Here is a 72,089-nt window from a genome sequence, read left to right as displayed (position 1 = left end):
CTTACCGCACGGAAATATCCATCATGCATATATCACTTATTCTCGTTGTATGAAAATACTTGCATGCAATATCTCTCAATCTCACAGCACGAAAATACCCAACGTGCATCGTCACTCATTCTCATAGCACTGATGTACCCATCATGCAATTACTCTTCCTCACCAAGCATAAACATGAAAACAGTACCAAGCAAAGGTAGAAGCACAAGCAATATCAAGAAGAGTGATTGAACATAACATAATATATGGAAAAATAATCATCACTTTGCACCAATATCCAAACCATCATTCCAATAGTCTTAATGCCCAATATCACAACAAGCTCAACATAGATATTAACATGAATAGGAACAGTTAAAGAGATTCACCATCTAATTAGAGCACAGAAGACATAATATATAAGAAGAAAAAAAGATATAAATAAATTTAGTTCTACCCGCATGCTTAACCATAGCAAACACATATACATTCGTCAACTTGCACATACGCCTCCCAATATATATATAACACATAGCAAATAGACCCATTTACATCCTAATTTCCTCAAACTAAGGTTAACCAAGACACTTACCTCTTTCCGGCACACATCAATCCTCTAATATCGCTTTTCTTTTAGCACAAGCCTCCAAACCATTCGAATCTAGCCAATTAATGTTCAAAATAAGTCAAAACAAGCCTTAAAAATTACCCTAGTATCAAAATGTTTCGATCTTTAACATATTTGAAAAAGTCAACAAAACTCAATCCCGACCACTTGATCGAAATCCGAAATCAAGATCAAATCCTAATTACTCATTCACCCCCGGGTGCAAATATGTATTTTGATTCGAGATCCGACCTCAAATCAAGGTTTAAATCTCCAAAATAATAAACCTTAGGTTTCTACCCAAAAATCTTATTTCTACTCTATAAAAATCTAGATATATAAAATCTATGAAAAATGATGAAAATTAATCAAAAACAAGTTAAACTTACTAACTCTTGAAGTTGGAAAGAAATTGCTATCCAAAATCAACTCTAGTGAAGTCTAAGTCTCGAAAATGAAATAAAATGAGGTAATCCATGTTGGCACGTAATTTTGTCCTTATACACCCGAATTTATCGCATTAAGCTACTATTTTATTTAAAAGTTATAATAATATTTATAGTATCTCCAATTACTTTTACAAGTATTATTACCTTATATTTTTTCTCTGTTAGCTCGTGACATTGTAATTTTCACTGCATATTTTATTAATTTAGTTTATCAACTTTAGACAGTAAAATATTACTTTCCTTTAAGCATATTCAAATAATTTTTTTAATTATAAAACGACATTTGTTCTAATATTTTCATATCAATTTGCATTTTTATTTATCTACTTACTCCCTCCATTCACTTTTACTAGTTCACTATGGACTTTGCACACCTCTTAAAAATTAATAAATAAATTGCATAATTTACCATGATACCTGTATTAATTGATACATACTTTTAATGAATTTGAGAAATGATCTGAAATGAGTAATTTATGGATATAACAGGAAAAAAGATATGCTAAAAGTGACAAGTAAAAGTGAAAATCTATTTTTAGAATACTGGACAAGTAAAATTAAACTGAGAAAGTATTACTTATCAGTTATTTTTATGAAAATAGTATCTATTGCCGTTTAGCCTACCATGCAAACCCAACTGCCCTCAATATTTTGAATTGCGAAATACTTAACCATATGTCACGTTCTTAGCCTTAAACTAAGCGCACCTGCAGCACTTGACAACTCGCTCACGATCTTGCACATCCTGCTCACGTTCTTGCTATGTCAAGTCAGTCTTACTGCACTCAAGATCGCTAAGAGAATGTTAGAGCACAAGAGAATTGCCAAAGGAAGTTTTTGTATTAGAGAGAACTTGATTGTTTTGTTTGGTTGATAAATTACAAATGAATGCCCGCTATTTATACTAATCACCTAGGGGCTAGTATGTAAATAATAATTGTTCTACAAGTCCTTCTATATTTACAACTAAGTCCCTTCTCTAGAATATTCTAGACAGCTAGATTCTTCTAAGGACTTTCCTAACAATTCTATAGGATTCTATAGTCTTCCTAAGGAAACCTCTATATTTCTCTAGAACCTTCCTACAAATGCATAAATATCTAGAACTTTTCCAAGGAAATTTTTCATAGTTCTAGAATATTCCACCAAGATCTAGCCCCTAACTTATGTAACCATTCCATATGGCAAAAATATATGCCAAGTGGCACCTACGTGGCATGATGATGTGGCGGGTCATGACACTCTCCCCCACCCAATTTTGTGTCATCCTCGGCACAAAGCATCGACACGTACGCGCGCACATCGCCTTGGCATCTTCGGAAATCTTTGTCCATTAGCCATGATGCCCTATGAAGCAGTTCGACTTCCCATGTTACAAGGTACTGGTCACCTTTCTTTTTGCCTCGTTTGCACTTTGGATGGCTAGCAATGATGGTCTCGATCCCCCGCCCATCGGATGCCCTTCCTTGCTCTTGGCCTGAATTTTCCCATGACTCAACCAAGTCTAGTAGCTTCTTAAGCATCGGGTCCATGCTTCCACTTCCTATTTTGGCTGCCCTCTGTGGTCCAGCCTTATTAGCAAACTTGAACCCTCTACTTGGTGCATCATCTGAGTCTGATAGCATGCCATCACTTTTTAACTCGCCATCCTCTTCAACTATGTCTGTCCAACTTTTCTTGCTGCCACCATGCTCCATTTGCATGGTGCCAAGATAGGCTTTGGAATCTCCTACTTTCGGCTTAGATTCCAAGCACATCCCTCAAATACAGGCGGTCCCCCATGTGTCATCCTTATGTGCTTGAGCAAAGTTCCATATCATTACTGCAAGCTTCCCCAACTCTGGGCATTCACTTGCCCGATGTGACCTTTTGCAGAAGTAGCACCCTCCCTTAGGCACGTACTCCCTACCATTTTCCGACCCCTTGCCGTTTCTCTTGGACCCCTGTCTGTTATGGGATAGCCCCTTGCCATTACACTTGTATACCTTGGCTATACATTTCCCGTTGTCCTCGTCATGATCTCCCTCATCCCTCTCGGTGTTGCCTTGTTTGGACTTGGCAGGCTCCATCTTGAACTCAACAAGTGACTAGGCTACTCTGATGGCCCCGTTCACGTTGGCTACTTGATGTCTTCTTAATTCCCGCTTTGCCCAACTTTGAAACCCATCTATGAAGTAGAAGAGGGAATATTCCTCGAACAATGACCGAATTTGCAGCATTAAGGTAGTGAACTCGCGCACATACTCCCGAATTGTGGCCTCTATCGGAGCTCCCTTAGCTTCCACCAGTCTGCCACCTCGCGCGCGTCCCATGTACCGCGATACTGCTTTCGCTTAGGGACCTTCACGTTGATCCCTTTTGCAAGTACCAAGCCCTTGGTAATTCTGACCATGGTTCCCTACAAAACTTCCTTCTAGCAATCTCTTGTATTCTTTCTAACATTCCTTAGTCATAACCTTTGCTCTGATACCAAGTTGTCACGTCCTTAGCCTTAAACTAAGCACATGTGCGGCACTTGACAACTCGGTCACGATCTTGCACACCCTGCTCATGTTCTTGCTATGCCAAGTCAGCCTTACTACACTCAAGATCGCTAAGAGAATGTTAGAACACAAGAGAATTGCCAAAGGAAATTTTTGTATTAGAAAGAACTTGATTGTTTTGCTTGGTTGATGAATTACAAACGAATGCCCGCTATTTATACTAATCACCTAGGGGATAGTATGTAAATAATAATTGTTCTACAAGTCCTTCCATATTTACAACTAAGTCCCTTCTCTAGAATATTCTAGACAGCTAGATTCTTCTAAGGACTTTCCTAACAATTCTATAGGATTCTATGGTCTTCCTAAGGAAACCTCTATATTTCTCTAGAACCTTCCTACAAATGCATAAATATCTAGAACTTTTCCAAGGAAATTCTCCATAGTTCTAGAATATTCCACCAAGATCTAGCCCCTAACTTATGTAACCATTCCATATGGCAAAAATATATGCCAAGTGGCACTTACGTGGCATGATGATGTGGCGGGTCATACATATATCACCATAAGTTAGGAAAAAATTATCTTCTTTTAGGCTAATATCACTCTTTTCATAATTTAGTACTTTTTTTTTAACACTCATACCAACGGGTCTCCTCTCTCCCTCATTTAATATTGGAATTTTTACCTCATATAGCAAAGGTTAATATCATATTTATTTTAAATAAATACCATTTAAAAAAATTATATTCTATAGATACCTTTAATGTTTATAGCAAAATATCTAATTTTGGTTACCTCATACCCCTAAGCCACTAAATACGCTATTCAGTTAGACTATTTTCTTTCTCTCTCTACTTTGATACATGCCATTTTCTTCCCTCATTCCCTGAAAACACGAAGCTCAATCTCAAAATTCCTCTCACCCACATCACCTACCATTAGTCACAAACGGTGATTTTGCCTGGTATACCACGAAGACTTCTCTGACTTTTCCTCTCAAATTTGTGCAACCCAAATGGAATCCAAAGGAGATGAAGCCTCTGATCAGCGCGCACAACACAGCAACCCACGAACTTTTCTCAACTTCCGTTATCTTCAATAGAAGATTCAAGCTTTAACATAGTCCTTATTCTGCCACTAGAACTCATTACTATCTTGCCATGATTTTTGCTCGGCTATTATACAGGATGTGTGGGAACAGTGAGATTCAGGGTTTTTGCTCGACGGTGAATTCACCGGAAATTAGGGTTTGTTCTTGAACAAAGACGACGGAGTTTGGGGCTGAGCAACTTGATTTTCTGTTAATATATTTCAATGTATTTTCAGCGTATCACGCTGTATTTTCATGTATTTCATTGTATTCGTTGTCTTTTTTTCATTGTAATTCAATGTATCTCGTTGTATCCATGTATTTCATTGTATTCACTATCTTTTTTTTCATGTATTTCAATGTATTCCACTATATTCTATGTATTTTATTGTATTCACTGTCTCGCTATATGCCATGAATGTATTCATATATTTTTTTAATTAATATAATTTATATATTCAGATGTATTATATAATTTCTCTGAAGATTGCTATGTTTTTGGGGTATTTTTTGGTTGAGAATCTTTTTTATAACTAGAAATACAAAATTTGTATGTTATAATTGAGTTTGTAGAGTTATATTAGGAGTCTATTATGTTAATTGATTCACTTTCCGTTTAAAAATAGTGTAATTCCATGTTTCACACCGTGAATACAGTCGAATATAGTCGAATACAATAATATGTCCAGCTGTAATCTCATGTTTCACGCCATGAATACAGTCGAATACACTTGAATACAACAACTGATTAGCTGGACTTCCCTGATTCACGCCTATTTTTGCTACTGTATTCATGAATACAATAGCTTAAATACATCTAATACATCTTATAACAACAGAAGACGTATCTACAATCCGTAATATAGCAAATGGTATCTATAGATAGCTAATTACTACTAAAAATAATGCTTTATGAAAATTTTTGCTTTAATATATATATATATATATATATATATATATATATATATATATATATATATATAGAATACTTTACTTATCGCAAATCTTTGGCCCAAAAATATGGTGATACATATAGGATCCTTACCAAGTTTATCCCATCTCAATGGCGCCATGAACCAATCCAAGGAAGGCTGGGAATATCTTTCCCTTTCTGTACCCAACGTCTCATACCCCAGCCCTCTCTTAAATACCATCCATTTGACCTCTCTCAAGAAAAAAGGAAGGATAATTTTATTTTTGGTTAGGATAAAACATATATATATAAATTGAAAACGTTTGTCATGTTTTTACTATTTTTGAAGTTTAATGAAGTCCTTGCACAAGAATAATACTGAAAAAAGGAACATTTAATGTGGGCCCATGTTTAAAGGGGTGAAATTTAGGAACCGTTGCACATGAAGCGCGTGAGGTATAGATAAATAAGATACTACGTGAATTCTAAATAAAGTGGGGCCCGCTGTTTTAGTAAGTTGATAGTCTTTCAATTGAGCGCGTGCATGCAAAATACAGGTGGAGGCCCCACTTTCTCACTAAGTTTGCACGCATAAATACAGATGCTATTAAAAATGCCCTGTGAAACAAGCATGTTGACGGTGAGCTCTGTGTATTACCTCTTCTAAGAAGTATATAGGAAAGGAATTATATATATATATATATATATATATATATATATATATATATATATGCCTTAATTTGAATTTGTCTTCCTGTTGGTATCCTTGTCAATATGTAATTGGAAAAATGCATGAGTACCCCTTGACCTATACCCGGATTTTCAACTACACACTTTATTTTTACGGGAATCCTATTACTCCCCTAAACTATTTTAAAGTAAAATTATTTGCATCCTTAACGCTGATGTGACAGAGTCTATGTATTTCACTCTCCCAAAGGAGAGTGAGAAGCAAGAAAAAACGATTTTCAGATTTTCTTTTCTTTTTTACCATTTTTCTTACTTTTTCTTTTCTTTTCCTTTTTCTTCTTCTTTTTCTTTGTCTTTTTTCTTTTACTTCTTTTTTCGTTTCTTCTCTAATTCCTGTGAATATTCATTCATCGATGACTTTTTCTAACCATTTTTCTTCTATTTATTATGTTTTTTTTTCCTCTTTTTACTTTTTTCATACACGAATTAAACTCTCAAAAAGCTCTATTCATAAGCAAATTAAAATACACTCAGATTTGGGGGAAATATTCATCATCGGAAAACCTTCCCACGCCGGAAAAAATTGATGTATTGAAATTTTAACTGGAAAAAATCTTCTCAACTTATATTCATTTATATTTCTTTTGTTCTTCCTCCTACACATTAAAATTTATATATATAAAACAAAACGGGATAAAAACCTATCGTCGGAAAAAAAAATTCGTCGGTAAAAATGGTGTTCGTGAAATTCCGACGACCACCATTTTATGCCATCGGTGACCAAAACAAAAAGAAAGAGAATGAAATAACGAAAAAAAATGAGAATAATAAGAAATAAGAAAAAAGTAAAAGAAAAGAAGAAAAAATAAAAAAAAGTACTAAAAATGTATGTGGGGGCGCGTGTAGTTCACCACTTGTCAAGAGTTTGGTTGTCTGGTTTTATGGTGATATTTATTCCATTTAAAAAAAGATTTAGAAGAGTAATAGGATTCCCGCAAAAATAAAGTGTATAGTTGAGAATTTGGGTACAAGTCAGGGGTACTTACGCAAGTGATGTGCAAGTGATGTTTTATTCCTAGGCTACTTTAGAAATTTGCCATCCTCCGCTTATTTTATGAACCTATAGCCACATATATTTTTTTAGTGTCAGTGCTTTATTATGTGATCCTCTCCATGCTAATAATTGCTTGAGGGACGAAGGACTATGAGGTTAAGTCCTTAATTAAAATTCGAAATTGTTTTCAACTTTTGCTGATAAATTAAATCCTTCGTATGAGAGAATGTCTATTCTTTATTGGAACTTGTTTTCAATGACTACTAATTGTCGGCATGCCTTTTTATTCACTTTACTTCACCAAGTATTTATGTAAACATATAAAAACTTGCTAACATATGCGGTCAAAATCGGGTTTGCCTTTTTTTATAACTAATCGAAACTTAAATATGATGGGCCAAGGTTTAGCCTCGAGTTATATCAAACCATGATGCAAAGTTAGGTTGTTGAGCTCATGGCTCTAAGACCGATCAAGATCAAGATCGACCAAGATCGAAACCAAACAAGATAGAGATCGAAGAAAGCTTACCGAGCCAAATAACGGAAAGTCGAGATATCTGCAATCGGGCAAGGATCAGGATGCGAATTTTGGCACGTATCAAGAAGAGGCTGATTAATTAGCCAATCATAGGATTTCTTACCTCATATAGAATTATATTTAGAGTAGGACTCCCCTACTATATAAAAGGGGTCTAATCATTTCTAAAGGCATCATATTCACGCTATACAAAGCAATATACTGTCATTTTCTAACTTTCATTATCTTGTTATTCCTTTTATAAGTAGTTGAACATATTTGGTTCAATGGTGACAAGCTCGAAGGCCAAGGCTGTTCAATTTGTATGGTTTACATTTATTCTTTCATAGTCAATAGCAATATTAATCTATTCTTCTTAATTTGTATCAAGTTACATCTGTGTCCTTAAAACCGCGTATAAATTCAATTGTTATCTGATTTTAGGGTAAACAGTTTGCCGCCCACCGTGGGGTTAGGATAATAGTGGTTACCTGGTACAAACATTCATAACACATACTATTTTATACTTATTCTTTGAAGTATCTTTGATTACAAGATTAAAAAATATCAAACTCTCAGTCAGCACCTCAACACGTTGACAATGATCTCGCCCACCACGGCGAAAATGAGAATGTTGCACCAGGGAGCAATACCCCTTGTTGGCCTCTATGGAGTTCCGGTCGTAGATCCAATCGACGTCAGTTCACATGTAGCCATCAATAGAAATTTGCCGATCCCGAATGCAGCATCCACGGGGATGTCCGATCAGCTACTCAGAGCGCACGTGGCGGTGAAGATAGCGGGATCAGCCTGCGGGTAATCTTCAAAATATTGCAGGCTCAACAGTCAGCAATAGCCCAACTCCAAAACCAGAACCAGACACCAAGCAGGGTCGAACTCGAGCCATCCTAGGAAATCGTACATAAGGTCTAATCGGTTTCGAGGAAATCGAACGAGAAGGAATCAGAGACCAATCCTGCTATTATGAAAATGCTCGAAGAACTGACAAAGCGAACCGAGACAGGGAAAAGAAGATCGAGGAAAATGACAAGAAGGTGGAAACCTATAACTCCAGGGTTGACCAAATCCCGGGGGAACCACCAATATTGAAAGGACTGAATTCGAAAAAGTTAGTACAAAAACCTTTCCCCCCGAGTGCGGCTCCGAAGCCAATCCCCAATAAGTTTCACATGCCCGAGATTCTTAAGTATAATGGGACGACTGATCCAAACAGACATGTCACCTCCTACATGTGTGCTATAAAAGGAAATGACTTACGAAGATGACGAGATCGAATCCGTCTTGCTGAAGAAATTTGGGGAGACATTGTCTTAGGGTGTTATGATATGGTACCAAAATTTACCGCCTAATTCTATTGACTCATTTGATATGCTTGTAGATTCTTTCGTAAAGGCACACACCGGGGCCATCAAGGTCGAAACCAGGAAGTCGGACCTTTTCAAGGTAAGGCTGAAGGAAGACGAAATGCTCATAGAATTCGTGTCCCGATTCCAAAGGGAACTAATGCACTTGCCACCGGTCGCCGACGATTGGGTTGTTCAAGATTTCACTCAAGGTCTCAACTGTTACAACCCATATTCATGTACGTTAGTTCATGCCGTAAGGTAGTTGACATAAATTCATGAAGAGATTATCTTTAAGATGATAAGAAGTTAATCCTATTGGTCTTAAAAGATACAAGGGTGTGTAAGGGTGGTTAACAAGTATTAGAAGTTAAACGAAGCAAGGATGTTGTAACTCGTATTTTCGGATAAACCTAGAGGTGCTTAATATTATCAAGAAGTTGTGTTTTAAGGTATTTGAATCATGTAATATCCATATCATTAGTCTTGAAGTCAAACGAGTTATGAAACAAAAGTCGACAAAAGTTGTCGCAACTTAGGTTCATAATTTTACTTAAACTTTATGTCAAATGTTACTAAGCTTTTCTCCCAATTTACTTGGAATTAATGGATGATCTACCCACTAAATTGAATATCTATGAGTCTAGTTTCCAAAACATTAAACCGTTCATCGATACAATCTCCAAGTAGAAAGATATTCGCTCGCGAGACTGCGCTAAGCAGCTCTCAATGGGGCCCGCATAGGCGATTTAAGACATATGGATATATATATATATATATATATATATATATATATATATATATATATATATATAAGATGCCTCAAACCTATTTTATGTCATTATTTTTCAGTTTATTCAGACCTTAAAACCCTAAAAACATTCTCTCAAGTTTCTCTCATGATCCAAGACCCAAACAAAGGGCAAACAACACAAATCAAGTGTCGGGTATCCCGTGGCGCTAGTAAGTTTCTTGCTCTTCTTGTTGTTGCTTATTTTTGTGCTATTCTAGCTCATGTGGAAGGTTGTTTTAAATGGTTTTTTCTGTAAATACTCCCTCAAGTTTTTAATATCAACCCTAGGTAATTTCAAGTATTCTAAAGTGATTCTAGTGCCGAAAATCCTAATTGATTGCGAGTTTCGCTTTCTTGTTCTTATGGCATCATTGAAGGAATATTTCATGGATAATTAAGGTCAAATTGGAGTTGTTCTTTCTATTTAAAGGTAAGGAACCTCTTACTCTACATGTATTTAAGATTATCCAAGTTGTGGCTAAGTCATTGAAGCAAGAACATGTGAAATGTATATCGAAAGGCTTGGTAGTAATGTTGTTAGTTGGTGGACTATTTTGAGAGGCTCAATATGATTATTATTGATGTTATTTGGGCTGTTTGGTGATTGTTTTGACTTGTGGAAAGTCATATAAATAGGGGAGGTGCTATCTGTTTCATCATAAAATAGGTTGCGGTCGATGCATAATAGTTATGACGCTTAAACGATAACGATAATGTTATTTCTCTTATTGTAGACTAAGGAGTCATGACATTTGCATAGCTTGAGGTTGGGCAGTATATACAATTTATGTGAGGCTATCTCTTTCCTTCTTTTGCACGACTCCAATTGTACATAATGTAATGAACGAGCTTCCAAAGATACTCTACTTTTAGAAGCTAGCAGTACTTACATTGTTTTCCTTCTTATGGAGCGAATGATGTTGATGTTGCTTCTCTTATTCTTATGTTATCAATGTTATTGGTACTTCCTAATTCTAATAAGATTCATGATGAAGAGTTGGTCCTAATAACGTATACAGAATATACCGACCTTACGTCACTCCGAAAGGTTCAGAATTCCAATGAGTGCATCATGCATTATATATTTGTATCTATTTTACTCTACGACACCTATTGTGCAACCACTGATCAGTTGGGTTTTACCGAGCTCCACGTGACTGGATACGATTCTACCGAGCCTTATGATGGCCGGGTATGTTTTTATCGAGCCTATTATGGCCGGGTACGATATGATGATGATGCCCACAGAGGCGTATGTTTTAAAAATTTATTTATATATACATATGTATCATGCATTTCATGTCAGTAGTCTCAGAGGTACCTATATGTTACATGTTGTATATTCTCTATCCCTGCTTACATTACTGTTCATACTTATGGTTCCCTGCCTTAAAAACTCAGTATTTTATTCATACTGATGTCTTTTTTATTTGTGGATGCTGCAAGTCGTGCTACAGGTCCTGATAGACGGGTATACGCAGCTCCCCTACCATAGTAGGCTGCCCAGTTCAACGGTTATTAGCGAGATCCCTTCTCCGGACTTGCCGTGGTCTTGGTATACATTTTTATTATATACATCATGGGTATGTCGGGGTCATGTTTCAGCAATGTTGCAGCACTTATGTTCCTTTAGAGGCTCATAGACAGGTGTCGACTCACGTATAGTTTGGTATGCCTTGTCGGCTGATTGTTGTTGTATAGTATTTCATGGCAGTGTGGTAGCTCGTACCTTATATATATATATATATATATATATATATAGTTTCTTGACTGTCTGGTCATCCCATGTTATGTATGTTCATGGCATTATCTTTCATTGTTGGTCGTTCATGATCCATGTCTACCATTTATATTGATCTCGTCAGTCCTTAAAGATAATAAGAAAGGTTAGATAAAATGTACATTGGTGCTCGGCAAGCATAGCCCAGGTGCTAGTCACGACCCTCCAGTTTGGGTCGTGATATCAACGTTCGAAGTTCAGTAGCTTCACAGCAGTTGAAGCAGAATTTGATCGAATACCCATCTGTCACGTGGGCCGATGTGCACAATCGGTATCAGTCGAAGATCGGGGTTGAGGATGATCAACTGGGGGCTCCTTTTGGGTTCGTTTATCCTATCAGACCCGTTAATAGAATCAAGAGGGATATTGACCGGGAACCAAGGTCGAATAGAGATCGATATCAACTATATAATAGAGATCATAGGAACAGTAGATCTGGGCGAAACTCTGCATGAAATGAAAGGATAAATGATCGAGGTTCAAGCTCATGACTTACAAGCAAGAACGGCTTCGATAGATCTATGGGACTCAAAGAGGCATCACGATTGTCGGAGTATAAATTTAATGTTAATGTGGCTGCTATTGTATCGGCTATCTGGCGCATCAAATAAACCAAGTGGCCTCGACCTTTGCAAGCTGATCCAACACAAAGGGATCCCAACCAAATATGCAAATACCATAGCACACACGGCCACATGATGGAGGATTGTCGACAATTGAGGGAAAAAGTAGCCTGGTTGTTCAACAATAGTCATCTTCGAGAATTTATAAGTGATCGAGCTAAGAATCACTTCAGAAACAAGGTCTCCAACAAACAAAATGAACAAGACGAACCCCAGCACATCATCCATATGATCATTGGAGGGGTCGACGTTCCTTAAGGTCTTATGATGAAATGTACCAAAGTATCGATCATAAGAGAAAAACGGACTTACCAGAAGGGACTCTATCTTTCAACGACTAGGACGCGGAAGGAATCATGCAACCTCATAATAATGCACAGGTAATTTTTGTACTTATGAATAAAACTAGAGTTAAACATGTGCTAATTGATCCAGGTAGCTTGGCCAACATCATTCGGTCGAGGGTCGTAGAACAACTCGATCTACAAGACCAGATCATACCTGCGGCCCGAGTGCTAAATGAATTCAACATGGCTTGCGAAACTACTAAGGGAGAAATAACAATGTCGGTACCACCCAAGAAACCAAGTTCTATGCAATCGAGGGGGACATGCAATACAACGCCCCGTTCGGGAGACCATGGATCCACAACATGAGGGTCATGCCTTCGACCCTTCACCGAGTATTAAAATTTCCAACACCAGAGGGGATAAAGACGGTTTACGGGGAACAACCCTCCGCAAAGGAGATGTTTCCCGTCGATAAAGTAATTCCGATATCAACACTCTTAACGATAAAGGACTCAGGTTCGAAAGCAAAATGGGAAGCCAAATAGCAATCATCGATGCCAACTTCGACCCAATCGGACAAGCAAGGGATTGACGAAGGTGATGACTTATGGGTTCCTCGATCCTTTATCGCCCCCGATGATTCCGATGCTACCAAGTCAACGGTCGAAGAGCTGGAGCAGGTCCTGCTGATCGAATATCTCCCCGATCGGAAGGTATACCTGGGCACGATGTTAACTCCCGAGCTTAGGAAAAACTCATTCAATTTCTTACAATTAATATGGATTGTTTTGCTTGGTCCTATCTCGATTACAAAGATTCCACCGGAGATCACTACTCATAAACTGAGCTTGGACCCGAAGTTTTGCCAGGTAAAACAGAAAAGTAGACACCAATCCGAGATCAAGCATGCCTTCATTAAGGATGAGATAACTAAACTCCTTAAAATAGGGTCCATTCGGGAAGTCAAATACCTGGAATGGTTAGCAAACATAGTAGTAGTTACTAAGAAAAGGAACAAACTAAGAATGTGTGTAGATTATAAGGATTTAAATAAAGCATACCCCAAAGATTTTTTCCCTTTGCCTAACATCTATCGCATGATAGATGCCACGACCGACCACGAGACTCTCAGTTTTCTCGATGCCTATTCCAGCTACAACCAAATATGGATGAACGCATACAACCAAACAAAATCCTCTTTCATCACTGAATATGGCACATACTGCTATAACGTAATTCCATTCGGATTAAAAAATGTCGGTGCCACTTACCAATGACTAGTAAACCAAATGTTCGAAGAACAGATAGAAAAAATCATGGAAGTTTATATTGACGATATGCTAGTTAAGTCCCTGCGAGCAGAGGACCATTTAAAGCATTTACAGGAAACCTTCAGTATATTGAAGAAGTACAACATGAAGCTGAATCCAGAAAAATGTGCATTCAGGGTCGGGTCCATAAATTTCTCGAATTCATGGTATCCAATCGAGGGATGAAGATCAATCTTGACAAGATCAAAGTTATCGAGGATATCACGATAGTGGATAATGTGAAGGTTGTACAAAGGCTAACCGGGTGCATTGCAGCCCTAGGGCAATTCATATCGAGGTCGTCCGATAAAGGTCATCGATTTTTCTCGTTGTTGAAAAAAGAAAAAAAAACTTCACATGGACCCTAGAATGCCAACGGACTTTAGAGGAACTTAAGCGATAGTTATCTAGCCCACCATTGCTTCACACGCCAAGGGCAGACAAATGACTATACTTGTATCTAGCAGTATCAAAAGTAGCGGTAAGTGGAGTCCTAGTTCGAGAAGAGCAAGGTACACAATTTCCAATTTATTATGTCAGTAGGACCTAAGGTGAGGCCAAAACTAGATACCCTTACCTAGAAAAATTGGCACTCGCCTTGCTAAGTGCCTCTAGGAAACTGAAGCCATATTTTCAATGTCATCCTATATGTGTTGTGACAACTTACCTTTTATAAAATATAATGCATTAACCCGAACTCTCGGGACGACTGGCCAAATGGGCCATAGAAATCAGTGGATACGATATCGAATATCAACCCCGAACAACTATCAAATCTCAAATTTTGGCAGATTTCATGGCCGACTTTACGTCGGCCCTAATACCCGAAGTTGAAAGAGAGTTGTTGATAAACTGGGGAATGTCTTGGGGAATCTGGACCCTCTTTATGGATGGTGCCTCGAACGTAAAAAGGTTCGGACTTGGCATCTTGCTGAAGCCATCAACAAGCAATATAGTTAGACAATCTTTTAGAACTATAATTTGACTAAAATAACGAGGCCGTATATGAGGCCATGATTGCAGGACTCGAACTAGTCAAAGGCTTGGGGGCGGAGGTGATCAAAGCTAAGTGTGACTCCCTCCTTGTAGTGAACCAAGTTAACGACACATTCAAAGTTAGAGCATAACGAATACAAAAATACCTAGACAAGTTACAAGTAGCATTACATCGGTTCAAAGAGTGGACATTGCAACACGTTCCTCGAGATCAAAATAGTGAGGCCGATGCCCTCACAAACTTAGGATCATCGGCCGAAGATGACGATCTCAACTTAGGGGCAGTCGTTCAGCTATGAGGTCGGTAGTAGAAGAAGGCATGTCGAAATAAACTGCACAAGCTTGACTTGGGATTAGAGAAATAAATACATAAAGTATTTGAATACCGGGAAACTTCCCTCAGATCCAAAGGAATCGAGGGCCCTGCACACAAAGGCAGCCCGATTTAGCTTGTCCGAGGATAGAACCTTGCTTAGGAGAATGTTCGATGGTCTGTTAGCAATATGTCTGGGACCGGGAGATACCGAGTACGTTTTGAGGGAAATCCACGAAGGCACATGCGGGATCTGGTGCCGAATCATTAGTTTGAAAGGTAATCAAAGCCGTCTATTATTGGGTCAATATGGAAAAAAATGCGAAGGAGTTCGTGCAAAAATGTGATAAGTGCCAAAGACATGCTCCAATGATTCATCAACCCAGGGAGCTACTGTATTCTATTTTATCACCATGGTCGTTCATGAAATGGGAGATGGACATCGACATTCCTCTTCCATCGGCGCCAGGTAAGGCTCCATTTATTTTGTTTATGACTGAATATTTCTCTAAGTGGGTTGAAATACAGGCATACTAGAAGATCAGGGAGAAGGAAATCATCGACTTCATTTGGGACCACATCATATGTCGATTCAGGATACCATCTGAAATTGTATGTGACAACAGAAAATAGTTTGTCGGCAACAAAGTGACTAAATTTCTCGAAGACCATAAGATCAAAAGGATCTTATCAACACCTTATCACCCTAGTGGGAATGGACAAGCCGAATCGACCAACAAAACCATAATCCAAAACCTCAAGAAAAGGTTGACTGATGCCAATGTGAAATGGAAAGAGATCCTGCCCGAAGTTCTTTGGGCGTATTGCATAACTTCGAAGTCCAGTACCAGGGCCACCCCATTCTCATTGGTTTACAGCGCTGAAGCTTAATACCGGTTGAAGTCTGGGAGTAGAGTATCAGATTTTGATATGTAGCGAAGGAATCGAATTGTGAGGCCATGAATACAAGCCTGGAGCTATTGGATGAATAGTGTGAAGCTGCCTTTGTTCGATTGGCCGCCCAAAAGCAATAGATCGAAAGGTATTACGATCGAAGGGCCAACCTTAAATATTTCAATATCGAGGACTTAGTGCCGAGGAAGGTCACATTAAACATCTAGAATCCAAACGATGGGAAATTGGGTCTGAACTTGGAAGGGTCATACCAGATTCTTGAGATCACAGGGAAAGGATCCTATAAGCTCAGAACGATAAACGGAGAACAACTTCCAAACAATTGGAACGTAACTCATCTTAAACGATATTACTGCTAAGGTATGACCCTATTTCAATTCTTTCTATTTTTGGACTAACACTTGCAGGTGATCGACAAGGAGCGGCACGAAGCCTTTAGGTCTGAAAGCACACATTGCACTCTTTTTCCCTTGAACCGTTTTTGTCCCAATTGGGTTTTTCAGTAAGGTTTTTAACGAGGCAACAGTGGATCGTGCTAACTTAGATCAAAGGTCGATCACAAATCGGTGTCAAAGACTGCACTAACAGTGTCTAAGGTTCCTCTACAATCAACCTCGAATACTGGGGGGCATTACCCTTGGATATTAACCTTTTTGCGAGGAAATTACTTCATAATAGAAGGGCCTCAATAGGTAAGATTTGTTGTAAGGGCCAAACGGTCAAAACAAACGGTGCCCACATAAGTTACTCGAGCCCCGACATGAGACATGTATGCATGTATAACTATTTCTTCATAAGAATAAAAGGAAGTACTTTCCTTGCAATCATCTTATGTCTTAGAATTTTTTTTATTTTACAATTCCGTACTTTCAATCTATTATGGAAACGAGCTCAAAGGCCGATTATAACCAGAGTTTGAATGATCACTCCCACACTCGAGGACTGTCGTCCGAAAAGCAAACTCGAACAGAACGAACTATTGAGCATTAGGGGCATAAGACCTCTGAGGAAACCCCCAAAATTTAAAGGCCACGACCATACCCACTCGGGAACCGTTATCTTAGCAAAGCCTGGATAAATCGGGAAAGCAAGCTCACTGGGCTACGCCCAAATTTAAGGCTAAGTCCGCATCAACATGGCTCGAAGACATCCGAGAACCCTAACAAAGAATTGGCCTTTGAAATTTTCATGACCGGTTTTAAAGGCTACCCTCGGTAAACTATGGTTTGAGTTACTTACTTTGGAGAAGATTCTCGATTACCCTGAACCTCCAAGATGACTCAAAAATAAAAATAATATAAAGTCAAGGTTGTTTGAACTTACACAACCCAAGCTATTTTATGCTAAGGCATCCCGATATTTGTGAATTCAAGTAATAAAGCAACGGAAAAATTTGAAAGCCAAAAGGGAAAAAACCCTTGCATATATTTACACAATGATCTTTACAAAAGCCAAAATGGCTTAATTTGAAAAAATTACAATGGCCAAAATGGTCTAAAAAGATGCAAAGGAAAGCAAAAAATACAAAGGCCTAAATGACTTGATCTTCATCGGAGGCACCATCTCTGCCCTCGGGATCTTCCCCTCCTTCAGAATCACTTAAACTATCTGAGTCTTCCTCGGGAAAGGCCAGCTTTCGAGCCTTGGCTTCCTCTGCTTTGGCATTCTCGACCTCAGCTAGTATATCAAATCCTTGAGCAGGGATTCCCTCGAGGGCTTCCCTTCGAGCTTGCTACTTTGCATGATCCACCATGCTTTTGGCCTATGCCTGGATGGATGCGATGTCGACCTTGTATTTGGTCACATTAGCTTGAGCCTTGGTGTTGGCCGTGGCCACCTCAGATTTGTCTACCTCGAGCTCATTGGCCAAGTTAGCTAATTGGGACTAAAGCTCCTCAATTTTCTTGGCTTGCACCGAGGTTTTCTCTCTTGCACCCCGGAGCTGGACTCGGCTCTCCAACTCTGCTTGGACGGCCTCCTTTTTCGAGGCTATGATGTCCATATTCTTCTTGAACTCTTCAGCCTCAGCTCATATTAGATCTATTTGTTTTTCAAGATCCCTGATCTGTTCGAGCCTCTGTCGGACCTGCAGAATCGGATCGTTAGTCATCTTCTCCAATTCATCTTCACTATCATGAATAATTCAGAATACTTGTAGGTGTTATTTTTCTCAATGAGGTCCCGAAACTCAACCTCGCATTCCTCCTAGATTCAAAGGAAAGCCTCCTGATGCAACACCAAAGCCTACAAGTAAGGAAGAAGATGTTAGAATTACCTACAACTCCAAGTTTAAAAGAGATAATGGAATGGCCCACGAAGTTACCCGATTCAGAACATGTTGGGCCTCGTTAAATAGGCAAATGGATCCCACCGCATTAATCATGGCTTGGTCTTCCTTGGTCACCGAACATCTGAGGTAGCTAGCAATCCCATGGGTGGAGAGAAGACTCGGGAATCCTCTGGGGATAGAAAGCACTGTGTTACGCCTATAATTGGGGTTAACACTTGGGGTCGGCAATCGGTCCACCAGTTTTGGGTTCAACGAAGACCACTATCGCCCGATGACGGTGCTTTCTTTGGCACCGGTAAGTCACCAAGCCCGTGGCATCTCCCAAAGTGGCAAACTCTACCCCATCCAATAAGTCGTGGATATCAACTACCCCCTGAAGACCCTCGCAAGAGCAACCTTCCAACATATTGGCCTCACAAATTGTGGCATTCAAAAAATGTGGGGATTCAGAAATATCAATCATTCCGATATCGTCCCTCGGGACATCTTCAACTACTCGAGAAGCCTCGCCCCCAATTTTTCCCTCAACCATATCAGCTTGGGATGGAGTGGCCTCAACTCTTTCTAGTTCAGGAACTTTGGCCAAGGCTCCCTCATTAGCCTTCTCCGGTTCGGAGGACTTTTGCACGGTGACACCGGCCCGCATGCGGGTCACCAGTTTAGAACTATTATCTTCTTCTTCTTCTTCGGACTCATCCCTTAATCGGCGGATCGAGTCTGAAAGAATAGCATCGGTGTCCCCCTTAGGCTTGTAGGGCCTCCTAGCCGGTCTTTTCTTTTTCGAGCCTAGAGAATCCGGATCCCCTTTTCTCTTTTTCTCTTTGGCCTACTTCGGAACAGGTGGTTGGGGAAGGAATTCTTCTTCATCATATGGGGCCTCATTGTCATATCCTTCCCGAGGCCTACAAAGGAAAAAATACGAGTAAGCTTGAGAAGTAGCTCGAATGATAACAGTTCTAAGAAAGAAGCTTACCATGATTGCGGGCCTCCCATTGTAAGGCCCCGTAAAAATTTGTACTTAAAACCGGGTAGCTTGTGGTGCCAAGTCCCGAATATATGTTAGGAATGTGTAAAATTAAGCGAGTCGCGGTTCGGACCCTTTTGGTACTGATCTATGTTATAAAAAGTCAAGAAATACTATTTTCCAGAAAATGCAATTCTGCAGTCTAGAATGTGGTCGCATAACAGATATGCGGACCGCATAATCGCCGCAAAGTGAGTCAGTGTGTTGGTCGAATTAGAGGTTAAATATGCGGTCCAATATGCAATCGCATAATGGATATGCGGACCGCATAGTCGTCGCATATTTCCCTTGGGATTTTGTGAGGGGCAGTTCTGCGGTGCACTATACGACCGCATAATGGGTATGCGGACCACATTTCTGCCACATACCCAGGCAGTGTGTTCTGATTTTGGGAGCACTTTTGCGGTCCATTCTGCGGACCGCATTTCCACTCTGCGATCGCAAAGTGCGATCGCATACCTAACTCGGGCTCCTATTTTTCTAAATTAAATCTGATCCCTTCTTCAATAAAACACCCCAACCCCTTATTTTAACATATTTTCTGAACAAAACTAGCGAGAGGAAAGAGAGAATTCTTGAGAGATAAAGTCCTACCTTCATCAATTTGATTCTTCAAAGTCACTCGGGCCGGGGAATTTCAAGTAATTGTCTTTATCTCCGTTCTTGCAGGTAAAATCCCCAACCCTTTTTCGTTGTTTTCAGATTAAAATAAAAAGGAGGATTCTCATGCATTAATTCTTGAAAATAGAAGTTGAGATACATATGCATGTCCTTTAAAACCTAGAATCTAGTAAGAGGAATTGGGTAGAACTAAAGATTTGCAAAAGAGGGGTTGATAACCTAAGTAAGTTCGGGCTGAGTTTGTGAACTTCAATTCTAAGTTATATGTGTTAACTTGTGAACTAGATTGACGGTACTAGGTTGTTGGTGAATTGGAAATAGAAAAAAGGGGGGGGGGGAATTCGACTCCAGGTATGTATTGCTAACTTTAACCTTTGTAAAGTCACCTTGTTTGGTGTACGAGTAATTGGTATGTGTTACTTATGTGGACTATTTGCGAATTCTTGTGATTAATATGCCTTGAATGTTGTTGGTTAAGTCTCCCGATATAATGGTGTAAGTAAATGGCAACAAACCAAGTGTGTGTGTGAATGTGTTTATGTGGTAAGAGCTGTGTAACAAATGATGGAAAGAAATCGTAATTGATGCAATTGAAACAACTGTGGTAATATCATACGTGACTTGTCGCGGGCAATTATCGTTGTGACTTAAGTTGTATACGGGTTGTTGCATATGATGGAAATGGTATTGACGTTTATGAAAATCCTTTGTGAATTGTTGTTGTTGTCGTGTGAAATGTGATTGTCTGGTAGGATCGGGTTGTGCGCCGCAACACGAAGTTATAAGGTGTGGGTTGTGGTGATAAGGGTGGCCGAGGTAATAAGGGTGGAAAAGTGATCGAAATCACTATTGAAGTAAAAATATGTGAAAGTTGTGAAATCATTGATTTGATAAAATAATGTTGAAAGGGGAAAAGGAGAGATTGTGGAGTTTGTTTGGCTTTGGTTGTTCCTTTCATGTGCATTTGATTGTTGATTCTATTACTGTTTGTTATCTGTGTATTTCTTGATTTTACTTGGGGTAAAGTTTGTTCATACATACCAGTACAATTCAAATGTACTGACGTCCCTTTTGCCGGGGGCGCTACATTCGTGTTATGATTGTAGGTGGTTCCATAACAGGTACTCTAGTCCATCGACAGTAGCACTCCTTCACCTACCATCAGCTGAATCGGTGAGTCCCTTTCCTCTCGGGGCCCTGCGTGGCTCATGCCGCTTATCCTCCCGAAAATTTTATTTTGGTATTTGCGTAAGGTATAGCCAAAGCCTTGTTACCGGCAAGTATTGTAACACTCTTTTGTATCTCTAGAGGCTCCGTAGACAGGAAATGTGGGTTATGTACTTATGTATTTTGGGCAGTATAACTTGTAAACCACGCTAAGTAACTATGTATGTTATGTAAATCTCGTAAGAATGTGTTTAAATTTATAAATGGCTATTTCACTTGGTTAATGGGTAATGGAAACGTAGGGTATCACGTGGAATAGGAAAGGCACCCAGGTCCGCTTGGCTGGGGGCTACCCGGTCGAGCGTCGGTCGCGCCCATCGGTTTTTGAGGCGTGACAAACTTGGTATCAGAGCCTAAGGTTTTAAAGTGTCCTAGGATGTCTCGGAGCCGTGTCTAGTAGAGTCCTCCTTATCGGTGTGTTATAGACCATATCTATAAGTTGGAGGCTACATGGGCATTTAGGAAATTACCTTCTTCTTTCTTACTCTATATCGTGCGGTGAAGTGAAAAGTGGAAGTATTTACATTTAACTCATGCTCTGTTCCAAATTTTCAGTAATGGCACCTAAGAAGAGAGCTAGACTCGGCCTCGGGGCCAATGCCACCCCAAGTGTGGTTGTTAATCATGTACCTGATGTCGTGGGTGAGAGTGACTCCCCGGTCTTGAATCTGCCTGGCCCATCTATTCTAGATCCAAGTATTCCTGTTCCAGCTGCGATAGAGGGTGCTACCATCCCTCCCGCTGATATTCCTGATCTTGATGCAATTCTAGCTTCCGGTCCCGGGGTTTCTGATGGGGACCTTAGAGGAGCCATCCATATGTTGACCCAGTTAGTGGCCGCTCAGGCCCAGATATCTCATGATGCCCCTGCTCCCCCCAGCGGATAGGGAGATTCCGCCAGCTCCAGAGTCAACCAATTTCTGCGGTTGGCCCCTCCAGAGTTCACGGGCACAGACCCAGAGGCTGATCTGCAGGATTTCCTTGCTGAAATGTATAAGAACTTTTGAGTGATGAAGGCTACGGAGATGGAAGGGGTTGAGTTGGCTTCATACAGGTTGAGGGGAGCAACGTATTCGTGGTTCAAGATGTTGGAGGATTCCCGTGGGGAGGGAAGACCTCCGGCTAGATGGGATGAGTTTGTAGATGCATTCATGGACCACTTCTTGCCTGCCGAGACAATGGCGGCCCGTGCCACAGAGTTTGAGGTCCTCAAGTAGGACAGCATGAGTGTTTGAGAGTACCACATGGAGTTTTTGAGGTTGTCCAAGTATGCTCCTCAGTTAGTGTCGACCATGGATGCTCGAGTTCGACGATTCATTCAGGGTCTTAGTCCTTTGGTGGTGAATGAGGCTGCTATAGCGGCCTTACACTCAGATATGAATTATGGGAAGATTGTGGGGTTCTCTCAGACCACAGAGGCTAGGAAGTTGAAAATACGGGCAGAAAGGGAGAGTAGCAGCAGGGCCCGATCAGCGAGTCACTCAGGGAGACCAGTTCCGGGGAGAGGGCCATCAGGTCCATCCCAGTCATATGCCCAGTCCTCAGCAAGCGCACCGCCATCTGTGCGTAGTTATCAGCAGAGCAGTCACTTGAGATCAGGTTCAGACAGTAGGAGACCCCATCATTCCGGTCGTCCAGGAGGGAGATCACAGCAGCAAGGGAGGGCTTCATGCCCCAAGTGTGGGAGGTTCCATTCCGAGACTTGTTATTTGGATATTCCGGTGTGTTATAGATGCGGGGTAAGAGGTCATATCCAGCGGGACTACCGTGTGCCCAGTTAGGGCATGGGTAGGGTATTTGCTCAGTCATACGTTTTTTCAGCTGCCACATCATCCGTGCGTCCTCCAGCCCCAGCAGGGCGCGATGTAGTTAGGGGTGGAGCTCGTGGTAGAGGTGTACCCAGCCGGTTTTACGCCTTGAGTGGTCGCCAGAGTGTAGAGGCCTCCCCAGATGTTGCTACAGGTATCTTGTCTGTTCAGGCCATTGATTGTTATGCTCTTATTGATCCGGGGTCCTCTTTGTCTTATGTCACCCCATTCATTGCTTCAAGTTTTGGGGTAGAACCCGAACAGCTTCATAAGTCGTTCTCTGTATCGACTCCGGTTGGTGATTCTATTATAGCCATGCGAGTTTATAGGAATTGTGTTGTCATGGTATGTGGTCGTGCTACCACGACCGATCTTATTGAGCTTGAAATGGTGGATTTTGATGTGATTATGGGAATGGACTGGCTTTATTCGTGCTTTGTTAAACTTGACTGCCGAACGAGAGTCATGAGGCTTGAGTTCCCTAATGAGCCAGTTATTGAGTGGAAGGGAAATGGTGTGGTGCCGAAAGGTAGGTTTATTTCCTACCTTAAGGCTTCGAAGATGATTAGGAACGGGTGTATCTACCATTTGGTCCGGATGGCGGACACCACTTCAAAAGTGTTTGTCCCCGAGTCCATGCCAGTCGTGAATGAGTTTCTTGAAGTGTTTCCGGACGAGCTTCCAGGGATCCCGCCAGATAGGGAGATTGATTTTGGGATTGATGTATTTCCAGATACGCGGCCGATATCTATTCCACCATATAGAATGGCGCCAGCGGAGTTAAGGGAGTTAAAGGAACAGCTGAAGGATTTATTAGAAAAGGGATTCATACGGCCAAGTGTGTCACCGTGGGGCGCCCCGGTTCTTTTTGTCAGAAAGAGGGATGGGTCGCTCTGGATGTGTATTGATTATCGGCAGCTTAACAAGGTCACCGTCAAGAATAAATATCCTTTGCCTCGGATAGATGATTTGTTCGACCAATTGCAAGGTGCGAGGTTCTTTTCCAAAATTGATCTACAGTCCGGGTATCACCAATTAAAGATCAGAGAACAGGATATTCCTAAGACCGCTTTCAGAACTCGCTATGGTCACTTTGAATTCTTGGTCATGTCTTTTGGGCTAACCAACGCCCCGGCAGCTTTCATGGATCTTATTAATCAGGTCTTCAAGCCATTTCTAGACTCTTTTGTGATTGTTATCATTGATGACATCCTTGTTTATTCGCGGAGCAGGGAGGATCATGCCGATCACCTCAGGGCAGTTCTGCAGACCCTTTATCAGCACCAGTTGTATGCTAAATTTTCAAAATGTGAATTTTGGTTAGAGTCTGTTACCTTTCTGGGCCATGTTGTTTCCAGTAAAGGGATTTAGGTGGATCCCCAGAAGATTGCAGTAGTAAAAGATTGTCCTAGACCCACGACCCCGACGGAGATCCGTAGCTTCTTGGGTTTAGCGGGGTATTATCAGAGGTTTATGGAGGGATTCTCTACCCTCGCCTCCCCTTTGACTAAGTTGACGCAGAAAGTAGTTAAGTTCCAATGGTCCGACGCTTATGAGAAAAGTTTTCAAGAATTGAAGTCGAGATTGACCTCGTCACCGATATTGACCTTGCCGGAAGGCACAAAAGGATTTGTGGTTTATTGCGATGCCTCCAAGGTCGGTTTGGGGTGTGTGTTGATGCAACATGGGAAGGTTATAGCGTATGCTTCAAGGCAACTCAATAATCACGAGAAGAATTATCTGACGCATGATTTGGAGCTTGCGGCAGTTGTATTTGCCTTGAAAATATGGCGACATTATCTTTATGGGGTACATGTGGATGTGTTCTCGGACCACAAGAGTCTCCAATATTTGTTTAAGCAGAAGGAGTTGAATTTAAGGCACGGCAGTGGTTAGAATTGATCAAGGATTATGATATTGATATTTTATACCATCCAAGGAAGGCGAATGTGGTGGCCGACGCTCTCAGTAGGAAGTCCATGGGTAGTTTGGCTCATTTGGGAGCGGATCAGAGGCCTTTGGCTCGGGAGGTTTATCAATTGGCCAGTCTAGGGGTTCGTATTTCGACCTCAGACGAGGGGAAGGTTATGGTGCGTAATGGAGCAAAATCGTCACTGGTAGCAGAAGTCAAGGAAAAGCAGCTCATTGATCCAGCATTAGCACAGATGAAGGAGGCAGTTTTGAATAACAAGACTTCGACATTTTCACTCGGTGGTGAGGATGGTGTATTACGATGTCAAGGTAGGCTATGTGTTCCAGATATGGATAATCTTCGGGGGAGGGTAATGGCGGAAGCTCATAATTCCAGGTATTCTGTGCACCCAAGTTCTACGAAAATGTACCGTGATCTCAAGGAAATTTATTGGTGGAACGGTATGAAGAGGGGTGTGGCGGACTTTGTATCTAAATGTATGAATTGTCAGCGAGTAAAAGCTGAGCACCAGCGGCCTGGTGGGTTAACTCAGCTTATGGAAATACCAATGTGGAAATGGGAGATGTTCAACATGGATTTCGTGGTAGGGTTACCTCGCACTCAGTGCAAGTTCGACTCAATTTGGGTAATAGTGGATCGACTCACCAAATCAGCTCACTTCTTGCCAGTCAAGTCCACGGATACTGCAGAACAATATGCTCAATTATATATCAAGGAAATAGTAAGGCTTCATGGCACTCCACTTTCTATTATCTCAGATCGAGGGGCCCAGTTCACAGCTAATTTTTGGAAGAAATTTCAGCAAGGTTTGGGTACTCAGGTGAATCTCAGCATGACTTTCCATCCGCAGACTGATGGTCAAGCGGAGCAGACTATTCAGACGCTTGAAGATATGTTACGAGCTTGTGTCTTGGATTTCAAAGGTAATTTGGATGATCACTTGCCACTTATAGAATTTGCTTACAATAACAGTTTTCACGTTAGCATTCAGATGGCCCCATTTGAGGCATTGTACGGGAGGAGATGTAAGTCTCCGATTGGATGGTTCGAAGTGGGTGAAGCAGAATTGTTAGGGCCAGATCTCGTGCACCAGGCTATGGAAAAAGTTAAAATCATTCAGGAAAGGCTGAAAGCTGCTCAGAGTCGCCAGAAATCTTATGCGGACATTCGTCGAAGAAAATTGGAATTCAAAGTAGATGATTGGGTGTTCTTGAGGGTATCTCCTATGAAGGGAGTCATGCGATTTGGGAAGAAAGGGAAGTTGAGTCCTAGATATGTCGGGCCGTATCGGGTCACTCAAAGGATAGGACAAGTGGCCTATAGACTGGAATTACCCCTTGAAATGTCATTAGTGCACCCGGTGTTCCATGTGTCTATGTTAAAGAAAGTGGTTGGAGACCCATCCACCATCGTGCCAATCGAGGCTATCGAGGTCAATGAAGAGTTATCATATGAAGAAATTCCGGTCGCTATTCTTGATAGGCAAGTCCGCAAATTGAGAAACAAGGAAGTTGCTTCAGTTAAAGTGTTATGGCAAATTCAACAAGTCGAGGAAGCCACGTGGGAAGCGGAAAGTGAAATGAAAGAAAAATATCCCCATCTGTTTGAACAAGTCTAGTAGTGATCGTGCGAACTCTTATCTCTAAGTAAACTGATGTTGTGTTCAATCTGGTGCAAAGACACCCCATATTTTTTCCTAAATGCTTTACTATTGTAACTCCTCAAGTTGTGCAAGAATTGTATGTATTGTGATTAATTGAGTCATGCGCAAGCCCCTTTTTGGTAAATGAAAGTTTTGTAAGAACTTATGTGATAAGTGAATGATTAAAGGCAGTGTAGATTGGTAATGATTAATTGGAATATGTATAGTGTATTGGAGTGGTTGAACTGTATGGAACTCATTGAAGTGGTCAAATTATGTGCAAGTGTTGAGGTAATGAATTGTATACCAGTTGTAGGGATAATAGGGATAACGTAATGGTGCTTGAAAATAATATTTTGGGGGCTCTCTGACAGGTAGATAAGTCTAATTACAAAGGGAACTCTTGCAAAAAAAATTCTCTTCTTTTCAAAAATTGGGAATTTGCATATCATGTTTTCAAAACCAACAGATTTCCAAAATCCTCATTCGAGGACGAATGATTTTAAGTGGGGAGGATGTAAGGCCCCGTGAAAACTTGTACTCAAAACCGGGTAGCTTGTGGTGCCAAGTCCTGAATATATGTTAGGAATGTGTAAAATTAAGCAAGCCGCGGTTCGGACCCTTTTGGTACTGATCTATGTTATAAAAAGTCAAGAAATACTATTTTCTAGGAAATGCAATTATGCGGTCTAGAATGTGGTCGCATAACAGATATGCGGACTGCATAATCGCCGCAAAGTGAGTCAGTGTGTTGGTCGAATTGGAGGTTAAATATGCGGTCCAATATGCGATCGCATAACGGATTTGCGGACCGCATAGTCGTCGCATATTTCCCTTGGGATTTTGTGAGGGGCAGTTCTACGGTGCACTATGCGACCGCATAATGGGTATGCGGACCGCATTTCTGTCACATACCCAGGCAGTGTGTTCAGATTTTGGGAGCACTTTTGCGGTCCATTCTGCGGACCGCATTTCCACTCTGCGATCACACTTCATACCTAACTCGGGCTCCTATTTTTCTAAATTTTAAATCCGACCCGTTCTTCAATAAAACACCCCAACCCCTTATTTTAACATATTTTTTGAACAAAACTAGAGAGAGGAAAGAGAGAATTCTTGAGAGATAAAGTCCTACCTTCATCAATTTGATTCTTCAAAGTCACTCGAGCTGGGGAATTTCAAGTAATTGTCTTCATCTCCGTTCTTGCAGGTAAAATCCTCAACCCTTTTTCATTGTTTTCATATTAAAACAAAAAGGAGGATTCTCATGCGTTAATTCTTGAAAATGGAAGTTGAGATACACATACATGTCCTTTAAAACCTAGAATCTAGTAAGAGGAATTGGGTAGAACTAAAGATTTGCAAAAGAGGGGTTGATAACCTAAGTAAGTTTGGGCTGAGTTTGTGAACTTCAATTCTAAGTTATATGTGTTAACTTATGAACTAGATTGACGGTACTAGGTTTTTGGTGAATTGGAAATAGAAGAAAAAAGAGGGGGGGAATTCGACTCCAGGTAAGTATTGCTAACTTTAACCTTTGTAAAGTCACCTTGTTTGGTGTACGAGTAATTGGTATGTGTTACTTATGTGGACTATTTGTGAATTCTTGTGATTAATATGCCTTGAATGTTGTTGGTTAAGTCTCCCGATATAATGGTGTAAGTAAATGGCAACAAACCAAGTGTGTGTGTGAATGTGTTTATGTGGTAAGAGTTGTGTAACAAATGATGGAAAGAAATCGTAATTGATGCAATTGAAACAACTGTGGTAATATCATACGTGACTTGTCGTGGGCAATTATCGTTGTGACTTAAGTTGTATACGGGTTGTTGCATATGATGGAAATGGTATTGACATTTATGAAAAATCTTTGTGAATTGTTGTTGTTGTCGTGTGAAATGTGATTGTCTGGTAGGATCGGGTTGCGCGCCGCAACACAAAGTTATAAGGTGTGGGTTGTGGTGATAAGGGTGGCCGAGGTAATAAGGGTGCAAAAGTGATTGAAATCACTATTGAAGTAAAAATATGTGAAAGTTGTGAAATCATTGATGTGATAAAATAATGTTGAAAGGGAAAAGGAGAGATTGTGGAGTTTGTTTGGCTTTGGTTGTTCCTTTCATGCACATTTGATTGTTGATTCTATTACTGTTTGTTATCTGTGTATTGCTTGATTTTACTTGGGGTAAAGTTTGTTCATACATACCAGTACAATTCAAATGTACTGACGTCCCTTTTGCCGGGGGCGCTACATTCGTGTTATGATTGTAGGTGGTTCCATAACAGGTACTCCAGTCCATCGATAGTAGCACTCCTTCACCTCCCATCAGCTGAATCGGTGAGTCCCTTTCCTCTCGGGGCCCTGCGTGGCTCATGCCGCTTATCCTCCCGAAAATTTTATTTTGGTATTTGCGTAAGGTATAGCCAAAGCCTTGTTACCGGCAAGTATTGTAACACTCTTTTGTATCTCTAGAGGCTCCGTAGACAGGAAATGTGGGTTATGTACTTATGTATTTTGGGCAGTATAACTTGTAAACCACGCTAAGTAACTATGTATGTTATGTAAATCTCGTAAGAATGTGTTTAAATTTATAAATGGCTATTTCACTTGGTTAATGGGTAATGGAAACGTAGGGTATCACGTGGAATAGGAAAGGCACCCAGGTCCGCTTGGTTGGGGGCTACCCGGTCGAGCGTCGGTCGCGCCCTCGGGTTTTGGGGCGTGACACCCATCGACCCTTTGATAATTCCATCCAAGCACGCTCGGAGTATGGTCTCTACGACACTAGGTTCTCGACCCATTTCTTGAGATCGGGATTACCTCTGGCGCTTGGGCCACATTTGCAACACCAAAAAATATAGATGATTAAAGATTATAAAAAGTAAAACAGCAAAATTAAAAAGGCAAAGTACTACTCACGGTTCATGTTCCATTTCTCATGAAATGGCATATCTTTAGTAGGGATCAGGTCCAAAGTCCTTATTTGGATAAATTGGCCCATCCAACCTCGGTCACGAGCTTCGTCTATGCTTGAGAACGGGGCCTTGACATCCCGACAAGCAAGCTTGATCAGCCCTCTTCTATAAATTCGGGGACTGTAAAGGCGCATAAGGTGATCGAGGGTGAAAGGACATACCTTGATTTTGCTCATGAAGAATCGGAGGAGAATCAATATTCTCTTGAAGGAAGGATGGATCTAGCCGAGAGCCACATCATACCTCTTGTAGAAGGCGACGATGATAGGGTCTAAGGGACCCAATGTGAAAGGGTAAGTGTAAACACTTAGGAAGCTATCCACTTGGGTAGTGATCGACTCCTCGGGCGAAAGTACCACAACATGTTTATCGACCTAGTGGCACTCCTCTTTAACTTTTTCAAGGAGTTCGTTGATTATCGAGCATATGTACCTCGAGACCAGTTCACATCGACTATGTACTGAGGAGGTCTTTTCAATCCTAAAATCGGCGACAGTAGGGCAACCTCCTGGAACAAAATCCTCAAGGGAATATTCCAGCGTACCTCTGTCGCCGGTGGGCCGTGAAGAAGAGGCGGCCTCCTTTTGCGGTACGATTTTAGAAGTTTTTGCCATTTTAACGTAGAAGTGAAGAGATTAGGATGATATGTCGTTTGCTTAAGATTCAAGAGATTTGGGAGCAAGAGTTGCAACACAAAGAGAATTTTGAAGAGAAGCAACAATTAGGGAAATTTTGAGCGTAAAGTTTGAGTGGAAGAAGGTGGAGGTGCTTATAGCTTGTTGGAGGTGGTTCAGAACCGGTAGTGGCCGGCCAGCAACTAATAGGCATTTAATGCCTATGTAATCAAACCGATAGGACGTTTCAGTATTTATTTGTCATTGACATCATAGTCGGGCTTGTAGCTTACGTCATGGCACATCGAGACGGGATTGGAAAAGTTCATATCATTTCTCATCATCTTCTCTCCAAGAAACGAGGGGACTATCTGTATACGGTCAAAATCGGGTTTGCCCTTTTTTATGACTAATTGATACCAGAACATGATGGGCCAAGGTTCAGTCTTGAGTTATATTGAACCATGATTAAAGTTAGGTTGCTGAGCTCGTGGCTCTAAGACCAATCAAGATTGAGATCGACCAATATTGAGACCAAACAAGATAGATATCGAAGTAATCTTACCAAGCCAAATAATGGAAGTCGAGATATCCGCAATTGGGAGAGGGTCAAGGCGCGAATCCCGGCACATATCAAGAAGAGGCCGATTAATTAGCCAATCATGGGATTTCTTACCTTATATAGAATTGTATCTAGAGTAGGACTCCCCTACTATATAAAAGGGGGTCTGATAATTTGTAAAGACATCATATTCACGCTATATAAAGCAATATACTGTCATCTTCTAGCTTTCATTATCTTGTTATTCCGTTCATAAGCCAGTTGAAACATATTTGGTTCAAGGGTGGCAAGCTCGATGGCCAAAGTTGTTCAATTTGTGTGGTTTGCATATATTCTTTCATAGTCAATATCAATATTAATCTATTCTTCTTAATTTATACCAAGTGATATCACGTGTCCTTAAAACCGCATATAAATTCAATTTTTATCCGATTTCAGGGTAAACAGTTATGTTCTTAGATCTTTTTCTCGATCGACCAACTAGTCAAACTACTTGTTTCTTATGCTTGAGAATGGCACAAAAATCCCCCTGGAATTGATCTCGATATGGAGGAGAAGAAGTCTACTCCTTCTCATGCTTCCTTTTCCTCAAGACTTCCAAATATGAAGGATTGTCATGAGTTCTAGCCCGTGTGAGAGATTTCAGATGTTTAAGAGAATGCTTGGATTGTCTTGTATCGCCTAAGAAGGGTAGGTATTGTAGAAGACACAATGTCTATTATTGTGCGGATGCTTGACTAGTAACATAGAGATCGCATGGTTGGCAATCGTTGATGTTCATGTTTCGCTACTTGACGCGGAAGATTTTATGGGAGTGTTTCTCTCGAGGTTATTGTGTATGCATTATGGGCCAGTCATTTAAGTGGAAGAGCTAGAGGTCAGGTATGGAGTTTCCTAAATTCTTGAGGTTTAGAGACTACTTGATTATTCACATGCATGTGGTGGCACTGTTTAGGTTTTGTGGCAATATGCGAGAGAGATAGCTCTTAAGATGTTTATTTACTCATTGCAGTGTAGTTGTAGTTGTCTTTTATTCGTAGCACATAATGTTATCCGTCTCCCCAGGGTTATGTTTATGCACTTTGTGTGCTTATTGTTGATACACATGTATTTGATGAATATTTGGAATATGGCTCAATGGGATTCCCACGAGGATGTTATGGGATCGTGTTGCACGCTGCAATAGTGAGATATGATTCCTCGTACTTATTTTGTATGTGTTTCTTCTTCTTTGTGGGATAGATAGACATCATTACGTTTTGTTGGTCATATCTATTACATGTGCTGGATAGTTCTCATACTTTGGTTCACTTTTCTATTATTGGTCATACTCGAGTTGTTGCTCGTTGGAACACAAATCGCATCGTATAAGATTCTAGATTGTATTTGACGTGGCTTGTTAGTTGAGCAACTTGTACTGGGTGAGCGAGGCTATTGGATCTAGAATTAATGCAATCAGGTTTAGATAAGGTATGTTTGGAGTAGGGCTACCATTAGTTAGCTCAGAATTTAGTAATGGTTCTTGATGGGCGAGAGACCTCTATGAATTGTGGTTCTGATGGGTGGTTATAAGTTTCTATAAGTTCCTTTCAGCATCAGCAATGTTGCAAAGTCTGGGCACATGGTTCTAGGTTATATAAGATATATTATCGGTACCGGTTCAATAATGAGCATCTTTTATGGGCAAAATATATGGTTATGGGCATATGAGTTACGGGGCATATCATGTAGTTACGTCTTGGGGGTATATTTATGACTTGATATAGATGGTGGGGATGGATACAATGAATATATTCTAGAATCAGATCTTATAGGGAATTCCAGATATTTAAATTGGATTCTAAGGCTTGTGGGCAAAGATCGTGTCACGACCCAAAACCCAGTCGTGATAGCGCATCTCGTGAAGACAAGGTCCGTCGACACACTCCCAATTCATTTTTAAGCAATTAAATAATACACATTAAGTCTTTAACATAATAATAAATCCAAAATAAGGTGAATAATATAGTTTGCGAAATGGACATAGCCCGACATCGGGGTGTCACTAGTCATGAGCATCTATCCTAAAATCTACAAGTTTGAAAGAGTCTACACCAACTATTACATAGCTAAAATAGGAGAAAATGAGATAGAGGGAGAAGCACTAGGTTGCAAACGCCGAGCAACTACCTAGTGAATCTCTGAAGTCTGCTGAAAGCTCCCAACTTTCGCAAACAGGACCTGAAGCACCTGAATCTGCACACGGGGTGCAGGGAGTAAAGTGAGTACTCCAACTCAGTGAGTAATAATAATAAATGCAGACTGAGCAATAAAAAATCACGTAAAGGCACATCATCAGGCTATAAAAAAGCAGTAAAAACTAGTAAAAACATTGCAATAGTGAAGATATGAAAGGTCACTTTAGTTTAGTTTAATCTTCTTTAGAAATGCCTTTTTAATAGTTAAGCAAGTAAATGACAGGCATCTAGAAAAGATAAACACATAAAGAACCGCCCCTCTGGCACAATACCAACAAAATCAACTCCTCGGGCAACACATGGAATAATACCAGTCCCTCGGGCTATATCTCATATCACAATGGGTACCCGCGCTCACTGGGGGTGTGCAGACTCCTTGAGGGGCTCCTTACGGCCCAAGCGCAGTATCAAGCCATCTCGTGGCATAGTCTCATAGGTTCTCGGCCTCATATCAACAAGCCACCTCGTGGCGTACAAATCTCATGCCCGAGTGTTTCCTCACAACATAGACCATTGTCCTTACTCAGTTAGAATCTCACAAGCCACTCGGGAAACAGTGAAACATGATGCTCAACCCAAAATAACATTTAAAATATCATTTTAAGTGTTAAAGTAGAGTAAACATGGCTGAGTTATGAAAGCAGTAGAATATAGTATGACCGAGTACAAGTATAAAGTCAAAACGGTGAGGAAATATCAGTAAAAATCCCCTAAGGGTCCAAATAGTTGGCACGAGGCCCAAATATGGCATTCAGCCCAAAACATGATGATAGCAAATAGTTTTCAGTCAAATACGCGGTAAAACAGTCATTCGGAATGGACTAAGTCACAATCCCCAATGGTGCACGACCCCACTCTCGTCATCTAGCATGTGCGTCACCTCAATATAGCACAAGGATGTGTAATCCGGGGTTTTATACCCTCAGGACAACATTTAAAAATCATTACTCACCTCAAACCGGTCTAAACTCTAGCCCGCGATGCCTTTGCCTCTCGAATCTGCTTCCAAATGCTCCAAATATAACCAAAATCAGTATATTATCATCAATATACGCTAAAGGAACAAAGCCAAGGCAAAAATAATCAAATTAACTCAAGAATCCTGAAATTGCTCAAACCCCGCCCCTGGACACACGTCTTGGAATCCGACCAAAGTCTCAAAATCCGATAACCCATTCAATTACGAGACTATCCATACTAGTTTCACTCAATTCCGACTTCGAATCGGCTTTCAAATACCAAAAATTCATTTTAGGAAGTTCCACAATTTTTCCCAAATTTACATCCCAAATCTCTACTCAAATGATGAATCCAACATTATAATCATGTATTTTAGCCAAAATTGAATTAGAATCACTTACCCCGATGATTTTCTTGAAAATCTCTCGAAAAATCGCCAAAGCTCGAGCTCTCTAGGTCAAAATATAAAATAAAACCCCAAATCTCGTATTTCTAGAGTACCTTCTGAATCCCCATCACCACTGACCGCGGTAAAACCATTGCTACAACGGAAAATGTTGACTGCAATGACATACTTTAGTATTTTGGACATAACTTCTCTAAAGATGTCCAAATTATGATTGTTTTATCTTTCTGGAAACTAGACACGAAGGGCTACAACTTTCGTTTTTGACTCAACTCAAGATTCCTTGTAGATCAAAAGATATAGGCTACCGATGTTGGACCAACGACCTGCGGATTCTTCATGACCATTTTCCACGACCGCAATAAAACCACCGCGCCCAGCGGTAAAAATACCGCGCCCAACGGTAAAACTTCCACCCCAGTTGTAAATTTAAGCACCAGAACCAATGCCTGAGTCCCGATAATGCCCGGACTCGCTCAAAACTCACCCGAAATACACCCAAGGCCCTCGGGACCTCAACCCAAACATACCAACACCTCCCATAACATCATTAAAACTTATTCGAGCCTTCGAATCACTCAAAACAATGCCAAAATACCAAATCAACTTCGGATTCAAGCTTAAGAACTTAGGAACTTTCAAGTTCCACAAACGATGTTGAAACCCACCAATTCAACTCTGAATGACCTGAAATTTTGCACACACGTCACAAATGACACAACGCACCTATTCCAACTTCCGGAATTCTATTCCGACCCCTATATCAAAATCTCACCTATCAACCGGAAAACGCCAAAATCCCAATTCCGGCAATTCAAGCCTAAACCTTCTATGGACGTCCAAAATACATGCTGATCACACTCCTAAGTCCCAAATCACCTAACGGAGCTAACCAAATCATAAAAATTCTAATCTGATATCATATACTAACAAGTCAAAACTTGGTCAACCTTTCAAATTTTAAGCTTCAAATTGAGAACTATTCTTTCAAATTCATTCCGATCACCCTGAAAACCAAAACCAATAATTTACATAAGTCATAATACATCACACGAGGCTAGTCATACCCGAGAAATGGTGAGCATAAGTGCAAAAGCTCAAAATGACCAGTCGGGTCGTTACAGATCGAAGGAATACTGTTCAGTTGTGTGTATGTGTTAATCGACTTATATGGATTGACATGGCATGGGTGTGCATATGAGGAGATTATACAGTTATTTGATGGCTTTGGAATGACTCTTGACACATTCAAGGACGAACGCATGTTTAAGTGGGGAAGAATGTAATGACTCAGCCAATCATTTTGAGCTTTAGCAATCCGTTCGGCGATTTGAGACTTTGAGTAGCTTCTTATGATGCATTATGATTTGTGTGTAGGTTTGGTTTCGATGTTCGAGAGGTTCAGATTGATTTGGAAGAATGATTCTCAATTTGGAAGCTTTAAGTTGGAAGATTTGACCAAGATTTGACTTTTGAGTAAACGATCTTAGAATTGGGATTTAAAGGTCCCAATATGTTTGTATGTTGATTTTGGACTTGGGTATATATTCGAATTTGAATTTGGATGTTCCTAGAAGGTTTTGACTCTATTTGCCAATTTGAAGGTTTGAAGAGTTCTTAAGTTTGATCGATAGTTGACTTCGGTGATATCGGATTCCGTTTGATATTCTGAGCCTAGGGATAGGTTTGTGTTGTCATATTGGACTTGTGTGTGAAATTTGGTTCTATTCCGAATTGTGTAAATATGAATCAGACGCATTTGGCGAAGTTGGAAGTAGAGACTTTAAGAAATTGAGTTTAATCTTTAATTCTTTTTTATGTTGTAATTCGTGTTCCGAACCGTTGGACAAGTTTACATATGGTATTTAAACTTGTTAAATTTAATGGATAGGGTTCCTTGGATCTTAGGTGAGTTTTGGAATGGCTTTAGACCACTTTTAGGCCTTTTTGAGATGTTGATAGCTCATCACATGATTGTGAATAGCCATTGCGGAGGTGGGGGCTGCATTCACAAAGAGTAAAGTGCATTTCAGGGCTTGTGAATCACGATCACAGAAGGAAGGGTCGTAATCGCATACAAGATTTTTTTGTGGTTAGTGCTCGAACTTTGGGAGCTTATATCTTGCAGCTATAAGGAATTTGGGAATGATCCAAAAAAAAAATTGTAGCCTTTTGAGTCTAATTTTGCTTAAAATGAAACTGTTTGTCATTTGAATATTGTACAAAGAGTTATAGCCATTATATTGAAGGCTGTTTGTGCAGAGGAAAACAAAAATTGTACATCTCGATCGCGTGGCTTCTTGGTCGCGATGAAGAAAATGATGCTAGAGCATTTTTTAACCACGATCGCATGGCTAGTGACCATGATCGCGAAGAAGGAGGCCTGCCAGGAGTATTAAACATCCAATTTCAAGATTTTGGTTTTATTTATTTACTTTTTAAGTTCTTGGAATATAAGTAGTGCATTTAGGGTGATTATTGAAGACAATTTTCGCCATCTACCATAAGGTAAGTGATTTCATTTTGTTGTGACATAAATACATGGATTATATATAGAATTTAACATGAAAATTAGTAGATATTGTTGGTTATTTGGAATTTTTGGTTGGGAACCTAATATTTAATAAAAAGAGTATTTGACCATGAAATTAGATATGGAGTTAAGAACAAATTGAATATTTGAGTTCGTAGTGCCACAGGTGACATGTATTTTCGAGAATTTTTGGAATTCGGGCGCGTGGGACTGGGGGTTAACTTTTGTTGACTTTTCGTGTGTGGTTGAGATGGTTTTTAATTGTTAAATCACGAGTTTTTAAATATGTTTTGATTGGTATGCACGTTCTTTGGCTAGTTTTAGGTCGTTTGACATTGGTTTGATGTGTTAGAGAGCTGTTGGAGTCTATTATTAGATTTCGGATCAAGGTAAGTCACTTGCCTAATCTTGTAAGATGGATCTTATCCTGTAAGTGCTATATTTGCTACGTGCTACGTGTTATGGGAGCTACGTACGTACGAGGTGATGAACATCCATGCGTATGCTAGATTTTGACACGCCCGGGTAGACTTAGATTTACACCATGCTTTAATTGTATTACTTGAGTTAATCTTTCATGTTTAAATACTTTAATTCATGTTTTAGTCTGAGACTAGACTTGAGTAAAGTACCGAGCTTTATTATTCTAGAGACTTGGCGTGCTACTTAATTAGCCGCGGAAATTGTAATTTCTCACTTGGATTTACTCCCGTGTCGTACTAATTTGTTCAAGAGTTTCATAATTATTCAACTCGTAAGTATATTCACGAGTTGGGCTTGTGACTCGTCGAAAGTTTCAATACTCTTCTAGAACGGGTTGATCGCCTCAACACTACTCTTATGAAATCAGACAGTTCGCCTTGGTAGTATCATGAGATACACTTATGGGATCAGGCCGTACAACCTCGACAATATCATGTAACACCATTCTTATAGGATCAGACTGTTCGCCTCGGGAGTATTACGAGAAACACTTATGGGATCAGGTCGTACCTCGACAGTATCATGTAACACTACTCTTATGAGATCGGGTCGTTCTCCTCGGCAGAATCGTGCGTAATATTTCGACAGAGAGTCAGTGCATATATGAGTATCCTAACTCGTATTTGACATTTGCACCTAATATTGGTCTCATATATTCCATTGAGGCAGTATTTGATATTTGACGATTTCGTTTATTCTGCTGTTAATAATCATATTATACATATTTGTCTGTTTTATTGCTACTTGCTATGTTGTATACCAGTCTACTTTTATTGTACTTGATTATTAGACCACTAGTAAGTGTAGATGTTCGACCCTTCAATACTACTTCTTTGAGGTTAGACTAAATATTTACTTGGTACGCGTTGATTTGTGTACTCATACTATACTTTCGCACTAATTGTGTAGATACTAAGATATGTACATTTGGTGGTAATACAGGTGCGTAGGAGAAACTACTGAGGATATTTTGGGGTGAGCTGCTTATATGTTACGATCTGTAGCACACAAAGTCCTCTTCATATTCATTTACTGTATTTTATCTATTTCCTATTCCAGGCAGTTGTTGTAGTAATATTGTATATTCTAAGTAGATGCTCATGCACTTGTGACACCGGGTTTTAGGAATTTTAGACCATTGTTCATGGTTGTATACTGTTATGACATTCAGTTTTATGTTTTGATCATGTTCAAACTTTGTAGATGTTGTCAGTATTTTACTATGAAAATGGAACGACTCCGCTTATTTATTTCATCACTTGTTTCAAAATGTGTTATGAAACTATTGATCAGCGTGTTGATTTATTGCTAGCTTGTATAACGACAGTGTTGGACGCAACAGTTCCGCTCCCACTTCATTGATCACTAGGCCATAACTTTAGATGTCATACCATATAAAATATATTTATGCACATATATAAATTAGGAAACAATATATAAGGTGCACCCTATGTTGTCCGGAGAAGTCACTTGCTCAATGTGATGACCGAAGATTGAATACTATATATATATATATATATATATATATATATATATATATAAAAGCCATTTTAAAAGAGCTCTGGCACTTAACATAAGTATCCAAATTAAGTTTTATGGTTTTGACTTGATAGGTTTTAAATATTCTCGCCTTATGTTTTTATGATCTAACAAACTTACTGTTAAGGTCTAGATAGGGAACCTGACCTACTTGGACTATACTGCAAGCTTTAATGGATTCCAGCTAAAGGTGAACTGTTACAGCTTCAGGAGCTAAGAACCCACACAAGGACCTGATACTCTTGTGGTTTCCTCATAACAGTACAAAGTCAATTGGAGACAGCTGGAAATGAAGTGAATGGCGACACTATTTTTGCCGCACTGCATTATCTCCAGCGCCCACTCATTCTCTAACCAAATAAAGTGCTCACATCATTTCAAGTGATGTGATCAAGATGTACCTACAATGAATTTTATACAAAATATCACTTGAAGGTTTCAGTTTCTCATTCAAGCTTCTTGCAAAAAATAGAGAAATCAATCCTCTCAAGATTGAAGAACAAATTTGAAAGCAACTACGGACCAGTTCCTAAAAGATATCTTGTTGTTGTCCTAGTTGAGTTGTAACTTTGTTATTGTACTTGTTATACCTCTTAAACTGCTTAGCTAGAAGCGTTTGATTAGGAATCCTCTTGTAAATCCGTAAACTCCTTGAGTTTATGTTGTGACTAGATTTAGTCATAAGCAAAAGTCTTTGTAATTGTAGAATTACAAAGTGGCTTGTGGTGAAAGCATCACATGTTAGAAAAAGCCTTTGTAACTATGAAGCCACAAAGTGGCTTGTGGTAAGAGTACCACAAGTTAGTTGAGTAAATCATTTGCAATAGGAGTCATTGCAAATTGGCTTGTAATAAGCTCTTTACAAGTTAGTGAAGTTAAAAGCCTACAGGTGTAGGTTGTGGTTTTTTGATCCCCTTGTGTGGGATTTTTCCACGTAAAAATCCTCTGCCTTATTTACATACTATTTTATTAGCATTCTCAGCAAAATCTTGTAAAGGACCAGGTACTCTACTGTTTGGTAGACTCATACAAACTAATAATTGGTATCAGAACAGGTTTTTCCTATCAGGCTAACACCTAGGAAGGATCCTCATGGCTGCCCCACCAAATTTGGAAGAAGGTCAATCTACATACCGACCACCCAAGTTCAATGGACAATACTATGGGTTATGGAAAGCGATAATGCACGATTTTATCATGGCTGAGGATTGTAAGTTATGGGATATCATATGCGATGGTCCTTATGTTCCAACCAGAGTACTACAGGAACTCCCATTTTCAATGGCAAAAACCAACAAAGAGTACACTGAAGTAGACAACATAGCTGTGGAGAAGAATTTTCATACCAAAAACATTCTAGTATATGGAATAGGACCTGAAGAGTACAATAGAATCTCCACCTGTGACACTGCCAAGGAGATATGTGAAGCTTTGCAAACAGCTCATGAGAGAACTACACAAGTAAAACAGTCTAAGATTGACATGCTCACTACCGAGTATGAACTCTTCAAAATGAGGGACGACGAATCCATTCAAGATATGCATACGAGATTCACTTCTATCATAAATGAGTTACACTCCGTTGATGAAATCATTCTCAGAAACAAGCTAGAGCTGACCGTAGAAGAGCTGATCGGAAACTTGAAGACCCATGAGTTAAAGAAAAAGATAAATAGTGAAAAAAGAGAACCAAAAAGGGAAAAGAACCTGGTACTTAAAGATGATTACAATGATTCAAGTGAGGAAGACAGTGACATGGCTTACCTAACCAAAAGATTTCAGAAGATGGTCAAAAAAAATGGAGAAATGCTAAAAAGGGACATTTCTATCAGACCAAGAAACTGTGATCTTTGTTATAAGTGTGGAAAGCCTAGACACTTCATGAAAGACTGTCCTCTCCTGAAGAAAGAATTCTCCAAGAACCATCATGAGAAAACAACTAAGACGAACCCGGTTCCTGTCAAGGACTTCAAGAGAAAAAGATCTGTTGACAATATGATGAGACAATCTCTTGCAACATGGGGGGATTCATCTAGTGAGTCTGAAGATGAACCTGATACTGGTGATAGTTCCATGATGGCAGTTGAAGGTGAAAAGACTGGATATGACTCAACTTTTGCTTTGATGGCTCAATCAGATGATGATGAAGACAATGGCAATAAAGAGGTAAACTTCAGGGATGTTCAGAAAAATCTGAAATCCTATTCTCCAAAAAAACTCATGTTTTTAGATGATGTATTAATCACTGGTTTTCATAGTCTTGTGGAGGATAGGGATTCTTTGACCTTAGAATTAGGAGAATCTGAACAAACTAGAGACGACTTAGTGGTTGCAGTTACTGACCATAAGAAAACCGTTGAAACCCTCAGAAAAGAAAAAAGTGATATGTTGGCAGAAATTGCAGACCTAAGGGAAACAATAGTTAAACCATGGACTAAGTCAAAACCTGAAAGTTCTAGAAAGGGAAAGGAGATAGCAAGTGAGGAACACATTAGGCTTGAAAGTGAGGTGAAAGCTATGAGATTTAGGATGTGTGCTGAAATTGAGAAAAACGAGCTTTTCCAAACTAATCTGGAAAGAGTAAATGATGATCTTGAAAAGTCCCTAAAGTGGACCTGGTCCTCAAAAGCTACCACTGCTTTGCATACTAATGATTATGAAAACATGCAGGGAGCAGGGTTCCAAAGGGAGAAAACTCCCCACAACCCTCATAGTAAGTACGTCACTATCTCTGATAACTGGCCTTATACCCGATGTGGGAACACTAAGGGCTTCAATGAAGATGTCCAGGCTAAGAATCAATCAGTTCAGAAAAACAAAGTGTTTGCTGAAACGGTGACTACAAAAGAGGGACCGGGTTCTACTTACAAAAAACGCACATTATCTACATGGACTAAGAGAACCCTTATTCATCCTCTTGCTTACTATAAGGGACCCAAACTTGTTTGGGTTCCTAAAACTAACTCCTAATCTCTTGTGCAAGGAACAGTGAAAGGAAGTGGTCAATAATGGTTCATGAATAGTGGGTATTCAAAACACATGACTGGGAACACCGACTTTCTTTCACTAAAAGCCTTGTAAGGAGGGAGTATATCTTTTGGCAATGGCAAAAAGGGGTACATTCTTAGAGTTGGAAAAGTCGGGAAGTCACTCACTCATTCTATTAAAAATGTTTACTATGTAAATGGCCTTAAGTATAGTGTCTTAAGTATTTCTCAAATCTGTGATAAAGGCAACAAGGTAAAATTCTTGTCCAAAATATGTACAGTCACTGATCTTGTGACCGGTGAAATAGTACTTGTGGCCAAAAGATACAAGAACATCTATGTCGCTGATTTCGAGTCCTTACAGAATAGTGATCTGAGTTGTTTGAAAGCTGTTGATGATGAAGCTGAACTATGGCACAGAAGACTGGGCTATGCAAGTTTTTCTCTTCTAAACAAACTAATTTAGAAGGACCTGGTCCATGGTCTGCCTATGTCACAATTCAAGATGCAAAAAGTCAGTGATGCTTGTGCTAAAGGAAAACATGTGAAGTCCTCTTTTAAGCCTAAAAGAGATGTGAGCACCTCAAAGCCACTAGAGCTTTTGCATATGGATCTGTGTGGACCTATGAAAGTGCAAAGCATAGGAGGAAAAATATACATTTTTATGATAGTAGATGACTACTCTAGATTCACATGGACTCTGTTTCTCAGAACCAAAGATGAAACTGTTGAGGTACTTGTGGCCTTTGTGAAGAAAATCCAGGTGAAGATGGAATCTAGAGTCGCATGCATTAGATCAGATCATAGGACAGAATTTGACAATGTCAAATTTGATGAATTTTGCAATGAAAATGGCATCACACAAAACTTCTCAGCTCCCAGTACTCCCCAGCAAAATGGAGCAGTAGAAAGGAAGGACAAAACTCTAGGGGAAATGGCAAGAACAATGTTGATCGACAGTGGAATTGCAAAGAACTTCTGGGCTGAAACTGTCAATACCGCCTGCTATTTGGTGAACAGGTGCATGATCCGATCACTTCTGAACAAAACCTCGTATGAAATGCTGAATGGAAGGAAACCCAAGCTGACTCACCTAAGAACATTTGGGTGCAAATGCTATGTTCTCAATAATGGAAAGGATCAGCTTGGTAAATTTGATGCCAAGAGTGATGAAGGAATATTTCTGGGCTACTCTTCTCAAAGAAAGGCTTACAAGATATATAATAAGCGAACTCAATGTGTTGAGGAAAGTGTTCATGTTATTTTTGATGATTCTTATCCATCACTTGAGAAGAGTGCTGAGGAAGATCAAGATGAAGGACCCTCATTAGTTCCTGGTGAAATCATTAACATGATAAATGGAAAGGCAGATATGATGAGTCAAGTAAAGGAGCCAAATGAAGAAAACGCTGCTTCATCTTCAACAAAACCAAGCACTTCAATTAAAACCACTGAAGTTGAAGAAAGAGTGGTTGATGCAGTTTAGGGAACTCCACTAGCACCTGAGAGAAGGACAGAAGAAAATCAGCCAAACATATCTTCCTCCTCTTAGAATGAACCTCAGGCGTCTAACTGGAGACACCAGAGCTCTCATCCAATAGACAATATTATCACTCCCCTAGATTCCCGAGTACAAACTAGGTCAAGAGCTAGAAATTCACTTGCCTTCTCAGCCTTTCTCTCCCAGATAGAACCCAAAAATATCAAGGAAGCTTTGAAAGATGCAGATTGGATTACAACCATGCAAGACAAGCTACATCAGTTTGAGAGAAACAATGTGTGGCACATGGTACCTAGAGCCCCAAATCGAACCATTATAGGAACCATATAGGTATTCAGAAACAAGCTCGATGAACACGGAACTACCACAAGGAACAAGGCCAAGCTAGTGGCCCAAGGCTACAATCAGGAGGAAGGGATTGACTATGATGAAACGTTTGCTCCAGTGGCTCGCATGGAAGCTATTAGAATTCTAATCGTTTTTGCATCTCATATGGAATTCACCTTGTTCCAAATAGATGTCAAGAGTGCATTTTTGAATGGACTCCTTAAGGAAGAAGTCTATGTGAAGCAACCCCCAGGGTTTGAATGTCATGAGCACCCTGAATATGTGTTTAAACTGGACAAAGCTCTGTACGGGTTAAATTAGGCTCCTCGAGCTTGGTATGAAAGATTGTCAAAATTCCTCCTGGAAAATGGTTTTAAAAGAGGGAAAATTGACAACACTCTTTTCTTAAAGAAACAAGGAAGGAACCTGCTCATTGTTCAGGTTTATGTTGATGATATCATTTTTGGAGCAACAACTGATTCTCTGTGTGAAGAATTTGCAAAACTCATGGCAAGTGAATTTGAAATGAGCAAGATGGGGGAACTAAACTTCTTTTTGGGTCTTCAAGTAAAACAGTCCCCAAAGGGTATATCCATTTGTCAGCAAAAATACATCAGAGAACTCTTGAAAAGGTTTGACATGGAAGCATCAAAGGTAATTGACACTCCCATTGCTACTGCCACTCGACTGTACATGGATGAAACTGGATCTCTTGTGAATCAAACCATGTATAGAGGCATTATTGGGTCTCTCCTCTATCTCACTGCCAGTAAACCTGATATTGTTTTCAGTGTGGGGTTATGTGCAAGGTTTCAATCAAATCCCATGGAATCTCACTTGAAGGCTGCCAAAAGAATACTAAGATATCTCAAAGGAACACAGGACCTGGTGCTGTATTATCCATCAAGTGACAGTTTTAATCTGATTGGGTATGATGATGCAGATTATGCAGGTTATCTTGTGGCTAGGAAAAGCACTTCTAGAATGACTCACTTCTTAGGTTCATGTCTTATCTCTTGGGGTACAAGGAAGCAAAATTTAGTGGCTCTTTCAAAAACTAAAGCTGAATATGTAGTTGCAGCATCCTGCTGCACTCAGCTTTTATGGATCAAGCAGCATCTGGAGGACGTACCCCACTGAGAGTGTGCCCCTTCTATGTGACAACACCAGTGCACTCAACATGTCCAAGAATCCAGTTCAACACAAAAGGACAAAACATATTGATGTGAGGCATCATTTTATGAGAGACAATATGGAGAAAGGGCTCATATGTATGAAGTTTTGCAGCACAGAAGATCAAATTGTAGACATTTTCACCAAGGTGCTAAGTAGGGAACAATTTGAAAGAAACAGAGTGAAGCTGGGGCTTTTAAACCTAAATTGAGAACCTGATTTCTCTTTAGCTGGCTTTTACCTTCAAGAAATAACTGGCTCAAAGTGTTTTCTAGCCATGTCTAACTCACTTCAATACCGTTGCAAGTAAACACGCATGATGAGTATAGAAACGATAGATGCAGTGCATGAATGATAAAAGAGGATTGATTCTTTCAAATAAAAAAGTTAAGAACCTGGTTCTTGTACCAAAGGTTAGTAGTTCTGTGCATCCTTTAATACACGTCTTAAAAAGGGTACAAAACACAACTGCCATGTCATCAACTTTTCTGATCCTATTGTCACGTCTCTTCATTTCAAATCGTTCCATCTCCCTCTAAAACATTACAATTCTCCACACCCAACCGTCGTTTCAGGACCGATGCTTATTCCTCTCTCTTCATAATTATCCTCTCCTTTTAAAAACCCTCTTCTCTGCTCCTCTTAACCATAAGTCTTACACTAGAATCACCCAAAAAATATTGTCACACCACTTCTTCCAATGGATGAGATAACTTCCGATCTCCACGCCTCAATTGTAACTACCATTGATCAATCTATGGAACCTTTCGCTCTCATTGAGCCTTCCTCACCCTCTATTACTCCTGCTGCTACAGTCACACCTCTCCCAGTTTCCCAATCTCTTACTAATTCAAAAACCCTTGAAACTACTGCTCCGTTATCCCCATCGTCTGATGTTCCCACCAGTCAAATCCTAAGTGGAGAACAAGGTCAAAATCCTGAGGTCACAAAGAGTTCTGCCATCGTTGCTACCAATTCCATGGTGGTGGAAGCACCGGTTGAGGAAGAGAAAAATGTTGTAACCGTGTTTGTGGTATCCGTTGATGGTGTACTGCATGAGATTACATCTCAGAAAAATGAGACATAAAGTGTGGAGGAAGAATGGGCCATTGTAGCTGTTGAAGGGATGCAGTAGCAGATACTACTAAGGCATCACATGCGGAACCTGATCCCTCTCCAGAGGATCCAGGTCAGGGCTCTCATTCCCAGGACAATGGTGTTCCTGCATTCGATGTTGTGCCCCTGGAAATTCAAGCACCTGAAATGAGATCCAGTGATGAAGAAGACCTAGATAATGTGGCTCTTGATGCATTCATAAGTAGCGGAGGGTTGCGTCCACCCCTGAGTCTGAAATCAAATGACCTATTACCAGGCTTCAAGTTAAAGTGGCCTACGATTCTGCCCTTCAAAGGAGCAAGAAGAGTAGTAAAAAGAAAAGAAGAAAGTTGGTGAAAGATGGTGTACCTGTAAGTGCTGAGGCAATCCATGTAGTCGAGGTGGAAGAGGAAACCCCAGATGAACCTGGTTCACTTGTTATACAGTCTTCAAAAAAGACGAAGCCTACTTCAATAGAGAAAGGGTCAACATCTAGGTCTAAAATGAAAGAGGTGGTGAGTGAGTTTTCCATGTCTGATGAGGATGTCCTAGTCAAATCCAAGGGAAAAGGCAAAGTCAGTGGAGAGAAGTCCGAGAAACGCAAGTCTGAATTTTTTGAAGAACCTGGTTCTGTGAAGAAAATGAGAAGTGAAGTCAGCCTTGGCTCTAAGCACTTGAGGCATCAAAAAGTTCTGTAGGGTTGTATGTTTGACCCAACAATCTTTGAGATGGATGGAATGCGCCAAATTTTGGAAATGATCGAGTTTCAACGTTGGGTGCATCTATTTCAAGTTGATGCACCTAAGGTATATAAGGATGAGGTACAAAGTTTCTTTGCTAGCCTCTTTCCAATTGATACTAACCATATTTGTGCTTTGGTCAATGGGGTGGACATCATCTTTGATGTAAAGCTGCTTGGGGAGATTTTAAAAGTTCCTACAGCTGGTGTGTCCCGTATAAGAGATGTGTGTCAGTATAACTTCAGAAATGCAATGGTAAAAGACAATACTAACTAGAAAGGGCCCCAGATCTATAAGAAAGCACTACTCCTTGTTTACCAACTGCTATTTGAATTGGTTAACAAAGTTCTATTGCCTCAAGCTGAAAGGAGGTCAGTGATTTCTAAGTCTGATCTATTCTTGATGGAGCAACTGGACAGTTTTACTCATGTGAGTCTGCCTGCTATTATGATTGAACACATGCAAAAAGTTGCCACCTTTAAAGATGGTAATCATGGCCTTACCTATGGGTTCCTTCTTACTCCAGTGTTCAAATTCTTTAAAGTCCCACTGGGGACGTGCAAAGTGGGGACTAGGAAGCAGACTTTCTCACAGACGACTTTGGAAGAGCGCGAGTGTGTGGAAAAGTATGGGGGGGGGGGTAGAAAGTACATCAACCGTTTCACAGCTTATAAATGCTCAGAACAGTGCAGCTGAGGAAATTCGTGGTTGAAGGCCAGGAATGCTATCCTGGAAGGTCAGCAAGCCCGAGAGGTTCCGATGTCAAATGATGAAGTGGCTCGTTTGACACAGGAGAATGCTGATCTCAGGGCACAAGTAGAAAACCTGAAAGCAGAACTGCTCAATGAGCAAAAGTCAGCAAACGCCCGAATAGACCTCGTTCTCCAAACACTTGCTGCAGCTACCAAGCCTTTTACTCCTAGTGCCCCCTAAGTACCCCTTCAGTGACCAGTTTCTGGAGATGTCTGTTATGTTTTTTTTATATATTTTGGCGGATGTTTTTGTTTTCTTTTTTTGTGTGGTTGGGATGAAACACTACTGCTCCCGTAAACAAGTCCAATGTTGCCTTTCGCTTTTTCAAAGCATAGGCATATTAAAGCTTTGTTAATATCAATCCTCATTTTATTATGTCAGTACTCTCTTTATGTGTTCTATTCTCTATCATGATTGTGTGCACATATGTGGCATGAGTTAGCTTAACTGGACTTCTTTGTGCTGTTATTCTATTTTTTTAATGATGCCAAAAGGGAAAAAAATACAATAATACGGACAACCATCAACTCAGGGGGAACACATGGGGGAACTATTGTTACGATACGACATAGTCTCAGGGGAACCTTGTGTTCCGATTCTTACTGCTCTAAATCCACTCTATAAATGTTAAGTTTGTCATCATCAAAAAGGGAAAAATTGATAGGTTTTAAATATTCTTGCCTTATGTTTTAATGATCTAACAAACTTACTGTTAAGAACCAGATAGGGAACCTGACCTACTTGGACTATACTGCAAGCTTTAACGGATTCCAACTAAAGGTGAACTGCTACAACTTCAGGAGCTAGGAACCCACGCAAGGACCTGATACTCTTGTGGTTTCCTCATAGTAATACAAAGTCAATTGGACACAACTGGAAATAAAGTGACCGACGACACTGTTTCTGCCGCACTGCATCGTCTCCAGCGTCCACTCATTCTCTAACCAAATAAAGTGCTCATATCATTTCAAGTGATGTGATCAAGATGTACCTACAATGAGTTTTATACAAAATATCAATTGAAGGTTTCGGCTTCTCATTCAAGCTTCTTGCCAAAAACAGAGAAATCAATCCTCTCAAGCTTGAAGAACAAATTTGAACGCAACTACGGACCAGTTCCTAAAAAATAACTTGTTGTTATACTAGTTGGATTGTAACTTTGTTATTGTACTTGTTATATCTCCTAAACTGCTTAGCTAGAAGCGTTTGATTAGGAATCCTCTTGTAAATCCGTAAACTCCTTGAGTTTATGTTGTGACTAAATTTAGTCATAAGCAAAAGTCTTTGTAATTGTAGAATTACAAAGTGGCTTGTGGTGAAAGCATCACAAGTTAGAAAAAGCCTTTGTAACTAGGAAGTCACAAAGTGGCTTGTGGTAAGAGTACCACAAGTTAGTTGAGTAAATCTTTTGCAATATGAGTCATTGCAAAGTGGTTTGTAATAGATTCTTTACAAATTAGTGAAGTTAAAAGCTTACATGTGTAGGTTGTGGTTTTTTGATCCCCTTGTGTGAGATTTTTTCACGTAAAAATCCTCTGCCTTATTTACATACTATTTTATTAGCATTCTCAGCAGAATCTTGTAGAGGACCAGGTACTCTACTGTTTGGTGGACTCATACAAACTAACATGACTATTTGATCATGAGAGGAGCAGATCTACGACCGAAGAAATGCTAAGAGGGTAATGAAGAAGGAGGAAGGGGGTGGGGGCAAAGAAGCAGTATAATAAACACTACTAGAAAATGGGCCTATGGCAACAAATATTTTTGCAACGATTGGAACCCTTGCAATAAGTCATGGGTAGTACCGACACATTCTGACTATAAAACCGTTGCATGTGAGTGGGCACCATTCCTACAGATGTTTCGTTTTGCAACGTTTATCTAAACCGTTCCAATAGATATATCTATTGCAACGAATCTTGGAAAAAAATTCAATTGGAACGGTCTCGTTTGGACATAATTTTTAATTTTTTTTACTTTTTTTCGAAATCAATGTTTGGCCATAAATTTTCCAATTTTAACTTGATGATGAATTTTTGAATTTTTCGAAAATTTGAAAAACTCCAAAAATATGTTTTTGAAAATTTTCAATCAAACCACTCACAAAACTTCAAAAACAACCTTAAATAATATTCATGTCCAAACACAACTCTAAGAGCCCGTTTGGACATAAGAAATTTTCCCCCTTTTTTCGAATTATTTTTATTTTTTTTCCGAAATCATTGTTTGGTCATAAAATTTTCAATTTTCACTTGAAGATGCATTTTGGAATTTTTTGAAAATTTGAAAAACTCCAAAAAACCATTTTTCAAAATTTTCACTCAGATTACTCACAAAACTTCAAAAACAACCCAAAATTATATTCATGTTCAAACACAACTAATTTTCAAATACTATTTTCACTTGAATTTTATTTTTCACTTTTTTTTTTAGAATTTTACAATTTTTATGTCCAAACGCCCACTAATTTTCAAATATCATGTTCACTTAATTTTTTTTTTTTTTTTTGAAAATTTACAATTCTTATGTCCAAAGTCCAAACGCCCGCTTCATGTTCCCCTCAATTTTCGGTGAAACCCGCCAAAAACCTCTTCTTTCACCTTCTATTTTTTTTTTCTTTACTTATCAATAATTTTCTTTTACGTAATAAATAAAAAATGAGAGCCAATTTGGCGTTCATACTATTTATGCGTGATTGAGATTTCTATAATTTTTCAATTAGGGTTTCGATTAAAATTATAACTTGAAAGAAGGAGAAGAAGACGAGAGGTTGACGCTAAGAAAGAACCAAAACACAACCAAAGTTTCTTCCATCTCTTCGCTGAAAATTGTCGCTGGTAGTTGTGGGAGACACCATCGCTGTAAGTTCTTTTATTTTTTATTTATTTATAAATTTGGGATAACCACATTCGTTGGTTGTGTGTTTGAATTAAGCTTTCAGTTTTAATGTTCCTTGTTACCCTAGTCTTTGATTTTTATTTTTATATTTGGGGGTATTTGAGCAATATAGTCTGATTGAATGCGTACAAACAATTCTTATGGGCTGTTCATATCTTGATTTACTTTCTAGTATTATTTGAATTGATATGCTTTTCTGGAGTTTACATGTTTTGACAATCAGTTGGGTCTGCACAAGTAGTTTAATTATGTTTCTGGAATCACATTTTAAAGTTTAATATTGCAAGATCGAATGTAATTGAGTTTGAAGAGGTCCCAGTAGAACTCTACAGATCCCGATTTTGTTCTCCTGAATTTGAAACTTCAAACCTGTATTTTCTATTTCGTATTTCTCATTTTCTCTATCTGGGGTAAGAGTTACTTGAAAAAAAACTAGAGATTGACTATTCAGTTTACGATCAGAAGCTCTCAGTTCAATCCTCCATCAGCTGTCCATGTTACCCATAACTTCAATCTACTGTGCTTTTGGTTATTGTTGGCTTTCTAATTAAGCTTTTGTTAGTGAACTGTTATGTGGACTTTCATTGTAAGTCCATGTATGATAACCCCTATTTCTTATACAAAAATTAAAATTCTTTTTTACTTTTATAAAGGATATAATCTTTACTCTAATCGAGTTAAAATACTTTTATTGGCTTTCTTGATGGCATTCCTAAGTTTTTTAGTGAGTATATTATTTAACCTATTTATGTCACAATTTCAAATTCCTCCAAACAATAAATCTTGTAAATTTTTCTTGGTTCAAGTAACGATCATTCAATTAAGTGAAAATGACTCTTATCTATATCTAAGTGTGATGAAGAATTCTTAAAGTATCTCAAGGATATATTTGCTTCAAATCTATTAGTTCTCTTTCTTTGCCTTAGATTTTTGAGCTCTCTTCCTTGAATGTTTTGCTTTTCAGTTTTCTTTGGATCTTGAAACTAAGTTTCGAATTCCTTTTTGCTAGCTTTCTTTTAGGTTACTTGCATTTTTTGTCTGGTTAAGCGATTTTTTTTTGGCCGGTATAAAATACTTATGTCTAAGTTGCTACGATTTTTGGTTAAATGTGGAGATTTTACAACTATAGAATGATGTTGAGGTAGAGAGGTAATTTGATTTAATTATCTGAAATGTCTATACTTTGTGTCCTGTTTGTTCTTTCAGTATAAATGGATTAACCCGCCTTTAGTAAACCATTAAAAGTAGCAACTTCTGATTGATAAAACATACTATTTGCTTAGTGTTCTGGTTAAGTTAAGTAAATGGTTAGGCATGACCTTTTTCGTTACTGTAGGAATTTTGCAATCAGACTATTTTTCATCTAATGAAAGACTATTTTTTGTTGTAACTCTCTTTCTTTTATGATAATATATAGTTAAATTTTTATACTAAATATATCATACATGGCCAAATCAATCGCCTTTTTCTTTCCTCCTTTTTTCGAGTTTGATCACTTTTTTCAAAAAATACCTTTAAATCACTTTGTTGTTGTGATCTTTCTTTTATTCTGAGGGGAAATCATGGATGTAGCTTCCATATATATATTCAATACTAGTTTCGTATATGTTCCGATTATGTATTATTTGTGAGAAATTAAACTGATTTAAGGTTAGGACCTTATGAGTCTATTTCAGTCAATTCTCAATTTAATCTTCTAACTATGGTTCTAAGAAGGATGAATAGTCACTTTAGTTCCAACAAAAATTAAACTTCACTGTCTTTCTTTCTTTTCTCGGTTTTATGCTGTTTTTTTTGGTTCAATTTTAGCGTGTTATCTCTTGTCCAACTGGTAGATATCTTCCCTCTCTGCTTCATTCGTGCTGAATATGCAGTTTACATGAGTACGTAATTCATACCACTCCCTGACCTTAAAAGGGGTAGCAAACACAACATTTTAGGTTTTCATGAAAATTACATAGGTCGGTTGCTCTGTATTTTTTTTGCTAATAAAGTTATTTTAAAAGAAGCTCAGTAGAAATTCATCAACCTTGATAAGAATAGAAGAATGATAACATTATAACTTTAGAGGTTTGTTATCGGATTGAATATTAGAAACAATGTTAACAAACAATTCTCATTATAAAAGTTCAGAAGTTAAGCAGTGTATGGTAAACAATGCTTTGACACATGTTTCGGAGGCCTACTATTATTCACTGATTTTTTTTCTAATAAACAATGCTTTGACACATGTTTTGCCTTTAGCCTTTCTCTCAACTGCAATAAGGGAATAGTACCAGTAAGTAGTAATACAGCTGCTGAAGGGCAGAATTCCCCTGTAAGATTAGATGTTTATTTCCATAATCTTAATTTTATATTGCAAAAATTGATCTAAATCAAGAATATTCAGGACAGGACAATAGGAAAAAAAGAGATGAGGTTTGGGTGATTAGCTCCAGCCAAAGGGTTAAACAAGTCTAAATTCCAGCCTTGATTTAAACAAGAAAACAAACGACAAGCTTCTTTGCTTAGTCTTTCTCTTTCCTGATTTGGCAGCTAATGCATATTTATTCTGATTTGCAAAAAAAAATAGAAGTTTGACTGATCCTATAGTGATTATAATGTGGTTTATCCTTACCATTCTCAAAAAAATTAGTGATCATGATGTGGTTTGTAAAAATGTGATGCGAACATTCTGAACATTCTGAACATTCTTCAGTACAGGGGGAATTTCACCTGTAAATTGCCCAATCAATTTTTTGGATTTTGTTAGCTCCCTGAACTTAGCTTAGCCAACATTGTACTTGAGCTAGCATTGCTTTTGTTTGTTGTAACTACTTTGCATCTTCTTGATGCCTTTCAATGATAATGCTCTTACTTAAAAAAAAACATTGTTCAGTCAGTATGTAGGAATGGAAATGCTGTATTTGGAGAATGTAAATTTAGCTGAAACAACTGATGCTGCTTTTTGGTTGCGCAAAGAGGCTTGTAAAGAGATTGCCAATATCTTGTCAGGATGAACAGCGCCATGTCAGCGCCGAGGTCAATGTTGCTATGTCACAGAGGTGGGTAAGAACAATGTGGTTTAACTTTTCTCTGCTGGATCCGTATAATAGTACTGCAAACATTTATCTAAATTCTTCTTCTTTGACTGAAGATGTGTGGCAAGACATCTATCTAACATTGTTTAGATTTTAATTGCGGACATTAATTTGAATTTCTAAGGCATACAAAGTTCAAACATGGAAATGATATTCCATGGTTTTTTTAATTGCTAGTAACTCTTGTTCTTTCTTGGCTAGGTGATAAAGAACTATATTAGTTTTGATAATTAGGTAATAAAGAACTATAAGAGTTAAGGGAAGCATTTTGCATGCTGGTTAAGTTTTTCCCCAGATAATAAGGCATAATTAGTTCAATTGGAGAAAAGTACCTAGCCTACACCATTATCAATAACATACCCAGCATACACATAGATATTGACAAGCATGTGGGCTAAGTTACTTGGTTGCAGCTTGAATTGCATCCCCTAACAGGTTTTCTCTCATTGAGCAAAAATCTTTTCTCGGATTTGCTGCTTTTCTGCAAAATGCTGATGGAGCACGCAGTCCTTTGTGAGAGGACATCTAACAAATATAAGTGAAACAGGTGGAGTACTCAAACTGAAATCACAAACACCGAATGATGTATATAATACAATTGATAGGACAACTTCAAATGAAGTAAGGCCTCAAGTACTGACAACCTGTAGTTCCGTTGGTTTGAAGGAACTATTCAAACTTTAATCACATGGCCATCAATCATAAACTTCATCCGTATGTAGTGCTGGCAAAATTTCAATTCTTTTGACAACTGCCCAACTGTATATGGGTTGGGTGAGTGATTTTTGTCACTTGGGTAAAATATGGCTTAACCCATTTAAACCACAATAAATATGAGTGAACGGGGCAACCCATTTCCCCTATTCTAGGTGTAAATAAAATCTGATTCTTTTACTTCTCTTATGCTCTCTATCTACTTGGGGAATGGAGACCTCACCAGCTCATCCTCCTATGTCGAGTGGTTCATCGTGAGCGGAATTTATAGGGGAGAGGGAATTTGACTAGAGACACGTGGCTCATTATGCATTGCTAGATCATAAGGTTTAGAAATCTGATGGTGTAAGGCAATCTGCGCCGTTGATTTCTAGTGATATGAGCCTGATTGAGGTCCTTTTGATAGTGTTGAGGAAGAACATAATTTACTGATTAGAATCTTCAATATCAGATTAATATTGCTAATGATATCTTTTTCTGCTTCTTGATCTGATATGTTTGCATATTAGAGAACATCTAAACAGTTGAAATTCATATTGCAAAAAGGGGTTTTGGGCGTTGAGGTCTGAATTTGGAAATTTGTTTTTAGATGACATTTGTTGGTTATACTTTTGAATAAAAGAGTGGATTTGATTCATAGGATGATTCTCCTTTTCCATTTCTTCCTTTTAATTATTTTTATTTATTTTTGCCTTCATTTTTCATTTTTCGCTTCACTTTGCCTTCATTTATTGAGCATTTAATTTGAGACTGCAGATACATCTAAAAAGAAAGAGGTATTTCGCTAGTTCTTGTCCAGCACCAGCTTTTTCTCGACTCTACAACTATAAAACAGATGATATTTTGTCCTTTTTTTTGGTTTGTTTTAGTTTATGAATAGCAGTAGGATACATCTGGTCTCTCTTAAGTGTTGGCAAGTTTTACAATTATGTGTGAATTTTGGAATTACTCAAGTTTTGGACTTTTGGTTATAATAAGACCAATCTATAGTTTTTGTTTTGCAGCGCAGAGGTTTACTTAAGCTAAAAAGCTGAAGGTGCAAAATATATGGTTGACCCATATAATCCATCACTCTACCCATTTTCAACCCGTATTGAATATGGGCAGGTCGCACAAACCCAACCCAATCTGCTCACTTACGAGCACTATTCATATGATACAACAAGTTTCATCCATAGGTAGTGACACCAGTTACAGAAAATCTTATACCCCATCGGGAACCTAAACCATTGTAATTAATATTTGCTAGATTCTCAATGTTATGGTGGTAAGTCGTCCTAGATTATTTTAATAACTTCTGAGAAGCTACCCTAAGCACTGGCTAGATGGGGATAATGAACCTACCCTCAAGCTGTTGTCAAGCACAAGCACCAATGTGTTTCATTAAAGCTTATCAATTCATATTAACATAAATTGACATAATTTTGTTCCTTATAAACAAATAACTTGAATTGACACTCGCAGCCATGTACATAAGCTGCTACACCAGTCTGGACTGATAAATTCTGATACTAGTTTGTGATAACAATCTCAATCTTTAATATGTGAAAGACTTGCTGTATTTTACTTTTGATGGGCTAGACAAAATGAATGTTGTAGTAATGAAATGGAGAAGGGAAAAAAGGCAACGGAAAACAAGAGAAAGGGGAGAAATAAAGAAGAATAACAGAGCAAGAAGAAAGAGAAATAAAGAGAGAGAGAGAGAGAGAGAGAGAGAGAGAGAGAGAGAGAGAAATAGGAGAGTGGAGGAGAGAGGGAGAGATAAAGGGTAAATGAACGTGAAGGAGGAGGAAGTAGGGAGAGAGAGATTGTGTAGAATCAGTTCAATTCGACAAGTTATCTGTCCTTAATAAAATATGCAGGTCGTACCTATATAATAGGCAACCCAATAAGTTATAACTCTTGAAACAATAGGTCTCTAAGATAGATATGAGCTAATTCAAACTAAGATTTAAACAAAATCAAACAAGAAACAGGGATTAGGCTATATGTTACGAGCTAAGTCAAATGTTTTGTTCGCGGAAATCAGAATTAATGCTATAATTAAAAATAGAACACAACATTTAGCAGAACAGAGACTTCGAATTTCCTTAGTGAAAAGGTCGAGGGATATAAAAACGACTACGGCATCCTTCTAGCCCACACATGATCCACTGAAAGAAATGTAAATAGTATGCAATGCAACTCTTTGTAAACACTGTCCATTCCTTTTCCTTTACCTCACTGAAACCAATTATGTAACTGCCACAAACTCCAAAAGAGCAGGTGGGCCGAATCTCATTGGAATTCTTGCACATATAAGAATTGAAACTTAAAAATTTTACAAGACCTTCTCAACTGTTGGAGTTGATTAGTGTTTAGACTACCGTGAACATAAGAACCATTTGAATGTCTTAATTTTCAAGGGTTCTGAATGAACAAGTTATGACAAAAGGATGAAGTGATGAATTGGTCGAATATGAGTTTCAAATGCAAGTGTCTTGATAGTTGGGTATGGTCTCAAGAAGCCAAAGAGAGTCTTAGATTGTTCACCTCTTTCATTTAAGTTCTGAAAGAAGTGAATAATTGAAAGAAAAAAGATTCATATCCCAAGATTTGTAAGTTGGGAAGCATCGGAACATGTAGATTGTCAAGATATATGCACATCCTAGGAGTCCTCTTGAAATTTATGGTGTATGTATCCTTTAGGATAAAGTTGGGATCATAGAAGGATATTAGTGATGATTTTGATAGCAAATATTTTAGTCATTCAAATGCCTACAGTCTGATTTACAAACAAAGTATGTCTCATTTACACTTAAGAAGAATTTTACCGTCTCAAATTCTATTAATTTAGGTAATTTGTTCGCATACCTGGTTGCAGTGCTTAACCCAATAGATCTAGCTTTTGAAGGAGGGTAGTCATTATGAACTCTCAGATGTAACTATTAAGTCTAGCCTCAAAATCTACCGCATACACATTAGCTCCATGTGATCTCTAACATCAATTTGTGTATTCTGCATGTTATCTTGAGGAGCTTATAATTCAATTGTTTATTTATTATCCTATTTGCATTAGTGGTGGCTTCAACTTCCCATTCTGTTCTTTATATTTTCATGGCATGTTGACTACTGATATGATGTTTTCTTCTTCCTATTGTACTTTCCAAAGAGAGGGGAAGAATTCTAACATGTAATCTTTGGGTCTTCGTATTGATTTCATTTTCGGCTTTGTCTCTGCAGATTTTTACTGTCGTTCAAAGGTGGGCGTTCCACAAAATCTCTACCATTCTTCTCTTTCTGTTGCAAGTTATACTCAAGTAGAAGTTGCAATGAGGTGTTATCAAATGGTGTTGCAAGAAGGAAAAAAGAGATAGACTTTGAGCATTTATTCAAATCCTGTACCAAAATCTACATTTTGAAGTGCCTTCATGCCCTTCTCGTTGTGTCAGGGAAGGCTCAGAGTATCTTTATCGGCACTAGACTTGGGAATCTTTATGCTCACTTGGGTGATGTTTCTTTGTCTCTGAAGACTTTCTGCGTGATAGAGAATAAAGATGCTTATATCTGGAATTCCATGATATCATCTTATGTTCGTAATGGCAATTTCCGTGAATCTCTGAATTGTTTGAATGAAATGTTGTCCACGGCTGATGTTAAGCCTGACTTTTACACTTTCCCTCCAGTGTTGAAAGCTTGCGGTAATATACTTGATGGTGCAAGAATACATTGCTGGGCTTCGAAACTTGGCTTAGAGTGGGATGTGTTTGTAGCTGCCTCCTTGGTGCATATGTATTGCCGTTTCCAATCATCTACTGTTGCCTTCAAAATTTTTAAGAATATGCCTTTTCGGGATATGGGTTGTTGGAATGCTATGATATCTGGATTTTGTCAGAATGGAAATGCTATAGAGGCATTGAGCCTGTTGAATGAGATGAGATTAGAGGGTATAAAAATGGATTCGGTGACTATCGCAACAGTACTTCCTATATGTGGGCAGCTTGATGATATTGTGCACGGGATGTTAATTCACTTGTATGTTATAAAGCATGGCCTAGAATTAGATGTCTTTGTATCGAATGCCTTAATAAACATGTACGCCAGATTTGGTGAGTTAAGACATGCACAAAAAGTATTTGATGATATGATAGTAAGAGATTTAATATCATGGAACTCTTTAATTGCTGCATATGAGCAAAATAATGTACCTGAAAAGGCACTGAAATACTTTCATGAGATGATGGTAAATGAGATTCAGCCTGACTTGTTGACGATAGTGAGTTTAGCTTCTAGTACAGCTCAGACCAAAAGTTTCCATTGCTGCAGATCAATTCATGGATTTATATTGAGGAGATGTTGGATTCAGGAGGACGTTATTGTGTGTAATGCTGTTGTGGATATGTATGCAAAATTGGGTTTTATTCATTGTAGTCGTAAGGTTTTTGACGAGATGCTGGTTAAGGATGTGGTGTCCTGGAACTCAATGATCTCAGGTTATGCTCAAAATGGTCTTGCAAGTGAGGCTATTGAACTTTACAACATGATGAAAAAATGTGATGACGTAGCACCAAACCAAGGAACTTGGGTTAGCATTTTGCCAGCTTATGCTCATCTAGGTGCGTTGCGAGAAGGAATGAGGACTCATGGGCATGTTTTCAGAGTAGCTCTGAATTTGGACGTCTTTGTTGGTACCTCCCTCATTGACCTTTATGGTAAATGTGGAAGACTGGATGATGCCATGTCTTTGTTTTACGAGGTGCCTAGGATGATTACAGTCCCTTGGAATGCCATAATATCATGTCATGGTATTCATGGAAATGGCAGGGTTTCTCTGAAACTATTCAATGATATGCTGGGTGAAGGTGTTAAACCAGATCATGTAACATTTTTATCTCTATTGTCAGCTTGTAGCCATTCAGGATTAGTTGATGAGGGTAAAAGATACTTTCATATGATGGAGCAAGAGTTTGGCATCAAACCTGTTCTAAAGCACTATGGTTGCATTGTTGATATGTTTGCTAGGGCTGGGCGCCTAGAAACAGCATACCGTTTTATAAAAAGCATGCCTTTGCAGCCTGATGCTTCAGTTTGGGGTGCTCTTCTAGGTGCATGTCGAATACATGGAAATGTTGAGTTGGGTAAATTGGCTTCAGATAATTTGTTTGAAGTTGACCCGGAGAATGTTGGGTACTATGTCGTGTTGTCTAACATCTATGCTAATTATGGGAAATGGGAGGGGGTGAATGAAGTGAGATCATTGGCTAGAGACAGGGGGTTGAAGAAGACTCCTGGATGGAGCTCAATTGAAATGAACAATAAGATTGAAGTCTTTTACACAGGAAATCAATCTCATCCGCAGTGCCATGAGATATACGAGGAATTAAGTATTTTAACTGCTAAGATGAAGACCCTAGGTTATACTCCAGACTATACTTTTGTATTACAAGATGTTATGGATGACGAAAAGGAACAAATCCTTACCAGTCATAGTGAGAGATTGGCTATTGCTTATGGAATTCTTAACACTCCTCATAGAAGTCCTTTACGGATCTATAAAAACTTGCGGGTTTGTGGAGACTGCCACAATGTGACTAAACTTATTTCTAAGATAACAGAGAGAGAGATTATTGTGAGGGACTCTAATCGCTTTCATCACTTCAAGGATGGTGTTTGTTCATGTGGGGATTACTGGTAACATGTGCCATAGTTCTAGACAGAAATTTTGACCTTTAAGGTTGATATCGTTATGGTATAGGTGCTGCAGGAAATTTATTTGTTCTTCTCATGCTGCTGTCCTGTCCTGTGAATGTCTGTAATGGAACAGAGATTTTATGAAGGCAATTCTTTCGTTCTTTTAAATATTTACTTTTCTCTAGTGGGTGTATTTGCATAACTGTCATTTGATACAATTAAAGTTAGAAATTTTAGACTCTTTTAAATCACCCTAACAAATTCTCTCTTCGAAACAAGAGTACGTATCTATTTTTTGACATTTCTAAGTAAACTAAGTTTTCTAAAATTAATTGATATGCTTGTCTACTGTGAGGCAGTACCTTTTAAGAATTTGTCTGCCTGAGAAATGTGGGGCATATTAAAAAAGAAAATCAGGAAATGGAGCTTTCACTCGTATCATTACTTTCTATATTTCCTATTGCAGACTGGACAGATTCATGTACTGTATATCCGTCCCTTGTTTGTGCTGGTCCTGCTGACCAACTCAAACACTATTTATGCTTCAATTCACCAGCTCTGCAGAAGAGAATACTATTGAATTTGCTGGTAAGAATTTTGTGACTGCATTTTGTAGCGTATTTGGATGTAGAAGTCTGAAATTGTTTGTAAATTTCATGCACAGATGCTAACTCATGCACTTGAGTTGCGCCTTTTGATCTCCTCTTCCTTGACTTCTCTGCTTCCACAACTGCTGGCACAAAATCGGAGTTCTGCAGTCTGTTGTAGGCTATATTGGTTGAAGAATTGTTGCTAGGGGAACCACTGATATTGCACTGCGATGAAGGCACGTGGTTAATTTCGCGAGTAAAATGCTTAATGTAAGATGCTGTGGCCCTCTTCTGTTCTCTTTTTCTTGTAAATTGCAGGACAATGCATCCCTAGGTTACTATAAACTTCAGGTTCATTTGCTGGAAGGATTGCTTGATAAGCCTGCATGGAATTGAAATACACTCCTCTGGCATTTAAGCTGTAGAATTGTGTTTCATCAGTTCTATATGAATGCTGTCTCTTCAAGCCTTTCCCATGTGGCAAGCATGTGCTGCTGCTGCAGGTGGAACAATTCGAGCTCTGTGGTGTCATTTGTAGTATGCTTGCCTGTTTATCACGAGTTAAATCTGAAAAATTGATTCTATAATTTCCTCTTGTGCTTTCATTTTGATTACCAACCATGACTTCATCATGATTCCAGCCAACCTTGTCCAGAGATGGAGAACCAAGGGATTGCACTTCATGCTGTGACAAGTAATTTCTCAGCTCCTGGTTCCGGGAACAGTTGATGTTATAAGTTGTTCCCACTACTGTCTTTTCATTGGGGGCTTCCATACCTTGTCCAAATTGTGCAGTTGATTCGGTTTGATTCACATGCAAATCCAAAGTTGAGGGCCTGTATGATGAGTTTTCATCACTTGCTTGTCTTTCAAATTCAAAATTCAACCTTCTCCTGCAGGATTTTCTAGGAGAAACTTTTTTCAGATAAGTTGTTCCACTGCTCCCCTCTTCAGAGGGTTTTTCTGTGCTCTTCTTAACTTGATTTCTTCTGACGTACTTCCTCTTTGCTGGTGGGGCTTCTTTGGAACTAGGAGTCTTTCCCTCATCAATTGTATTGTTTAACTCTTCAGCAGAAGTGGGTGCAGGGCTGCCAACCTTGTTTCTTCGGACATACTTCCTCTTTTCTGTTTTTGTCTCCACTGAACCAGGCTGCTTTTTGGTTCTTGGTTTAGGAGTCCTTTTAGGCTTGCCTTCTACAACCACCTTGGGCCTGATTTACTGAGTATGAAGAAGCTGTCTGTGTTTTTTGAAACCATTCATTGAATTTGTGTATGTCTCATGAAACTTTTGATATTAGGTCATGCGAATGGGCTAAAGCCTAAACATATTGCTTATGATTTTACCCCGTGCTGTGTAAGTAGCTGATATCTAGGACTTGTATTCTGGAGTCTCGAACATGTAATCTCAAATGCTTTACTGACTTCTTTTGATGTTCTTAAATGGTTGCGCCTGGAGACGTCCAGGCATTTTCCCCCTTTACTCCCTACTCCCGACAAAATCAAAAAACAAAAATGAATAAGAAAAGAATTAAAAAAATCTAACCTATAACAATTGTCACCTGTTGAGTCCTTTTAGCTAACTCTTGGACTTTTTTTTTTTTTCTTTTTTTTTTCCGAAGTAGTTAGCTCTTGGACTTTTACTCATTGGACTTGTCTTCTCTTAGATTGAGTTTGAAGAGGTCTCATCAGAACTCTACAGATCCCGATTTTGTTCTCCCGAATTTGAAAACTTCAAACCTGTTTTTTCTATTTCGTACTTCTCATTTTCTCTATCTGTGGTAAGAGTTACTTGAAAAAAACTAGAGATTGACTAAGGGCTCTTCAATGTTAGTATGAGAAAAGTGCTCTGACTTGGGATATGTGCCTCCTATTTTTCTCTCTCTCTAACTCTCTTTCCGGTGAGCCCTCTCCCGTATCTAATGGGAGGGAAGACCTTTTTTGTCTCAGGGGATAAATCTTTTGAATTGTTCGAAGAAAGCGAAGGCTGGTACACATGGGTAGAGCGTGGTCGGAGATTTACAAGCAGAATTACAATAGACGAAGATAATCTCAGATGGGTATGTGAACAATTACAACAAGCTTCACGGGGATATGGGAACCTTTACAGGAGATGGGGAAGGAAGATTCAGACTTACCTTTACAGGGTTTATCAGAACTATAACAGTTATGGCAGATACATCAGAATTGAAACAAGAATGGGGGCTGGAAAAGCAGCAATCATAGTACCAGAGGCAGTTTACAACAGGGGATGGGGGGACATAGCAGGGAAAATTTTACAGTTCCTGGGGGAAGCTTCAAACAACAAATACAGGACAATCTCTGACTTGCAAAACAAGTCCTTTCTAACTGCTACTGCAATGTCATAATGGCCAAAGCTACAGGATGAGCGAAATGTGAAGGCCCCCAATGAAGTCACAGATGAGAATCTCCATTTTCTTTCGAAGTGCTTGGTCGGATGCTTCAATGACCCTTTCAACAAAAGCCCCAACACTGAAGTCATCCAAAAATGGTTCGTCACCAGATGGCAGGTAACGGCAGGCCTCAGAGTCACACCCATGACGCACAATAAATTTCTCTTTGAGTTTCCATCAAAACAAGAGGCTGCTAGAGTGAAGGCCGGTGACTGGTTTTGGAATGGCCGTCATCTTTCCCTCGATTGGTGGTCGCCAGTAACTGGAACCTCTTCGGTGAGTAAAGAGGTCAACCAAAGATGGGTGAAAGTTTTTGGAATTCCATTGCATGGCTGGACAATGAGCTCCTTTCAATACATCGGAGATCTATGTGGTGGGTTTGTCTGCATAGATGAAGACACAAAGAATAGATCTCATCTTTTTTGGGCTAGAATCTGTGTAAAAAGAGGAGATTTGGATCCCCCAAGAGAAGCAGACCGGTACTTGGCGATTTGAGATATAAAATCTCAATCTTGGAGGATCAGGTAGCCAAACTAATCACCTTTACCGGCGACGTTGCTACTGTCAAAGGAAGAAAGGAGGAAGTTGCAGACATGGCTTCCTCGAGTCAAGCGAAGGAGTCTATGTATTATCTAGTGGTCCAAGTCAAAGAACCCAGCGGTCACATTAACTTTAATTCAAATCTGATTAAAGTAGCCCCTATAAAAGTGGTTCCACCACGTCATCAGAAGCTTAACCCTAACCCTACCAGAAGACAAGGCAAAAAGGCTGTTAATAATTCGGGCCTTAAATTGGACCGTTCGTATTATTCTAAGGGGCCCAAGCCCAAGCTGAATAAAAGGGGGAAAGCCACAAGACAAGAATGGTTGGCTATCGGGCCAATTCTGGACCCATGCACATGTAAAAATAGCCCTATTAGACTTGAAAATTACTTCGATCCTCTTTCAGTCGAGATTGCAAATACAGAAGGCTCTAGAAAAAAGCAACAGTCTATGGGAATTGCATGTGATATTTCATCGGAAGCAGATGATGAAGCATAGCCGATGACCATGATCATTCCAAGACCTCCTCGGATTAAAGACTTCGAAACAGTAAGTAGCTCTGATGTAGAGTTCTCCTCCTGTGATACTCTTCTTCTTCCTTGGTCTGGAACGGGGTCTTCTTCATTGGTTCCATCTAATGATATCAACACCCCTGCTGTTATTGAGACATCAAGATGGACAAAATCTGTGTTGCTAAAGGCATGCAAAGCTTTTGGGATAAATGCTGCTGGGTTCGAACATGAGATCCTTGGCATGGTTCTTCAAATGGAACAGAGAAGACAAGAACAAATTCAAAAACAAGAACTTGCAATCAAGGCCAGTAAAAAGGGGAAGAAAAAACAAACTTTAGAACTGGAAAGATTGAAGTGGGGGATGAATTCAGATGGTAAGAAGTCGGGGGACAGGGACAGGACTTGCAAAGCATTTTCTGGATGAAGATCAAATCCTTAGTTGGAATGTGCAGGCCTCAATGAGGCAGATAAGAGGACTACAATCAAATCTTTAGTTCAAAAATGGAGAGCGGATGTAGTGTGTCTACAAGAAACAAAAGTGGAAGAATGGTCACCCGTTTGGATAAGACAAATATGGGGGGAACATATGGGTTGAATGGGTAGAGCTGAAATCAAAAGGGAGGAGTGGTGGTATTCTAGTGCTATGGGATAAAAGATACTGGGCAAACAAAGGGGTTCATCAGGGGCTATACACTATCTCTTGTATGTTTGGAAGTACACAAGAGCATTTTAGGTGGTGTTTTACAGGGGTATATGGGCCTCACACGAACCCAGAGAGGGAGGTTTTCTGGCATGAATTGGCAGCCATCAGGGGCATATGGGATGAGCAATGGGTGATAGGGGGTGATTTCATTGTGTGCAAATATGAGAGTGAAAGATACAATTGTGTTAGGAGGTCAAGGGCTATGAGATCGTTCACAACCACAATACAGGACTTGGATATCATAGATTTGCCTCTCTTGGGGGCTTACTATACATGGTTCAGGGGGGCAGAGTCTATGCAAGCATCCAGAATAGACAGGTTCCTAATTTCCCATGAATGGGATGAGAATTTTAATGCAATTAAACAACTAGCTCTGCCAAGAGTAGTCTCTGACCACAGGCCTTTACTTCTGGAGTGTGGGAATTGGGAAGCAAACCCCTCCTATTTTAAGTTTGAAAACATGTGGCTTCAAGTAGAAGGTTTTACAGATAACATCAAAAGTTGGTGGCAAAGTTACTCAATTGGAGGCAGTCCGGATTTCATCCTAATGCAAAAACTGAGAAGATTAAAGGACATCACAGAGTGGAACAGGGAGACCTTTAGTAAACTGGCAGCTCAACAAAATAAGCTACTTGAAGACCTAACATTACTGGAGCAAATAGCTGCAAACAGGGCTATTACTTGGGCTGAAAAAGAGAAATCTCTACAGCTGAAACTTATTTCTAAGATAACAGAGAGAGAGAGAGAGAGAGAGAGAGAGAGAGAGAGAGAGAGAGAGAGAGAGAGAGAGAGAGAGAGATTATTGTGAGGGACTCTAATCGCTTTCATCACTTCAAGGATGGTGTTTGTTCATGTGGGGATTACTGGTAACATGTGCCCATAGTTCTAGACAGAAATTTTGACCTTTAAGGTTGATATCGTTATGGTATAGGTGCTGCAGGAAATTTATTTGTTCTTCTCACGCTGTTGTACTGTCCTGTGAATGATGAATCCCGAACTCTATAATGGAACAGAGATTTTTATGAAGGCAATTCTTTCGTTCTTTTAAATATTTACTTTTCTCTAGTGGGTGTAGTTACATAACTGTCATTTGATGCAAGTAAAGTTAGAAATATTAGACTCTTTTAAATCACCATAACAAATTCTCTCTTCGAAACAAGAGTACGTATCTATTTGTTAGTTTTAAGGTCTTACCAGACATTTCTAAGTAAGCTAAGTTTCTAAAATTAATTGATATGCTTGTCTACTGTGAGGCAGTGACATGCTCATTTTTTTCCATTTTCAAACTAATATATAATTTATCAATTACCTTTTAAGAATTTGTCCGCCCGAGAAATGTGGGGCATATTAAAAACGAAAATCAGGAAATGGAGCTTTCACTTATATCATTACTTTCTATATTTCCTGTTGCAGACTGGACAGATTCATGTACTGTATATCCGTCCCTTGTTTGTGCTGGTCCTGCACTCCTGCTGACCAACTCAACCACTGTTTATGCTTCAATTCACCAGCTCTGCAGAAGAGGATACTATCGAATTTGCTGGTAAGAATTTTGTGATTTACTGAGTATGACAAAGCTGTATATGTTTTTTGAAACCATTCATTAAATTTGTGTATGTCTCATGAAACTTTTGATATTAGGTCATGCGAATGGGCTAAAACCTAAACTTATTACTTATGATTTTACCTCGTGCTGTGTAAGTAGATCTCGAACATGTAATCTCAAATGCTTTAGTGGCCTTCTTTTGATGTTCTTAAATGGTTGCACCTGGAGATGTCTAGGCATTTTCCCCTTTTACTCCCTACTCCCGACAAAATCAAAAAACAAAAATGAATAAGAAAAGAATTAAAAAATCTAACCTATAACAATTGTCACCTGTTGAGTCCTTTTAGCTAACTCTTAGACTTTTTTTCTTCTTTTTTCTGAAGAAAACTCTTGGACTTTTACTCATTGGACTTTGATGTCTTCTCTTAGATTGAGCCCGATATTTCTTTCAGGTACTGTTTATGCTATTTTTTCCTTTATAGTCAAGGCTTCATGTTGTGCAAGTGTATCTGTGCTCTTTCTTCCTTTATTGTCAAGGGCTTCATTTTGTACAAGTGTTATTTGTTCATGCACATCTACCATTTTAGAATTATGTAATTAAGGGACTCTTAGATTTTTATGCCTTTATTGTAATTGGAAATACTTGAACTTTGCTAACTTCTTGGTTAGTTGATCGATTTATCTCCTGCTATGGCAAATGGAATGGAATCTCAGATGAGTTAAAGAACTCTTAGAATTAATGAAGATTTTGGGGACAACTCAGATCGGCGACAGAGAAATTTCACTGAAGATCTACAGTATGAGGAAGCTCTCACCGTCAACACTCATGCGCAGGAGCTTGAACAAGTCAGAGGAGAGATTGTTGATGGTCCCGAACAAAGTGCGATGTTAGAAATTTGCTACCTAGTCAAAAATTAGGAGAATACATCTATTAATTCGGAAGATCTTCCGACAGAAATCCTCATGTTGCCATGGAACGAGGAGGGGCCGGGCTACAAAGAAATGTAAAATCTTGAAGTGGGTCATCTGGACTATTTCGTTAGAGAGAAATCATAAGTGTTTTGATGGAAAGAAAAACATATTGCTTTTGTAAAAGATAGATGTTTAGTACTTGTATTTTTGGAACAGGGGGGATACAGTGAAGGATTTAGGGAACCTTATGTATTTAATTGACTCCTTAAGAGCTGAATATGAGTTGATTATCTCCTCTATTTTGTACCTCCTAGGTACTTATATATATACATATATGATGCTGTCATTTAATCTTCGCAGGTTCCACGTTTCACTATCTCTATTGCGGTGCACAGCCCTTTACAAACAACTGTTCGATACCCCGCACCGGTGAAATCTTACCTACATCGGGTGTTTATACCAAATCAATACATATATGACATGTGTTTTGTATATGAATTTTAATCATTTAACCATGGTAAATTATATGCATTGTCATCTTCTTAGTCTTTATGTGAATCACGTGAAATGCTCTAGCAAGTTCCTCCTCCATCTCCTCCGATGCCATTCATGATCCACCTCTAGTCTTCTCTTCCGAACCAAGTTCTTCTAATGTGGATCTTACGTGAGTTATTCAAGTGCTCACCCAAATTGTAGCATCCCAAGGTCAATAATTTTAGAAAGAATTACAAGAAAATACACATGACTCTATATCATAAGAAAAAATGGCCCATGTTTTTAAGTTTTACCTGCATAGCCCATATTGTACGTATTTTGAAAGTACTAGCAAATTCAAAATCTGTGTTCTTACAACCATTGCTTCTAAAAGTTATGGAGTTAAATATGTATTCTCACAACCATTGCTTTCACTCTCTTTTCTTCTCACATCTTCTACATATGCTTCAAGGGGTCATGTATTTTCTGCTCCCCCCCCTCCCTGCTTCTCCCCCTGTGTCACCTGGTTGCAATGTAAGAAAATTGAAAAGTAGAAGTCCACCATTGAAGGCCATTCAAAGCTTTACTTTCGAAAATATAATTTTTTGAGTTTGTTAGTTGTTTGGATTGGGTGTTGTTCTAATTGATTGCAAATATCAAAAGGAGTTCAAAATTTAAATTTGAAGTGATTTGGAGTAGATTTGAGTTAAATTTCAGAAAAGACGCAAGGAAGAAGACGAAGTCAGTTTTTTGTATAATCTTATATAATAGTGTATATGAGTGTATAAACACATCTTATACACTATTATACACTTTTATACACCTTTATACAAACGTTTGTAGACGAACTTCCTCCACGATTTGCAGTTGCAATTCTTGTTCAAAAGCAGTCCAAATCTCCATTAAATGACTTCAAATGTTATATACAACCTCCTTATACTATTTCTAACAAGTTTAAATGATACCCACTCTAGGGGTGGGCATCGATCGGTTCGGGTCGGTTGTGAATGTTATCGGTTATGGGGTATCAGTTAGTCGGTTGTCGATCTTTATCAGTTCGGTTATCGGTTTACCCGATAAAAATAAAAACTATCCAAAAAATTCATGTTTTTGTTATAAAAATCGTGATCATACTATTAAGAGAAAGGAATTGAAGTTTTGCTCTTAAGAAAAGAGAGATTAAATTTTAACTTAGAAAATAAAACTTTCTTTGCATTTGAAAATCCCAATGAATGATCTCAATTTTCAAAGTTATAAGTTAATAGGAATAAGGGATAAAACATTCAACAATCTAATTTTAGTAACTATCTCACTGCGGCCAGGCATGATTCACAAGAAGATAATAAAATCCTAATCTTGTAAATACTAAAGAACCAGTGTGATAGTAGGCGATATAGTTGATATTTACACCTTAATATGACCATACTTTGTTGTTGTTTTATAGATAAATTGCCAACAAAATGCTCTAAATAGTGTTCTCTTATTTAGCAGGGAATATTATATGAGAGGAAGCAACATGAAGTGTTTTGGAGGCGATAATGTGAAGAAAAACACCCACTCAAGAAGTACCCGAACACAAAGAAGCATAAATGGCCCGGGCAAGAAGGCCACCGCGACCGCGGTGGCACCGCGACAGGTTATTGAAGTGAGGCAGAAAGGTCAGCTTTCACCGCGGTCGACCGCGGTTGGCCGCGACCGTGGTGCACTGTTCACGCAGCTGGAAGTTTGAGGACCAAAGTGTAATTTCGGGAAAACTTTTGTAAAACCCTTATAAGCTTTAGAAACTCGCCCAACTGAAGGGGGAAGCTAATTTTAGACTACTTTTGGAGGAAGAACAAGTGTGAGAAGATCAACAAAACATTAAAGTTTTTCTATCTCCTTTTAATTCTTGCAATTTTACATTTTGAACAATTTAGTAGTTTTCTCTTGTTTTGTTATGAGTAGCTAAATACTTATCTAGGGTTGATGGAACCAATTGTTGGTTGAAGTTTTGACTCAAGTTGTTATAATCGAGCCAGATTTATGATATGATTGTTCAACTACGTTTTGTATGGTGATTAATTGAATGAGCCCTTGATTAATCGTGTCTAATTACCTTATATTACTTGAGAAAGAGTATTAGGTTAGACAGCGGTTGAACAACACCACTTTTGGGTAATTGAAGAGATTCATTACTTGAACTTAAAAGTGGGTTTAGAGATAACAAAACTTTGGTGGGATACTTTAGAGTGACATAACTATTGTCAGCTAGAGTAGTTCGAGAGAATGCTCTAGTAAATTATTGTAGTTGATCGAGAGATAATTACGATAACCCATATATCTTAATCCTCATAGAGTATTATGGCGAGATTATAGCGGAAGAGTCAGGACCTAAACTAGCAATTGGGGAAATCACTGCCCTAGACCTTTTTACCATTGAATTATCTTTGTTTTAGCTTACCGTTGTTTTTAATAGTAGTCGAAGTAGTTAAACAAAAACCCAATCGTTATTGATCAAAAATCTTGCATCTAGAGATTGATTGAGTTGATAATAACATTGCCAAAAAGGGTAATAGATAGGTTAGTTCCCTGAGGATTCGATTCCGGACTTAAAAACCGGATTATATTTGCAGTGACTGCTTTGTCCTTTAAAAGGCATAGTTGGGCATTATCAAGTTTTGGCGCCATTGTCGGGGAACTAACTGTGTTATTTATTACAACTTAAAAGTAGTGTTAAAATTATTAGTTCAAATCAAATTTCAAAGGTGTTAAACAATTTTCATTGAAATTCTAACGTTTTAACTCTTGTGGAATTCAGGTGTATGCCTAGAAATTCTTCGAGGACTGGAGAACTGCTTGTAGGACTTTCAAACCCCGAGAAAACATTCAGGGCATTGAACCGTGCCAACAGAAGGATCCAACAAACACAACAACCACACCAGCTTGAATTTGACATGGGTGACGTAGAGAACGTCAACGGAAACATCAGGGATGAGCCAGCTGACCCAAACATCAGAGTGGTGGCATCTCTTGTGCCAGAAGCTGCACTTAATGATTGGTCTCAACCCACAGCTGACAACTGCCATAGTTGTGCCCGCAATTCAAGTGGAGACATTCCAGATCACCAACAACATGCTGCATCTGCTGCAGAATAAGGGATTGTTCTCCGGGCTACACATTGAAGACCCTCAGCAACATTTGAAAAATTTTCTGTCAATTTGTGTGACTCAAAGGCAGCCAAATGTGACCCCAAAAGCTATCAAGCTATTACTGTTCCCGTTCTCTGTGATTGGGAAAGCTCAGACTTGGCTGAATTCGCTCCCAATAAATTCCATTGTCACCTGGGAGGAATTAGTAAAGCAGTTCCTAAATAAGTTCTACCCACCCAACATGACTGCAATGCAGATTGATGAAATATTGCAGTACAAGCAACAGCCGACTGAGACCTTGGAAGAAACTTGGGAAAGATTTAAAGGGATGCTGTTGAAGTGTCCTCACCATGACATTCCAGACCAGATGCTTGGCCAGAGATTCTACATGGGGTTAGCTGACAATCTAAAGGCCAATGTGGATTCTTAAGCTGGATGTGCATTTTTGAGTAAGACATTCACCGAGTGCAAAGTCCTTCTTGACAAGATATCCCAGAATTCGGGGTGGATGACTAGAGGTACAACACTGTCACCCATAGTGCATTCAATTCCTCTTGACCCAAATAATTTGCATGCAGAGAACATGACCACACTCATGACTCAGATGAGTATTTTGACAAAGAAGATAGATGAGATGGGTACCAAACAGGTGCATATTGTTGACACGACAAATGAAGGACTGTGTACACCCTGTGTTAATCAGTCTTATATGTGTTCATGGAGTGGAGAAGGTGAAAATCAAGGGGCAAGGGAAGATATGAATTATGTTAACAACTTTGGGGGTTAGAGACAAGGAGGACAACAGTGGAGACCGGGACCAAATCAGCAATAGACCTAACATGCCTCAGCCTGGGGGCATGCAAGTTCAAGGCCAAATGGTGCCATACCACTAGAGACAACATGGCTACCCACAACAGAACCAACAACAGTTGACATATCAACCACCTCCTCAGCAACAAGATAACAACATGGTAGAGATTAGGGGGATGCTCCAGCAACTCATTGGGACAAATGGTAAGATGTAAGAAAAGTTGGCAGTACATGATTCAACTATAAAGAACATTGAAACTCAGTTGGGGCAGTTGTTTATGGCTTTTAAAAACCGCCCCCAAGGAACATTGCCAGCGAACACAAATATTAACCCCAAGGAGCCAAACCCAAATCAGCTGATGGCAGTAAGTCTCCGGAATGGGAGAGATTTAGACAAAGAGCAGGAGGTTGCACAAGCCAGCAAAGAGACTACGCCATTCACTCCAATTCCTCTAGAGGTAGATGAACCATCAAATCTGACTAAAGTGGTGGTTGAACA

At 39.1% G+C, this 72,089-nt stretch overlaps 6 protein-coding genes across 19 annotated transcripts; all 6 read left to right on the top strand.

Moving 5' to 3' along the window:
- The first annotated feature begins 22,575 nt into the window (after positions 1–22,575).
- On the top strand, positions 22,576–24,510 carry LOC138869095 (uncharacterized). Its single transcript, XM_070146685.1, has 3 exons — positions 22,576–23,035; positions 23,153–23,484; positions 23,647–24,510. The coding sequence occupies exons 1-3, from the start codon at positions 22,576–22,578 to the stop codon at positions 24,508–24,510; spliced, it is 1,656 nt and encodes a 551-aa protein (XP_070002786.1).
- Positions 24,511–40,113: 15,603 nt separating this feature from the next.
- On the top strand, positions 40,114–41,991 carry LOC138869094 (uncharacterized). Its single transcript, XM_070146684.1, has one exon. The coding sequence runs from the start codon at positions 40,114–40,116 to the stop codon at positions 41,989–41,991; it is 1,878 nt and encodes a 625-aa protein (XP_070002785.1).
- A 2,379-nt stretch (positions 41,992–44,370) lies between these two features.
- On the top strand, positions 44,371–44,976 carry LOC138869093 (secreted RxLR effector protein 161-like). The gene has a single exon (XM_070146683.1). The coding sequence runs from the start codon at positions 44,371–44,373 to the stop codon at positions 44,974–44,976; it is 606 nt and encodes a 201-aa protein (XP_070002784.1).
- Positions 44,977–45,709: 733 nt separating this feature from the next.
- LOC104216131 (uncharacterized) lies at positions 45,710–46,802 on the top strand. Its single transcript, XM_009766128.1, has 3 exons — positions 45,710–46,035; positions 46,134–46,337; positions 46,382–46,802. Exons 1-3 carry the CDS (start codon positions 45,710–45,712, stop codon positions 46,800–46,802), a joined length of 951 nt encoding a protein of 316 aa, XP_009764430.1.
- Positions 46,803–50,238: 3,436 nt separating this feature from the next.
- LOC104216129 (pentatricopeptide repeat-containing protein At4g33990) lies at positions 50,239–67,533 on the top strand. 14 transcript variants are annotated; one of them, XR_011407645.1, is made up of 8 exons: positions 50,239–50,461; positions 53,377–53,542; positions 57,515–60,108; positions 60,429–60,550; positions 60,627–60,822; positions 66,134–66,263; positions 66,650–66,718; positions 66,981–67,533. XR_011407645.1 is itself a non-coding variant. In XM_009766125.2 (3 exons), exons 2-3 carry the CDS (start codon positions 53,436–53,438, stop codon positions 59,964–59,966), a joined length of 2,559 nt encoding a protein of 852 aa, XP_009764427.1. In that variant the 5' UTR covers positions 50,239–50,461; positions 53,377–53,435; the 3' UTR covers positions 59,967–60,112. The 14 variants fall into 14 exon arrangements, 1 of the variants encoding a protein (XP_009764427.1); XR_011407642.1 differs by having other exon boundaries at positions 66,936–67,533; XR_011407644.1 differs by lacking the exon at positions 66,650–66,718.
- LOC138869092 (uncharacterized) lies at positions 64,722–65,528 on the top strand. The gene has a single exon (XM_070146682.1). The coding sequence runs from the start codon at positions 64,722–64,724 to the stop codon at positions 65,526–65,528; it is 807 nt and encodes a 268-aa protein (XP_070002783.1).
- Positions 67,534–72,089: the final 4,556 nt, after the last annotated feature.

Source organism: Nicotiana sylvestris, chromosome 5, assembly GCF_000393655.2.
Source record: "Nicotiana sylvestris chromosome 5, ASM39365v2, whole genome shotgun sequence".
NCBI classification, from domain to species: Eukaryota; Viridiplantae; Streptophyta; class Magnoliopsida; order Solanales; family Solanaceae; genus Nicotiana; species Nicotiana sylvestris.
The sequence above is the reverse complement of the archived record's forward strand: the minus strand, read 5'-3'. Positions and strand labels throughout refer to the sequence as shown.

Bases quoted from the DNA above. Each gene is read 5' to 3' on its own strand.
- LOC138869095 (XM_070146685.1), top strand. From the start codon at position 22,576: ATGGAGTTTTTGAGGTTGTCCAAGTATGCTCCTCAGTTAGTGTCGACC. The intron at 23,036-23,152 runs GTTATTTGGATA...ACGTTTTTTCAG, and splicing joins GAGGTTCCATTCCGAGACTT to CTGCCACATCATCCGTGCGT. The intron at 23,485-23,646 runs GTATGTGGTCGT...ATTGAGTGGAAG, and splicing joins ATAGGAATTGTGTTGTCATG to GGAAATGGTGTGGTGCCGAA.
- LOC138869094 (XM_070146684.1), top strand. From the start codon at position 40,114: ATGGCTGCCCCACCAAATTTGGAAGAAGGTCAATCTACATACCGACCA.
- LOC138869093 (XM_070146683.1), top strand. From the start codon at position 44,371: ATGGGGGAACTAAACTTCTTTTTGGGTCTTCAAGTAAAACAGTCCCCA.
- LOC104216131 (XM_009766128.1), top strand. From the start codon at position 45,710: ATGGATGAGATAACTTCCGATCTCCACGCCTCAATTGTAACTACCATT. The intron at 46,036-46,133 runs GTTTGTGGTATC...TAGCTGTTGAAG, and splicing joins GAGAAAAATGTTGTAACCGT to GGATGCAGTAGCAGATACTA. The intron at 46,338-46,381 runs GTTGCGTCCACC...ACCTATTACCAG, and splicing joins GCATTCATAAGTAGCGGAGG to GCTTCAAGTTAAAGTGGCCT.
- LOC104216129 (XM_009766125.2), top strand. From the start codon at position 53,436: ATGCTGCTTTTTGGTTGCGCAAAGAGGCTTGTAAAGAGATTGCCAATA. The intron at 53,543-57,514 runs GTGGGTAAGAAC...TTGTCTCTGCAG, and splicing joins AATGTTGCTATGTCACAGAG to ATTTTTACTGTCGTTCAAAG.
- LOC138869092 (XM_070146682.1), top strand. From the start codon at position 64,722: ATGTTTGGAAGTACACAAGAGCATTTTAGGTGGTGTTTTACAGGGGTA.